Source organism: Triturus cristatus, chromosome 9, assembly GCF_964204655.1.
Source record: "Triturus cristatus chromosome 9, aTriCri1.1, whole genome shotgun sequence".
Classification (NCBI taxonomy): domain Eukaryota; kingdom Metazoa; phylum Chordata; class Amphibia; order Caudata; family Salamandridae; genus Triturus; species Triturus cristatus.
Window position 1 is genome coordinate 641,727,109 of NC_140592.1, and position 72,089 is coordinate 641,799,197.

Below are 72,089 nucleotides of genomic sequence, written 5' to 3' on the forward strand. Positions count from 1 at the left end.
ACCAGCTGGACGTTTATCTGTTGCTGTAGTGCGTTGGGGCCTGCCGGCGCAACGTGTGCAGCGGAGTATTATCGGTTGGCTGTAGCGCATTGGGGCCTGCCGGCGCAATGGGCACAGCTGGGCGTTCAAGTGTATGGTTTCCTTGACGCAATGCTGAATGGCAATGCCAATGTTAATTTCTTACTGCCCAACATGGGAATGCTGATAAGACGATGTGAAGTCATGTATAATCTGATGTGTGTACCCATATATATCCGAGTAGGATAACTATACTCTTGTAGTGTATTATGGTGAAATTACCTGATTTGGAGTGAATAAATTCTACGCCTATGACAACATACCCTGACCATGTGTATTCTTGGACATATCTGCGCATGGCAGGGAGGGGGCGGGATAGTTGTGTGGAGGGGGTTGAGAGAGAATGTCACGTTGTGCGCGCACTATTCGCTGTCCTGCTTGTGACCCTCTTGATATGCTGCTTATGGCTGTGCTGGTAGACTCGACGTCTTCATAAAGCGTCCAGCTTGCCTTCACGAGGCTAAAGACAGTTTGTGCCGGATTTACGTAATTTCTTTCTTGCAATACCGACAGCTTGTCTCTCCTCTCACCACTCGCCCGCAAACATTTGAGACCCCGTAAAGGTTAATTCCAAACACCCCTATTTTCTGACAAGGGCACATTATGGATACGCGTTCATGTCATCAGGCAACATATAAGATTCCCCTAGTCAATACACTGTACAAGGGGAAGAGCCTAGAACACAATAACAGTACAGGTCATACATCTCACAGCCCATGCCTCAACAACAAAATTAAAAAGGTTTTATCGAAAATAAAACCAGAGGCTACCAGCCCTGCTTTTATCAATCCCATATTCGCTGTACTGCAAACCTTTACAGCGACTCATCTGTGTTCATTAGTACAAGTTCTACAACCACAGTGTCCAGAAGTTACACAAAGTAAACAGAGTTCCGTGCGTGCCAAACTTTTGAAATGGTAAAACCATGCCCACAGACAACTTCTTGACTGCAAACCTTGTTTAAAGGTGCGCATGTGTCAACGCTCTGATTGGCTCAATGGTAATCACGACAACGTTTCCACAGTGACGTCATCAGTGAAGGTCTCCTGAAATAAGTTCAAGGAGACATCCTTATTTTCAACAAGGCACATATGGGGCATGCTGTCTTGCCGAAGTACTGTACAGGCAGGCCCGGTTCTAGAGGGTGGGCCAGGTGGGTCAGGCCTACCCAAACATGAGCGTTTGCCCTAACAGTGAATCTGCCAACCATAATAAAAAATGGACCGATAACTCTGGTGATTCATGATCTTGCTGGAGAGCAATCATTTTGTATGTTGGTAGTTTTTAAATGCAGATAAACTGAATTTAATGTGGATAGCTCAATGGGTTACTGCCTTTGTCACAGAGACTCTGCATGTTCCTCCTTCTTCCTACCTCCTGAACAATCAACACAAAGAGGCCGTTTACGTCGTAAAGGGGGTTCAAAGTGGGGAGATTTGCATATCAAAAGTGAGTTGAGGCTTGTGTGAAACCATACAATGTGGTGGACTTAATAGGATACAAAGCGAGGCAGTATAGTCCATCGTGTCAATGCACCTGCTGCTGCTGTGTGAAACATTCAGCTGAGACTGACATTCTGACTGGCCCTGCTTTGCCGTTCATCCCTCTGAGTTTGAAATGGGCACTGTGATTTCTGGGTGATATGTACCCACAGATGACCTAGTGCTGTATGGTCGTCCGACGTCCCCTGAGAATGAGTTACAATGTGAAACAATACCGTGGCGCTAGTCTAAATCCTTCTAAACAGCACTCCCCATTCAAACCAACATCCTTCAAAAGGGGCCTTTTAATTTAAAATAAACACAAGATTTACTGCACCACTGTCCCCTACAGGTAAAAACAAACATACAAAAATATACATAAAAAACAATAACTTTTGACTTTTTACAAAGTCATGCAATTGATAACACATATTAAAAACATTGATTTGTGTTTTTTTACACAGGCACTTTCAGTCCAGAAGTCTATCTACTCGGTGCTTTTCATTGGCATGCTGCACCTATCACTTTACACCCAACAATCCCTTCACAACCAATAGCAGGTCGGAACACTGAATGTGGACATGCAGGGAAGACATACGTTAGGGGCAGTCATCTTCATTCATTGCATGGCCTATGTGCTGGAATCCTGCACAGCGGGCATGTCTTTTTAAGTGCTTGCTGTGAACGGGTGGCAGACAGGGTCTGGCTGAAGGACAGCCAGAGGGTTCACACTGCAGAAATGCTTATTTTCTTTTATATGGTGCGCCTGTAGTCCGAGTTGAAGTCAGAGGCCTTTAATAAAAGGCACACTAGACACTGTACATTATGTACATTCAGAGGCGAAACAACGAAATCACGATGCCTCATCAGAAGTAGTAAGTGCTATATAAATAAATTGCCATTCACACGTGTCCTCATTACAGAAGTGCTCTCTCAATGAATGAAAGTTGTGAGTGAAGAATTTGAAGGCTCGCAGAATGAGTGAGAGTCATGGCCAGAAGAGGCGCGAGATTTAAAACAAGCATCTGCAATTCAATAGGTCTTGCATTTGCTAGAGTTTGAGCTATTGGCATTGTAAATGACAATGCCTTTTATTTAAGTGTTGGTTTTTAAAACATAAATAAAAGGCATTGTCATTTACAATGCCAATAGATTAAACTCTTGCAAATGCGAGACCTATTGCATTGCAAATGCGTGTTTATTTAATTAGCAGTCAGGTCCTTGGGGCAACTGTGAAACATACTTTAAAGTGCGTGCTAATTATATTTACTGCTATATTCAATGTTTCAAGTTTGGAGGTGATTTTACTAATGTTTTTTACTGGGAATAATGAAAGTGGCACCAGATGGTGGCTGGTATGGGGCTGTGGACCAAGCTCAGTTGTGAGAATAGATGCACTGGAAAGGGGTGGTAGAAAAGTGGGTAATCAGGCCTGGAGTGAGTGCGCTGCAGAGTCAGGGGTCAGGTGGAGGTAGTAATGAAGAGGGATTCTCCCTGAAGGCTCACACAGAAGTGTCACTTGCCTGATACTCCCACCTCAGAAACCTCCTCTTGCCATCAAAAGTACATCACATGGAAAAAAAACACTATTTGAGAATGATAGCATCTAGAAAGAGATTTGGAAAAGAGTGGATTTTACTGACCTTTGGAAGAGTTAGAAGAGATAAAGGAAGGCCCAGAAGCAGGCCTGGCTAGACATATATGTGACAAATCAGGCCCACAGTGGCCCACCCGAATGGACCCTTGGCCCACCCAAATACAAATTTCTAGAGCCGGGCCTGCGTACAGGTCATGTAATTGTGCGTCATTCAATGAAATCATGTTCAACTGCGACACGTGTATAAGGAAGGTAAACAAATAATAGTGAGGGCGTCAACTAATCTCAAACCCATATCGTCACGAGGCATCACAAGGCGCGTCTTAGAACGGGAAACAGGAAAGAACAGAAACAAGCATTTGCAATGCAATCAGTCTCGCATTTACGCTTGTTTAAGCTATTGGCATTTTAAATGAGTGCCTTTTATTGATGTTTTAAAAACCAAAACATAAATAAAAGGCATTGTCATTTACAATGCCAATAGCTCAAATTTGCGTAATTGCGACACCGATTGAATTGCAAATGCTTGTTACATATAAATGTGGACTCTTGAATTATTTAAAAATATAGCATTTGGGGACCGGCCCACCCTCTTACTTTCTACAAATATAGTAAAAAGCAACAACAACAATGAAGCAGTCACATAGCATTATTCTCCGTATGCCACCTAGTTTTAATAGATGAGTACCTCAGATGAAAAGAAATTAAAAATGCCCACTTTAATTGTGTTGCCTACTTTAAAACAGGAATTATGAATGACCTATTTCCTTCATTATGCCATACTTATTCAACACAAAATGAAAAAACAATCACCGAAAATTCCATTATAATCAATCATCTTCGCCAATCGATTCAAATATTCTTAACTTTATATTGTGTAATGTGCGCATTTCTGTATATGTCATATTTTAATATTGTAAATAACACATACGTTTAGTGCAAACCTTATTCCTTCCAATATAAGTAACAGATTTAAAATTTGTTTTTTTTATCTCTCTTTTTTTAGGTTCATGTTATTAACTTGTTTTTAAATTTCACAAACAATAATAATGACCACATTCACTCATACAGCCGATGTAATATTCCTTCATTCACAGAGACATGAATGATCATCTGACTGCTATCATTCCTAAGACTGCCTGACTTTTTAGAGATTTGCAAGGAATCTCTTTAGTTCCCAGGAAAGTCTATTAATCAAGGTGCACTGGAAGTAGTCCAATATATAAAAAGTACACGTGCTGGACTTTCACTAGGTGGAATAATCGGCTGGAATAAATCATATGTGAATAAACAAAAATCCATGCGTTTGTGCATGTTCCAGTGCCACGTAGTTCAGCGGCAATTGCTCTACACTAACAGATCTTCTGTTTTTGTAAGTGCGCTTTACAAAATGTAGAAATCTACCAATCCTACTTCTGTGAATCTTTTTGCGCACCATGTATACCATACAAATTGCCCGTGTATTCTGCCATGAGAATTTCTTTACAGATTTTTATTTATTTTAATTTTAATGTTTTTATTAAGGGTTCACAAGAACAAGGGATGCTACAGGGCGAGGCAGGCACTAAAGAGGGGGAGAGAAATAACTTTATCCCGATTAATGGCAATTTTAAGTCAAATCTGGGCACCAGGGCACAAGTCCTGAAAAAAGAAGTGGGGTGACTAACCAAGTTAGGCAGTATGCAAGTGGCATCATGGTGCGTGAAATCACAGCGCAGGACATCGCAGCACATGACATTTCACGAGGCATCACAGGAAGTGACCTCATAGGAAGTGACATTACAGAAAGTGAAATTCCAAGACTTGATATCAGATATTTACACCTCACACATATGTTTAGCACGTCAATCATAATTACATTTAAGCGCATTACGAGATTTAACACATGAGATTTTGCGTCCGGTTATGTCAAAAAAGTAGCGCAACCCTTATGCAAAATTTGGCCTCAACTAATATATTTATTCTTCTTAAAACTCTGCCACAAAGAAACTGGCAACATGGAGAAACATGGCAGCAGATCTGTTCTGCTTAATTGGCTGCAAAGTGTGCATTTTAAATTATCTTATGGGGTTAAGGCACCTGCTGCAGAGATCTTTGTCTGACCAGTTAATATCATGGAGTAATAAAATAAGTAATAAAAACATGAGGTTTTGCGTCAGGTTATGCCAAAAAAAAGTGGCGCAACCCCGATGCAAAATCTGGCCTTAACAAATACATTTATTCTTCTTAAAACTCTGCCACAAAGAAATTGGCAATATGGAGAAACATGGCAGTAGTTATGTTCTGCCTAATTGGTTGCAAAGTGTGCATTTTAAATTATCTTATGGAGTTAAGGCACCTGCTGCAGAGATCTTTGCGTGCCCAGTTAATCTCAAGGAGTAATAATAATGATAAGATAACTCTGGAGGTTAACACATTTTCATGAGAGCTCTAAGCTTCCTCTAGTCCCAGATTTGAATCAAAGTAGAATAGATGGTTAATGTGCCTCCTGCAAAGCACATAATGTAAGATGCAGATGATAGATTTTTATTTTATGTAGATAGGTAAGTGGATCACTGCTTTAAACACTTGCAGTTCATAAATTGTAATCCTTCTAATATAGCACAGTGATTCATGAAGAACATGTGGCTGCTGCACCTTGTAACCCTCACTGTCTCATGTAAAGGGCCACTGGAATTATGCAACAGGAGAGGGCCAGATTATGCAGCAGGTTTTAAGTAAATTATGCGAAAAGAAAATGCAAATTATGCAACATAATGCAATACAATATTTAACAGTAGTACTTCATTATTTTGTCATTTGTAAACTTGGCAACACTGTCTGGGAATTGGTTGCGCCTCATTAGTTCAATTTTAATACCCAAATATAGCAATAAGCAGCAACAAAGGTGGCCAGTTTAGCTTAGCAAAGGGTCTTCCACTGCATGGCAACACATGGTGCTGCATTTTTAGTAATATTTGAACCGTTATACCTAGAAACAATTAATTTTGTTAAATATGCACAATATGTGGCAGATGATGTTTTTTGTGGCAAAATCAATAATTATGGGGAAATTGCTGTGGCTGCACAGTTGCATAATTCCAGTGGGCCTGCTTATGTAACACATTATGTACATTGATTTACACAGGTGATTTATTTCCAACGTATAATGTATATGTTGCGTAAAGCGTTCTGACACCCTGCATTGGGAAGAGTAGAGCTATAAAAGAAATAAAATAGTGTCATTTAAATTGTTTTTTGTGTAATACCACATGTCAGATGTGTTGGGATCAACCAACACATCTGACATTCTTACAGTGCAAGTGTATCTCTTATATATAGGGATTGATCAAAGTCAAAAGCATACCTCCTGTAAGTATCTGCAAAGTGATAAGCTGTGCGCCTTTGGTTTTTTTTCTGGAGTTTTTTATAGCGCCAGTAGCAGCTCCTGGAGGGAGTGCTGTGGGGTGGTGGGGCGTGGCGGGCAGGGGCAGGATGGGGGGGTCGTAAACTCTGGCATACGGCGGGACAGAGGTAAGTACATAAATAAATAAATAAAACTAATCACATTGCGCACGCTGCAACACCAAATGGCGATGTAGCTTGTGCAATGTAATTAGTTTTAATTATTTATTTATGTACTTACCTTTGTTCGGCCGTATGCTGGAGTTTACTACCCCCCACCCTGCCCCTCCCCCGCCCGCGCCACTGCCCCGCAGCACTCCCTCCAGGAGCCGCTACTGTATAGCGCAAACTTGACCCGAAAGGTATCAGAGCGCTTTACATGAGCATCTTTTGCATTGCAGATAGATGCATTAATATTTACATTTTTTGGGCATGGGGACATTAAGTGAATTGCCCAGAATCACAGGATGTTGAGCGTCCTTGCCGAGACTCGAACCCGGTTTCCCAGTGTCGAGATCGACCGCTCTAGCCGTAAGGCCACATCCTTTCCCCTTGTATAAGTGTGAGGTTCCAGACTACACGTAGCCAGGATAATATTGGAACAATAGGAGGACTTGATTGCCACTTAACTTTGGCCTTTATCTTTGGCCTAGCTAGAAATAAAAATAAAAAAAGCCCCCTCGCTGCATACACTTGCTGCTGGAAATGGAAAGCAGAGAACATGCAGTGGCAGCTGAATGTTTCCTGGTGTCTGAAAATGAAAACTGGACAAGTTCATCATATTTCAGTGGTGCTCAACATCTTGGCGGGGTGCACAGCGTCCACCCTCTGAAAATAGTGGGTGGACGCCGTCTACCCGTGTGTACTTCCGACTTGTACCCTGCTTGTCACAAAAAGTGCGTCTTCAACTGTTTGTAAAACAATTGGCTGTGGGTTTAATGATGAAGATGCAGTGGTAGAGTGACCCATATGCCTCGTTGGTGCACAAATCTGCCTCAAAGCAGTTTCATTGTTGAAGGGAACAGGATAAGATGGTACTACGGACCTTACTTGAGGTGTCAGGATGGACGATATTAAATGAATGGGTAAATACCACGTAAAGCTTGTACAGGCAAAGGTTTTTGAGTTCAGCCCACTGATTTATAGGCAGTTGCTTGGAAGCTTTTAATGCTGGGTGAAGTAATGAGACAAGCAGCAAAGTTTTGTGATCTTTGTAGTTTGTCAAGAGTTGAGACAGGCACCAATTCTCGATGTAGGGGAGATACAGGCACCTTGTTCTCGTCAAGTGTGTTGTTAGCAGACTGGATAAGTGGGGAATAGTCAAGGCCACTAGAATTATGCGACAGGGGAGGGCCAAATTATGTGGCAGGGTTGACTAAACTATGCAGCAAGAAAAGGCAAATTATGTGGCGTATTGTGGCACGTTTTGTGTTTAGTGTTACTTCATTCTTTTTTCATTTTTACATGTTAACACTGTCTGGCTGTAGATTGCGCCTCATTAGTACAAGTTTAACAGCCAAACATAGCAGTAAACAACAGAAAGGTGACCAGTCAACATTTGCAAAGACCCTTCCACTGTGCGGCAACAAATGTCACTGCCTGTTTAGCAATTTGTGAACCGTTTGAAACTATTTTGGGGGGGTGTTAAAGTGTGCAGATTATGCAAGCAGATGATGAATTATGTGGCAAATACTGCAAATCCATAATTATGCAATGCCACAGCCGCACAATTGCATGATTCCAGTGGCCAGGGTATAGTCCATATCTGGAGGCAGGAGGGTGCAGCTCTCTCTGAGATAGAGACGGGATATGTCAAATGACAGGAATAAACCCGGCTGAACCCCCTTCTGCGGTCAACGGGGTTCTACCCAGGAATTGCATCCGTGGGTTTCTTGCTGTCTTCTGCATCCAAGATACTTATCAGGTGTAATCCTTGGCACAGTTGGAATTTGGCCCCCTCTTATCCTTTTATGTATGGACCATACCCCGATTATACAGTCTGCCAGCCATGCCATCGCATAGACCAATGTGCCTGCATTATGCTTATATCGAGAATTGGTGTCTTTTTCGATATGTCACTAACTCGACATTGAACTTTGGTTCTGATGATGAGCCTACAATTATAGCGAATCAAAGCACAGTCGACAAAAAGTACAGACCTGTAAATGTGACAATCATTTATAGTAGACGGGCTGTGTATACCGTGTACATTGTGATACAGGCACTGTGTAATTTATTCATATGTATCACTCCTGTCAGAGCACCCAGCACGTTTTCTCACGTCACTGGTATTCTTGTTTGTATATATTGTTTGCTCTATATTATTTATTATTAAAATATTATTTTGATCAAATATATTTTTATATTAATTTAGTATCAATCACAGCATAGAGATCACTGCTCCTTTAAAATCGATCTTCACTTTTATAACACAATTCTAAAGCCCATCGTCTTTTTCACAGGCAAACATGGAGAAGGGCACATGTTTACTGGTCCAGGGTATTTGACCAGAGCTAGAGATTCAGAGAGAGAAACCCGCCTCGAGACTCACCCAGAGATGGAAGGGGGGAGAGCAACCAGCTCCTCCCCCAAACATGGATAGTTAGATCTGGAGATACAGGGGGACGACTTACCCCGCAAACAAAAATATACTTAGATTTAGGGCGAGAACCCTATTCTAAAATAGGGCATGGCCTGTGGCTTAATGGGGTCCAACCTTCACAAAACAATCTCCAACTTTACGTCTGAAGAAACCCTGTTCACTAGGAATAGGCTGGTCCTACACATTACCACTCAACAGACACGCCACGCCATATAAATGAAGCTCTGGATATGCACCTCACCCCATCCATGGACTCCCCTTTGAACCCCATCACCAGTCCAGGATCTCCCTTCAGCACCACCAGGACGCTGACACATTCCGCTCCGACTGAAGCACTCAACCCTAGGGTACAGCACTGAAGACTACTTCCACCACCAAGGCACTGCCACCCTCTGCTTTGGCTGCACCCCGATACCCTGTGTTCAGCACTGAGGACCCTACCCAGCATGAAGGTGCTGCCTCACACTTCTCTGGCACTAAGGATATTGCAGTGAGGTATAGTGTCACATTCTGTACTGACTGCAGCCCCAATGCAGGATGCCACCTTAGGACATCCTCAGCAACAGGGCACTGGCAGGTTCCAGTGTAACTGAAGCACCCAGTCTCAGGGTACAGCACTGAGAACATCTTCCAGCCCCAAGGCAGTGTCACCTTCACTCTGGCTGCACCTTCATATTCCATGCACTGCTCCAGTGGACATTGCCTGGCACCAAGGTTTTGGCACACACTTCTCTGGGGGTAGCAACAATGATATTGCTCCACACCAGGATAGTGCCCTATTCAGCTCTGGTTACGGGCATACCAGAAACGTTTGTAGAGTTAGGGCAACACTTTTTGCGTGACCTCTCTCATCTAAGGAGCACACCATACAGGCGCGCAACACCCATTGGGCTCACCGGGCTTCAGCCCCCCCCCCCCTCCCCCCCCCTCCTTCGTATGTGACAGCCCGGCTGAGACAGCCTCGCGGGCTGGCGTCCGTCTAATTGCAGCCGCACCAGAGTACTTCACAGACCATTCACTCGTTAATGAGGCTTTTGTTGTGTTTTCACCCCTTCTTACAGCCACTCTGCCTATGACTGGAAGACTTAGCCTCCCCCGAAATCTTTTTCAGCCCCCCCCCCCCGAAATATGGCTCTAGTTGCCCGCCTGACACCATAATAAGGAAGAAGAAAAGACAGATGAAAGACATAACCGCAGTATTTGGTGCCACCTAGTTTCGGTTTGCTGCAGAAAGAAGAAACAATCAAAACTTCTGTCTTATTATCTAAAAACACGTTGTAGCATGAGAGTGGGGCTGTGGTAAAGCGCCCCAGACTGCCCTCCCCTTGGGACTGCACTGTCTGGCTGCAATACCATGAAACGGCCTGAGGCCATCTCCCAGTGCCAAGGTACTGCCATCTCTGGTTGTAGCGCATGAAACAAAGCTAAAGCTCTGACGTCAGCTACCAGGACAAGAGTACTGTAACATACAGAACTCATACTCAGGCCACCACCTCATGACTTCCTCAGCGCCTGGATACATCCGCATTCTGTTCTCGGAGGAGGACACTAACCAGGAGTGATCAGACCCGGAAGCTCTCAGAATAGCTCTCAAAGTATAGCTAGTTCCTCTGACGTCGGCATCTTACACACCCATGAAACTGGCCGGCAACGAAGTAGGCCTGTAGGCTGAGGGGGTGCGCCATGGGTTAGGGGTTTTGTTGTGTAAGCTCTCCTCAGTGTCTGTGAAAGCCCATCTCCATCAGTCTTCGTCTTGTTGATCCTCTCGTTGCTGGAGTCTTGAATGATTTTCCCTGTGGTCCCCTTAATAAACCGCACACTTGCGGCACTGACAGCTCCTCTCACCCATGCCCCTTTTCCCGAACGCCTGGCTCCAAAACACACTGTTTCACAGCCGGGCACACACACGCCCCTCTTCAGCTCAGCACTTTGTCCGCCTCGTTATTATGTTTCGGATTCCTCTTCCACTTTCCAAGGTGCTGACAGCTCCTTTCACATACGAGCAATCTTATTAGTAGAAAATAAACAGATGGCTCTCTTTCTTTCTTTCTTTCTTTCTTTCTTTCTTTCTTTCTTTCTTTCTTTCTTTCTTTCTTTCTTTCTTTCTTTCTTTCTTTCTTTCTTTCTTTCTTTCTTTCCTCTTATTTCCTTATTGTTTATGTCGTTCTTACTTAGTCACCTTATGTGTTCCTTTTTCTGTCGTTCTTCTCTCTTTCTTCCTCTCCATCGTTCCTTTTTCTCTTTTGCTTTACTTTCTTTTAATTCGCTTGACCTCATTTCTTCCGTTGTTCCACCTTCATTTTTCATGATATCTATCACTTTCTTGTTTTTCTTTGTCTGATCACTGTCTCTCGTAGTTGAAATCATTCCGTCTTCTCTATTTCTCAGTTCACCTCTCTTGCCAGCCTGATGCTGTCCTTTTCAGTGGTCTTACTCCAGCCTTTAACAAGATAGTTACACCACTTTTACCACAGCTCTCAAACGGCTCAAGTCAAGCTGGGGGCTCTGACTTTTGTGTAACAACTCCTTCTTGAACTGTGCTTCGAAATGGGTTGGACTAGGTTATGTATTCGTGGTCCCAAGGGAGCTGGTTAGTATTTTGTGCCATGCTAGTACCTTTTATTGAGTCTGGGTCAAAACGTTTTTGCCGTGCATTTACTTTGTAAATAAAAAAAATGTTCTTGAGAACTAGAAAATACATTCTTTGTCGCCACCTAGTGGCGAGGCCAATTTAGTTGTCTCATCATAATGAGTAGGCCTGGATTATTTTTTACTATATAAATCAATTTTGTATCAGGTGTAAAAGCGCAGGAGCCAGGTCTACAATGCTCAGCTGCTCCCTTTATTGATAGCTCTACGTTATTGACAGTTTGAAAATCAGTGCAGTGCCTTCTAAATGAGGGTCAAGTAAGGTTTTTGTTTAAGCTCTGCCTTTCATTTGCAAATGTTCACAGTAGTGCTTGGGGACATTTACATGTATAGTCTGATGGAAAGGAGACAGAGAGGGGCCAGATTTCTACCAACCCTAGGGCAATAATGAACCAAGGGGGTCAAGCATCTAAGGACCTGATTCACAAAGTGCATTTTGCAGTATGTAAAGTAGTTCTACAGTAGTACTACCCATGCACTACAAAATGCAATTCATAAACCTGCATCCAGAGACCACTGCCTCCACCTCTCCTATCTTATCTTTACTGTGTGGAAATCTCTGCCAAAGTGGTGGAGGTCTCCACACACATAGGTGCATGTTTTAGTGGTGGATGTGGGAGGACATGACAGGCGAATGGGGGAATAGCTACCACTAATGAGGTTTAGGGAAGTTTAAGGAATGGTTTAGAGAGGGGAATGCAATACAAACACACTTCCATAAAAAAGTAAGACCATTGCACTTCACAAACTACACTTTAATACTACAGCCATAAAAGTTTCAAAACAAGTGTAAATGAACTGCAGTCCTGTCTTGGAATAAGTCAAAACTATATACCATATATGGCCAACATACTCCAACAGCAACTGAAGGAGACAGGGAATTAAATCAACACCCACAGGAAACATTCTAAATGAATAATTTAAATGTGATATATATATATATATATACATATTCACTTAAAAAACCATAGGTTTCACACATGTTATAGTTAGCTGGACATTTCACTCGTAAAAAACCAATGAAATTCCCCCGTTATAGTTAGTGCAGGCAACTATAACTCACGCGACCGCAATCCTCTGCTGATGACGTCAGATATTACATCACTGATGACATATGTGTCTTTATGAAAAATAAATATTTGTAATATATGTATAGCTAAAGATTAATGGAAGAAGACATGGGTAAATAAGTGTCTAAACACAGTGATGTAATATCTGACGTCATCAGCAGAGGATTGCGGTCGCGTGAGTTATAGTTGCCTGCACTAACTATAACGGGGGAATTTCATTGGTTTTTTACGAGTGAAATGTCCAGCTAACTATAACATGTGTGAAACCTATGGTTTTTAAAGTGAATTTGCAAGGTTTTTTAAATGCTAATTCGTAACTATAACGTGTGTGAAACCTATGGTTTTTTCAGTGAATATATAAACATATAAATATAATCTGCATATCTATATAAATATAAATTCATGCAAACATACATATATGCATACATATGCATGGTATGTACATGAAAGTTTGAAAAACTCTAACACAAGCAAAGCTAAAAAGCCACCTAATTACAAACAGAATTGCTTTAACTTAAACGAGGGCGAGACCTATTGCATTTTCAATGCTTGTTTACTTTGATTCCATCAAGAAGGCATTCAGATGTGTCCCACATTTTCCATAAATTCTGAATGGTAGCACTCTAGTTGCTCATTAGATCACTGTAGTAAAGCTACTGCTCACCAGGGAAGTCTGCTGCTGGTATTGAAAGTGCATGTTTCAGTCTGCATGTCAGAATTTTTTAATGAAATAGAAGAGGATTTGATAAGTCACTCAAAATGTGCCCTAATTTTTCTTTTTTCCTCACTAATCATAAATTCTATGGCAAAATGAACCTCCTCATTGTGTTCCATTTAAATTAAACTACTCACTCTCTACTACTCACTCGCTACTAGTTTCTACTACTCACTCTCTACTACTCACTTTCTACTACTCTCTACTACTCTACTACTCTCTACTACTCACTCTCTACTACTCACTCTCTACTACTCTCTACTACTCTCTACCACTCACTCTCTACTACTCTACTACTCACTCTCTACTACTCTCTACTACTCTCTCTCTACTACTCTCTCTCTCCTACTCCCTCTCTACTACTCTCTCTACTACTCACTCTGTACTACTCATTCTCTACTACTCTCTCTCTACTACTCTCTACTACTCTCTACTACTCTCTACTACTCACTCTCAACTACTCACTCTACTACTCTCTCTACTACTCACTCTACTACTCACTCTACTACTATCTACCACTCACTCTCTACTACTCACTCTCTCTACTACTCACTCTCTACTACTCACTCTACTACTCTCTACTACTCTCTACTACTCTCTCTGCTACTCTCTTTCTACTACTCTCTACTACTCACTCTCTACTACTCACTCTCTACTACTCACTCTCTACTACTCTACTACTCTCTACTACTCTCTCTACTACTCACTCTCTACTACTCACCCTCTACTACTCTCTACTACTCTCTCTCTTCTACACACTCTCTACTACTTGCTCTCTACTACTCACTCTACTACTCACTCTACTACTCACTCTCTACTACTCCCTACTACTCCCTACTACTCACTCTACTACTCACTCTCTACTACTCTCTACTACTCACTCTCTACTTCTCCACTACTCTCTACTAATCACTCTCTACTACTCACTCTGTACTACTCTCTACTACTCTATCTACTACTCTCTACTACTCACTCTCTCTACTACTCTCTCTCTACTACTCACTCTCTACTACTCACTCTCTACTACTCTACTACTCTCTACTACTCTCTCTACTACTCACTCTCTACTACTCACCCTCTACTACTCTCTACTACTCTCTCTCTACTACACACTCTCTACTACTTGCTCTCTACTACTCACTCTACTACTCACTCTACTACTCACTCTCTACTACTCCCTACTACTCCCTACTACTCACTCTACTACTCACTCTCTACTACTCTCTACTACTCACTCTCTACTTCTCCACTACTCTCTACTAATCACTCTCTACTACTCACTCTGTACTACTCTCTACTACTCTCTCTACTACTCTCTACTACTCACTCTCTCTACTACTCTCTCTCTACTACTCACTCTCTACTACTCACTCTCTACTACTCTCTCTCTACTACTCTCTACTACTCTCTACTACTCACTCTCTACTACTCTCTACTACTCACTCTACTACTCATTCTCTACTACTCATTCTCTACTACTCTCTCTCTGCTACTCAGTCTCCACTACTCACTCTCTACTACTCTCTACTACTCACTCTCTAATACTCACTCTCTACTACTCCCTCTACTACTCACTCTCTACTACTCTCTACTACTCCCTCTACTACTCACTCTCTACTACTCTCTACTACTCTCTACTTCTCACTCGCTACTACTCTCTACTACTCACTCTCTACTACTCACTACTACTCTCTCCTACTCACTCTCTGCTACTCTCTCTACTACTCTCTACTACTCTCTACTACTCTCTCTCTACTCTCTACTCTCTATTACTCATCCTCTACTCTCTACCTCTCTACCTTTCTCTACCTCTCTCTCTACTACTCTCTACCTCTCTACCTCTACCTCTCTACCTCTACCTCTCTACCTCTACCTCTCTACCTCTACGTCTCTACCTCTACATCTCTACCTCTCTACCTCTCTCTACCTCTCTCTACATGCACACATATGCACATATATGCATTTATATATATGTATGTGTATATATATGTATATACATACATATATAAACATATATATAATCTGCTTATCTATATAAATACAAATATAAATGCATGCATACATATACGGATATGCATGTTATTTACATGAAATTTTGAAAAACACTAATAAAAGCAAAGCTAAAAAGCCACCTAATTACAAACAGAATTGCTTTAACTTAAACGAGGGCGAGACCTATTGCATTTTCAATGCTTGTTTACTTTGGTTCCATCAAGAAGGCATTCAGATGTGACACATTTGCCATAAATTCTGAATGGTAGCACTCTAGTTCCTCATTAGATCACTGTAGTAAAGCTACTGCTCACCAGGGAAGTCTGCTGCTGGTATTCAAAGTGCATGTTTCAGTCTGCATGTCAGAACTTTTTAATGAAATAGAAGAGGAATTGAGAAGTCAAAGTGTGCCCTAAGTTTTCTTTCTGCAGCACTAGTCATAATTTCTATGGCAAAATGAACCCCCTCATTTTGTTCCTTTGCAAATTAAATGTTTTAAATGTTACCACTTTATTCCAATCAAGATGGCTGCAGGTGTGCCATACCTTTGTCATAAGTAAGACTGTTAGCGCTCTAGTTGTTCTTTAAAACACTCTGGGATTTCTGTCATTGGGCTATACTTGGGCTACATCTCGGTGATATTTGTGCTACATTTGGGCTCTTTTGTCTCTGGTGGCCATCTTGGGAGACTTGTTATGAAGTTTCCTAATTTCCTCATTTACTGCAGTCTCCTCAGTAGGCATACTGTCAGTTTTTTACTTTGATTCAATGAAGAAGGCATTCAGATGTGTCACACATTTGCCATAAATTCAGAATGTTAGCACTCTAGTTGCTCATTAGATCACTGTAGTAAAGCTACTGCTCACCAGGGAAGTCTGCTGCTGGTATTGAAAGATCATGTTTCAGTCTGCATGTCAGAATTCTTTAATGAAATAGAAGAGGATTTGAGAAGTCACTCAAAATGTGCCCTAATTTTCTTTCTGCAGCACTAATCATACATTCTATGGCAAAATGAACCCTCTCATTTTGTTCCTTTTTAAATTAAATGTTTTAAATGTTACCACTTTATTCCAATCAATATGGCTTCAGGTGTGCCATACCTTTGTCATAAGTAAGACTGTTAGCTCTCTAGTTGTTCTTTGGAACACTCTGGGAAGCTGCAGTAGAACACAAAGGAATCAACTGACAGTCTCTGCCCTTGTTGGATGTACATGTTTTACTGAGAATGTCAGACTTCATTCTCACATGACTGAGAAAGATAATGTGAATTTACAGAAAACATGCTCTCAGTTTAGCTTATAGATCACCTTCCAAACCTCTGTGGGAAAAGCATGTGAAAATAGTTTTCTCTCAAACATGATTCATGATATCCCAGCAGAAGGCTTTTTCACATGGTAAAATCACCTTAGAACATACTACAATTCCTAAAATGAGTATGGTACCATCAACAAATGATTTATAATGTAACTAAAGTCTTAAAACCTTCTATTAACTGCAATGCTTTTTAATGAGGTGCTAATGCTGGAGCAGAGTTTTCTATTGAAAATTTATTGAGATTTAAGCTCCAGTTTATGTTTAAATGTCATGATTAAAATTACTGATAATTAATTGCTAAATTATTAATTTTGTTTAAAGTTCCCTGACTAATCAACATTACTAATGAAAGAATTACACGTGGGAATGCCTTTATGTTGTTTATTAATATGTGAACTAAATTAGTGAGCGAATTAATTAAATATGTGTGGTTAAAGTGCTATTTGTAATGTGATTGCGCTTTGAATAACGTGCTTCTAATGCTTCTTTGCGTTGCAGATGGCTAGGTAATTACATACACATAAGGGTGTTAGTGGGAATTAACACTGTTTAATCATTATGATGTGGTAACGTTGTTTTGTGTTTCTTTTAATTAAGATGGTCCGTTTTGGCCTAAATAAAGATGGCCGCTATTCACAGCCTGCATTTGATTGAATAGAATACGACGAGAGGCCTCGCTGAACATGGTTGGGAGCCACCCGATCTCGGCCTCTAGCTGTATTAAGAGTTTCCGTGAGGACAGCAGCTCCAGGCTTGCTGCCAGCTGCCCTTGGAGAAGAATAAAAGCCACAATGAACTCTGATAAACTTGCGCTGGCTTCACTATGATTCCGAGGAAGAGCATTCATGGATGTATCATCTTTTGTTTAAGCTTCCTTCTTCCGTGTTTTTATTTTTGTGATTTTCGAGAGCGAAGGTTTTTCTAAATGTTGCGAGTCAGCATCCTTTCTTGCTCGCTCTGCTCAGCGGCTCAACGGACGTTTTAGAGTTTGTTTGTTACTTTTTAAGTGTTACTTTCCCTATAAATATTACTAGACTAGAGAGGGTCTGTTCGCGATTATGGCCATTTCTTCCTGAACCTATGCTCGAGAGAGGATCGGTGCTGATTGAGAGGACGGTGACTCGAGAGACTTTACTGAGAGACCTGTCCTGACCCATTTAGCTAGAATAGGTAACTATGAGAATAATGATTTTGCTATTGATTGACTTTTATTTGAACTAATTTAGATAAACAACCATTTGTTTGAATCATAGTGTCTGGTGGTTATTTCTTTGTCATTTATTGAGTTACAAATGTATTTCCTATGTTTAAAATCATGACTCAAGACAATTTCTTTAGATTGCATTGACCTCGCTTTAGATGCAGATTGGTTTAGGTTATCTCTCGTACCTTCAGTGTGGATAGAGTAATAGTTATGAATGTTAGTGTGATGGGCCCTAGCGTATGATGAGTGTATGTGCGTGTGACTGTGGAATTACTCTGTCCGTGGAAGCAGGATAATTTATAGGCTCCGATCTGCAGCAGTTTCCTGGTAGCAGTATGATGGTTAGAATTATTGTCTTGATCTGATAGATTGCTTGTACATAGGCTTTTGATTCATTGATTTGTTGATTGATGTTGATATATGTATTAACACTATATGTTGAAGTCGTCGTATTAAGTTATATGTAGTGTGTACGGCTTCTGGAACGTGGGGAGCTGGTGACGGTTCCGTAGTAGGGCAGAGGGAAGTGTGTGCTGCTCTCGGGAAAGCCGGGATTGTTGGAATTAACTGTACGTATGCAGGAAAAGCGTGTGACAATTGAAGTTGCGCATCACATTGTCTGGGTTTGGAATCAGTGACATCGTCGTGTGTTACTATTAGAGACATATTTTCGGTATAAAAGGAGTGTGTATGGTAGCGAAGGTTATCTGTGAAACTCTGGTCTTAAGTCCCAGGGATCCGTAAGGTTTGCCGTTAAAGCTTATCGCTGGGGAAGTAATAGGTATGCTCTGAGCTTGTCTGAAGGACTGGGCAGAGGTAAGCGCTGCTTGGTTAACGTGTGTTATAATTCTGTAGTGGGACAGACTGTTCGCTGTTCTCGGGAAAGGCAGGATTCTGTGTGGATGTACTACATTTTCTGGTATGAAAGTGCGTGAATGTATGAGAATTTAGTTGATTGTGAGACTCTTTGGAGCATTCCTGGAGTAAGCAGTTAATGGATGCATGTTAGAAGGGCAGAGTAGAGGGATGTGCTACTGTGTCAACGAAAGTAATAATTCCGTAGTGGAGCAGAGGTAAGCGCTGTTCTATAGAGAAGCGGGATTCTTGTGAAAAAGACTTTCATTTACTATTCTGTGGTTAGCGAAGCAGACAATGGAGATGTTTATATGTTGTAACTAATAGATTTTGTAGAATCTGAAAAGAGTCTACCGAGAAGACTTTTGTAAAGGAGGGGTAGACGAGTGACAGGAGACAGGAGTAAAAGCGACTGCAGCGACTACTGACGTCAGAGAGTCAGAGACAGACCGTGCTGTGATTGGGCAGTGGATTAGTACAGTGCTCGCGCTGTGATTCGTGCGTTGGTGTGAGCCGCGCAGGGATTGGAAGGAGTATAGGGTGACGTAGACGCTCCAGGATTGGTGCGTTAGTGTGAGTCGCGCTGTTATTGGACAAAAGATCGTACAGTTGCGGAAGGGACTAGAGAGTTGTGGTAAATGCTAAAATGTATTACCAAACAGAGGAAAAGAAGAAAAAATCCTTGTTCGGTAAAATTAAAAGGTGGTTCGACAAGGATAAGAACATAATAACTAGAGAAGGTGAATTGCTACCTCCGACAAGAACTCCTGCATCCTTCATGGTTGCGAAATATGGGTATCATACCTGTATATGGTTAGACAATTGGGCTAAGTACACTAAAGCAGATGGTGTTTTAGCGTTCCCGGAACATGGTTCATTTAATTTGGCCGTGTTGAGAAATATACGGGAGAAGATGATGTGTCTGGAGCCTAGACCAAGGCCGACACAGTTTGAGGCGTTGGTGGAATGGGAAGATGAGGTGCATGAGCGAGAAAAGCAGAGGAGTGGAGGCAATTGTAGGTATATTTTTGGGAGGAAATATGATCGTGAAACTCATCATGATCGAATGAGGAGATGGCGAGATGCTAGTATGTCAGAGGGATTATATCCTATGAGAACGGTTGAAGAAACAGAAGGGAGGAAGGGTACGGAAAAGGTGCCTGATGCAGAAGTGAGAAGGTATGGGGCTAATGATTATGAAGATGAGGTCTTGGATGACATGATATATAAGAGACCACCGCCATATAGACCAGAACCAGAAGAGAGAACGCCAGTTACTACTCCCATAAAGGATACTTTGCGAATTGTTAAAACAGAGATTGCGACACCTGATTTGAAAGGTGGTAGCTCTTTCACGGAAAAAGAGAGAGAGCGAGAGAGAGAGAATCAAATCGGTGATGAGAGAACAAGAGAATTAGCCAGAACAACATCTCAGCTGACAGAGAAAATTAGAGAGCTGACGAAAAATCTGGAAGCTGTTACAGTGCCTGTAACCATAGGTCCGGTTGTGCCTATTTTTGATAAACAAAGAATGGGTGAAAATGGTTTGACAGTTCCCTATGTAGGAAATGGTTTGGTTGGTTCTTGTTCTTTGGAGGAATCAGGAATGAGGACGGGAGAAAATAATTTGAGACAGTTGAGACATAACACATGTGGTGGAGAGTTAGATGTACAGCCTAATTCAGGATTGAATACTGGTTGTTTGGGAGGATCGATTTTGGAACCACAGAGGGTTACAGAACAAGCGAGTGCAGTGAAAAGGTCTACAGAAATAACAGCTGAGGATTTGAATGATTGGTTGAAAGTTCTTCAAAAGAAGGATAAAGATTCACAGGCAATTGATGTGGCCAGGTTGCGCATAGAATTGGAAGAGCTTATTGCAGGAACAATTCCTACAGAAATGTTGAAAAATCATCATGATGGAGAGTTGTTATACATGTGTAAGAGTATCACCTGGAGGGCTAAGAGTACACATGACAGATTAAAGAGTATAGCGAGTGAAATGGGAGTTGACATGGATAAGATGAAAGCTTTGCAGAAACCTTACAGAGTGGACTTCTCGGATAAAGACATTGAGAATCTAAATGGTGTTGGCAGAACAGGGCAGATTAAGGAAATGATTGCCTTATTGCGAAAATGGGGTGATGTGGACAAGTGGAAGGATAGATGGTACAAGAAAAGAGAAGATTCAGTGGACAGGACTTACTCAGCTTTTCCCATGAGAGAAAAAGAAAAAACTGTGGATGCTTATCCTATGAGAGAGATTCCTGGAGGAGGATATGTACATGTCCCATGGACTAGACAGGATATATTGTCATTTACGAATGATTTCCCTCGACTGAGAGAAAAGCCCGTCGAGTGGTATAGGCAGGTAGACAGGTTTGTGAAATTGTCAAAAGTGCTGTGGATTGACCTGAATAGTCTGTTTGATATAATTGTTCCAGCAGACTTGTGGGCAGAGTGTAAAATAGTTATAGATTGGCCTGCTAAGGAGTATCCAAGAGATCCGAAAACAGGAGCACCAGACCCAGAGGTCATGAGGAAATATGAACAGGTTATAGTGTTCCTGAAAAATAAGGTACCCCCGAAAGAGACAGACTGGGTTAAGATAGATCGAACACATCAGGAAGCAAAAGAATCAGTTCATGCTTTTTATGAAAGGCTGATACTAGTTTTTAAACAGTTCAGTGGAGATGAACACTTGGGTGATAAAGATTTGAGTCATTTTGTATACAGGTTTGTATATGGCTTGAGACCTGAAATCAGTGAAATGATACGTGAGCATACGGTCGACTGGCAGAGTAAAAAGATTGATGAAATCTTGAGACATGCGAAATACTTCAGTGATGAGATTGAGGCGAAACAGAGAAAGCTGAAGGAGAAAGCAATGTGGGCACAGGTGAAAGTTGCTGAAAGACAAGAAGCACAGATGGTGGAACAAGCAAATATTCCAGGAAATAGGCCCAGATATGGCACAGGAAAGGGAAAGGGGAATCTGGAAGAAGCGAAGAAAAAGTTCCCTTGTCACAACTGTGGACAATTGGGGCATTGGAGATCCGAGTGTACCAATCCACCATTAGTGAGTAATGAGAATAAATCATTGAATCAACAGGTGCAGAACGAGGGGTGTAATCATCAGCAGCATCAGCAGAAGGTTGTCAGACAGCAGAGTCGAGAGCCAAAGCCGCCCTTGCCGCAGAATAGAGGATCCCAAAAGTATAACCAGGACTCAGGATTCTACAATGATGAGCAGGTAAACAAACCGAAACTTACTAACCCGGTACAGCAGTACTGGTTAAAGAATGAGGGGAGTGAGTCTGAAGGGGACTATTGACGGTGCCGAAGAGAGGAGGAAGAGTGCATACTTGGTGCAACTCTAGAAATAGACCAGTCAGGACCATTTGTAGATGGGAAAATAAATGGGGAAAGTGTTACTTTTTTGGTAGACACAGGAGCGACGAGATCAACTGTCAGGTCAGCAGATATAAGAAATCTTCCTCTCTCGGACGAAGCAATCCAAGTGGTTGGTGTAGCTAATACACAGATTAAGACTCGTCTTACCGAACCAGTAAGGGTAAGAATAGGGAAATTTTCAGACATGCACAGATTTGTAGTCTGTGACACCAGTTCAGTGAACTTGTTAGGTAGGGACTTATTGTGTAAGATGAACTGCACAATTTTCTGTACTCCAGATGGAATAGCTTTTGAGACACCAGATGAGGATGTTTTGTACAGGATGACTCTAGATAATAGAGAAATTGAGATTGTTGGTACATATGCTGTGTTTAATCCAGATGATTTGCCTCAAGAGTTGAGACACAGTGAAAACAGCAGTTTGGGATTTTACTGGAGAAGATGTGGGATTGATGAATAATGTAGATCCAGTGAAGATTTCAGTGAAAGAGGGAATCGTTTATCCTAATATCCCACAGTACAGATTAACACCAGAAATAATTGAGGGAATAACCCCTATAATTGATAAGATGATTCAGCAGGGTGTTTTGAGAGAGTTACTGAGTAGCCCATGTAATTCACCGATAATGGTGCTGAAGAAACCTAATGGGAAGTTCAGGATTGTACAAGATTTGAGAAAGATTAACAAGATTGTAGTGGCATGTTGTCCCATTGTGCCAAATCCGTCAGTGATTTTGTATCAGATTCCTCATGATGCTGAATGGTATACGGTAATTGATTTGTGTCATGCTTTCTTTTCAATTCCATTGCATCATGAAAGCCAGCCGATTTTTTCATTTCGGTTTGGACAGCGTATTTTAGCATGGTGTCGTATCCCACAGGGATATACAGAGAGTCCTTCGATATTCAATCAGTTGTTGAAGAAATCGTTAGAGAGTTTGATCATGCCTGAAAGCTCAGTACTAGTGCAATACATCGATGACCTACTGGTAGCATCGAAGACACGTGAAGCTTGTGAAGTAGATACCATAGCTTTACTGAATCATCTGTCAGATGGAGGGTTAAAGGTATCTCCAGCCAAGTTGCAATTTTGCAAGAAAGAGGTGCATTATCTTGGACACAATATTGAAAAGGGTCTGAGAAAGGTGACCAATGACAGAATCAAAATTATCAGAGGAATGAGAGCCCCAATGATCCAGAGAGAAGTGAGGATGTTTCTGGGAATGGTGGGTTATTGTCATCAGTGGCTAAGTAATTTTTCCCTGATAGCAAAGCCATTGATTAAATTGACTAAAAGTGAGGTGAGAGACCCATTGGAACTAAATGCAGAACAAATGGCAGCATTTGAGGAATTAAAGAGCAGAATGTGTGAAGCTCATGCTTTGGGAATGCCAGACTATGAGAAAGAGTTTGAGTTGTACTGTAGTGAGAGGAATGGATGTGCACTTTCAGTGTTAATCCAGAAACATGGACAACTGAGGAGGCCTATTGCATACTTCTCATCAACACTTGACCCCGTAGCTGTGGGTTTGCCAGGTTGCCTGAAAGCAGTAGCTGCTACATGCAGAAGCTTGGAACAGAGTGAGGGTATAATAATGGGATATCCTGTAAGGGTGTTCGTACCTCATGATGTGGCAATTCTTTTGACCAGAAGCAGGACTCAATATATGTCACATAGTCGACTGACTAAATATGAGAAAATCATTCTGGGAGCATCAAATGTGACTCTGGAGAGGTGTGTGAATGTAAATCCAGCGACACTATTGCCAGATGCTGAAAATGTGTGTGTGGGAAATGATGTTGATCATGATTGTTTGGATGTGCTTGATTACTGTACGAAACCAAGACCAGACATAAGAGATCTGCCACTTCCTGAGAGTGATCATGTGTTGTGTGTGGATGGATCATGTCTGAGAACTGATGATGGTGTGCTGAGTGCAGCATATGCGGTGTGTAAAGTTTCAGAAGTTATGGAAGCATCGTCTTTGAAAGGAGTAAGATCTGCTCAAGTGGCTGAATTGGTGGCATTGACAAAAGCTTGCAAGATTGGGAACAATTTGAGAGTGACTGTGATGACTGATAGTCAGTATGGATTTGGAGTGGTTCATGATTTTGGCCAACTTTGGCTACAGAGAGGTTTCTTGACGTCGAGTGGGACTCCAATAAAGAATGCTGAAGTGATTGGGAAATTGCTTGAGGCAATACAGCTGCCTAAAGAACTAGCAGTTGTAAAATGTGCTGCTCATGGACAAGGAGATGATTTTGTTACCCTTGGTAATCGCTTCGCAAATGACATAGCACAGTATTGTGCAAAGAACAATAATTCGATTAACAGGGGACGAGAGAGGGAAATGTCTTTTTGTTCTGTGATGTTTACTAATGTCCTGGAAACGTGGGATGAAGTGAAACAGTTGCAGGATGAAGCAGGAGATGAGGAAATGAGAGATTGGATAAAGGCAGGTTGTGCCCCAAGAGAGACAGATCATGTTTGGATCTATAGAGATGGAAGACCAGTTATGCCGAATAGCATGTTATCAACAATGGCAAGAATGTATCATGGCCAGGGACATCTGGGGAGGGACGCTATGATTAGGTCCTTTAAACAAACCTGGTGCAATGCAAAGTTCAGGCTGATTGCAGAGAGCATCTGTCAGAGATGTTTGATTTGTCAGCAGTTCAATACTGGAAAGAAGACAGTAGTGAGTTTAGGGACAATAGGCAGAGAAGGAGGTCCTTTTACCAGAATGCAAATAGATTTCATTGAAATGCCCCAAGTGAACAAGTTGAGGTATGTTCTAGTGGTAGTCTGTTTGTTCTCAAGATGGGTGGAGGCCTATCCGACTAGGAGAAATTATGGGATAACAGTGGCAAAGTTACTGTTAAGAGAGTTGATTCCTAGGTACGGGTTCCCAGTGACAATTGAGTCAGATAGAGGTGGATACTTCTACAATGAGCTCATGGGTTTAATTTGTGAAGCATTGAGCATACAGCAGAAGCTACATTGTGCATACAGACCAGAGGTTTCTGGTGTTGTTGAGCAGATGAATGGCACAATCAAAAACAGGATTGGTAAGATGTGTTTAGCCACTGGAATGAAATGGCCTGATGTCTTGCCTCTAGTGCTAATGACTATTAGGTCTACTCCAGATAGAACCACAGGGTTGAGTCCACATGAAATATTGATGGGACGTGCGATGAGAGATGCTTTCGTGCCTGTCAATAAGTTGATGACGATAACTGATGACATGATTTTGGATTACTGTAAAGGCCTGGCTGACGCAGTTCATTCTGTGTTTCACCAGGTTGGAGAAGACGCAACCACACTTGAAAAGAAGCAAGCCAATGATCTGAGTCCAGGGGACTGGGTGAGGATAAAAGTACACAGAAGAAGAAATTGCTTGGTTCCAAGGTGGGGAAGGCCAAGACAAGTTATTCTGACTACGACAACTGCAGTAAAGTGTGCTGGTGTGAAAAACTGGGTTCACGCAAGTCATACTCTGAGAGTTCCGAATCCAAAGGATGGGACTGGTAAGGAGTATTTTGAAGAGTCAGATTCCAGTGATGATCCAAACACTGAACCAGTGAGAAGAGAAAGGAATCCTGAAAGGGGAGAAGGAGAAAAAGAGTCAGGTGATTCTTTTTTCTTACCCTGAGAGACTTCAAGAGAAACATTGAGAGTCTCAGAGGAGAGATCGGATTCTGTAAGAGTGCCTGAAGTTTCAACAATGAGTGGTGAAGGAAGAGGAGAAAAGAACAATTCCGCAGAGACTACACCTGAGTCAGATGGAGAGATTGAAAATCCACCTGAGATTACTCCTGAAGAAGTAGGGTCAGAAGAAGACAGAGAGGGACAGATTGCGGAAGCCCCCCGAGGAAGTGGAGGGAACATTCCTGATAAGCTAGGTGAAGGGACACGTAGACAGCAAGAAGATTGCGTGTCGGAGACCCGAGGAGGGACAGCAATAGGGAAATCTCAATTGGTGGAGAAGAAATCTGTGGAGCAAAAGAGAATCGTTGATGAACCAGAGGCAAATGAAACAGAATCAGATGAAAGTGAGAATGAGAAATCAGAGGGTCGAGTTCTGAGAAAGAGAACTTGGATTGGAGAAAGAAGTAATAAAGAAGTGAGATCGAAAAGGAGTGTAAGAGGAGATCTTTGGCCTAACAGGATAAAGAGGTTAAGGTACCGACTGACACGAGCAAGTTCAAGTTCATCAAAAGCTGAACAGGTGAACGAGGTGTCAAGTCAAAATCAAGCAAGAGAGGAGGAACAGAAGAAATTAAAAGAACCTGAGGAGATCAAAAGAATCAGAAAACCTAACCAGAAGTACAGGTCACCAGAATGGACGTATGTGGCACTGCCTGAAGGAGACGAAGAAGAGGCAGAGAGTCAAGGAAATCCGGAGGGGACCTTGCGAAAAGTGGTTAAGGAGGAGAAAACTGTTGGAATCCTGAAAGTTATTTTGACTGACATTGGAGAAGAGTCAGATGCACAGGATGTTGAAGATCTGATACAATTTGATGTTGCTGAAGAAGAAGTGAAAAGTGATGAAAATCCAAATTGAGTAAACTGAAGGAGTCACTTGGAAAGAGTGAAAAGAAGAAAATCTGAAATTAGCTGTTTGAAATAATCTAGAGTTCTAAAATTTAGTAGTGGAGTAGTAGAGGTTAAGTCAAAAGACACTGCCAAAGTACTAAGATGGCTAACAAAGAAAATAATCAAAGTAGATGTGCCTTCTTGAAAAGATGGTGTAGAATGTGCTGCTGCTGTACAGGATTATTAATGCTACTATGGGGTATACTTGCTTTACTAGTTACATTTAGAGTTACAATAGACTCTTTTGGAATACATACTGAGAATGTGACTAACATAGAGAAGAGTTCACAGAGAGTAGTTCCAACTAGAATTAGTAACATTTACATACATAAAGATAGGTCAATTAATGATTTTTCTAGCAGTGTTTTTTCAAAACTGTTGTATGAATACGTAAAGACAATGGAAGTAAGGGATTGCTACGTCTGTATGCAGTTGCCTGCATCCGTTTCAGAGGGTGTTACTTATCACCATCTTCCAGCTACGTATGGGATTTCATGTAGTGTGTTAAGTAGTGTTTTTTATTTGTTAGGGAAGATAGATTATGAGATGTCTAACAAAGATAACATTTTTGGGCAGTTGCCTATGGATAAGAAGCTGAATCCAGCTAAAGAAGCTAACATTTTTGGTGAGATTTTTATCGAGACAGAAGAATTAACAATAGATTACATTTTTAGAAACAATTTAACTTGCAGTTTGAAAGAAGAAGAAAAGGCTTTCCTAGACATGGTAGAGAAAAGGAGAGTGAGCATGCATGAAAAGGCGGGAGAATATAAGATGAGTGAGACAATATGGGACATTGAGATGGGAAAAGAGTTGAAGAGAGGGGCCAGTCCAACTTTGGCTTTAGATGCACCACAGAAGGGTAAACTATGCATTACCAGGAGGAAATCCCAATATGATACTTATTTTGTTGGGACTAGTGTGTGCCATGATACATACTTTATTGCAACCGGATGGGGTTTCAAGGGAGGAGAAGATCAAGTTTTCCCGGGAGTGTATTATATTTGTGGGAATAAGGCTTATTACAGGTCGCCTGACCATTGGTATGGCACGTGTTACGTTGGCCTGGTCTTTCCAAAGATTTTTCATATAGATAAAATAGAAGATGTAGAACACATTAATCTACTAACACGCTTTAGGAGAGAAACTTGGTCAGAAATTGTAGGAGATAATTTTGGAGCTTTAATTCCAGCAGTGGGAATTTCATTAAATGCATATGGAATTCGGAAACTGTCAACAGTGGTGGATCGCTTATCGACAAGTACCGCTGGAGGGTTTCTTTTGGTAAATACGGAGATGGTTGCCGTACGCTCCATGTCTATGCAAAATCGACTTGCCCTTGATATTCTATTGGCTAAAGAGGGTGGAGTCTGTGGAATACTGAAAGTTCAACATTGTTGCACTTACATTCCTGACGAAAGCAAAGATCTAAAAGTCTATATCAAAAATATTACTGATTTACATGAAGAATTAGTACCACTGGAAGCTGAAAGTATCTGGACTAGAATGGCTAATAAAATAGTTGCTGTTAAGAATTTTATTGCTAAAATAGGTAGTACCATCATTGGTAAAATATTGTTTCCTTTGACATGTGTGATTGTTGTATTATTGATACTTAGATTGGGGTGTTTGTGTTGTAAAAACAGGGGAGGGAAAAAGAAAATGATTGGACAGAATACTGAAAAGAAACAAAAGAGGTCAAAGAGAGATCCACAAGAAATAGAATTAGAAAAATTGAGGGAGAGTGTTTACTTGGAGTCGAAGAGGGATGATGAAAGAGAATCTGGTGTGTAGTGTTATAAAAAAGACATTTCAATTTCTCCTAAAAATGGGACTAAATTTTTTTTTTGGGTTGGTTTTTGTGGTGATAATATATCACCAAAGGGGGGATTGCTGGAGCAGAGTTTTCTATTGAAAATTTATTGAGATTTAAGCTCCAGTTTATGTTTATATGTCATGATTAAAATTTTGTTTAAAGTTCCCTGACTAATCAACATTACTAATGAAAGAATTACACGTGGGAATGCCTTTATGTTGCTTATTAATATGTGAACTAAATTGGTGAGCGAATTAATTAAATATGTGTGGTTAAAGTGCTATTTGTAATGTGATTGCGCTTTGAATAACATGCTTCTAATGCTTCTTTGCGTTGCAGATGGCTAGGTAATTACATACACATAAGGGTGTTAGTGGGAATTAATACTGTTTAATCATTATGATGTGGTAACGTTGTTTTGTGTTTCTTTTAATTAAGATGGTCCGTTTTGGCCTAAATAAAGATGGCCGCTATTCACAGCCTGCATTTGATTGAATTGAATATGACGAGAGGCCTCGCTGAACATGGTTGGGAGCCACCCGATCTCGGCCTCTAGCTGTATTAAAAGTTTCCGTGAGGACAGCAGCTCCAGGCTTGCTGCCAGCTGCCCTTGGAGAAGAATAAAAGCCACAATGAACTCTGATAAACTTGCGCTGGCTTCACTATGATTCCGAGGAAGAGCATTCATGGATGTATCATCTTTTGTTTAAGCTTCCTTCTTCCGTGTTTTTATTTTTGTGATTTTCGAGAGCGAAGGTTTTTCTAAATGTTGCGAGTCAGCATCCTTTCTTGCTCGCTCTGCTCAGCGGCTCAACGGACGTTTTAGAGTTTGTTTGTTACTTTTTAAGTGTTACTTTCTCTATAAATATTACTAGACTAGAGAGGGTCTGTTCGCGATTATGGCCATTTCTTCCTGAACCTATGCTCGAGAGAGGATCGGTGCTGATTGAGAGGACGGTGACTCGAGAGACTTTACTGAGAGACCTGTCCTGACCCATTTAGCTAGAATAGGTAACTATGAGAATAATGATTTTGCTATTGATTGACTTTTATTTGAACTAATTTAGATAAACAACCATTTGTTTGAATCATAGTGTCTGGTGGTTATTTCTTTGTCATTTATTGAGTTACAAATGTATTTCCTATGATTAAAATCATGACTCAAGACAATTTCTTTAGGTTGCATTGACCTCGCTTTAGATGCAGATTGGTTTAGGTTATCTCTCGTACCTTCAGTGTGGATAGAGTAATAGTTATGAATGTTAGTGTGATGGGCCCTAGCGTATGATGAGTGTATGTGCGTGTGACTGTGGAATTACTCTGTCCGTGGAAGCAGGGAGAATTTATAGGCTCCGATCTGCAGCACTATCATGTATATTGGTCCCAAGATGGCTGCCAACACTTCTTGGATGAAGTGCTGACTGCCAATCAGATCTCACAATGAGATGTGTGGTTAGGCTCCGCCCAGATATGTATATGATTTTACTTTTGATTTTCTCAGGAACTACTGAACGAATTTACACCATATATGCAAAAGGCACATGCCTGACCTGAGGACTACCTCTTTGCCAAATTTCAAGTAATTCTGTTCAGCCGTTCTGGCTGTAGCTGTGTCTAAAGGTCCTATGGAAAAATGCATGGGGAAAACGCGTTTTGGGACCCCCCTTTTTTCTCGGCCCCCGCTTGACGAATCACCCCGAGACTTTCAGGGAAGGAGCTGAACGGAACGCCCCATTAGTTTTGGTAATTTTGGGAGGATTCGTCAACCGGCGCCAAAGTTATTCAAAATAGAATTTTGAGATTTCCTATGGAAACTAGGTTGTAACTATAACTATCTACTGGCGACCGCCAGTAGATAATATATATATATATATATATATATATATTCACTGAAAAAACCATAGGTTTCACACATGTTATAGTTAGCGGAAATTTTACTGATAAAAAACCAATGAAATTCCCCCGTTATAGTTAGTGCAGGCAACTATAACTCACGCGACCACAATCTTCTGCTGATGCTAATACTGTATTTAGACACTTATTTGCCCATGTCTTCTTCCATAAATTTTTAGCTATACATATATTACAAATATTTTTTTTTCATAAAGACACATATGTCATCAGCAGAAGATTGCGGTCGCGTGAGTTATAGTTGCCTGCACTAACTATAACGGGGGAATTTCATTGGTTTTTTATCAGTAAAATTTCTGCTAACTATAACATGTGTGAAACCTATGGTTTTTTCAGTGAATTTGCAAGGTTTTTTAAATGCTAATTCCTAACTATAACGTGTGTGAAACCTATGGTTTTTTCAGTGAATTTGTACGTTTTTTTAAATGCTAAGTTACTTTACGCCATTCGTGGCGTGCACGCCCACTTAACGCAGTTCGTTCCGTGCGTGCACGGTGCGCTTCGCGCACCGTGCGCGCACAGTGAGCACGCGGTGCGCTTCGCACACCGCGCGCCCACTTTACGCAGTTAGTGCCGTACACGCAACGTGGGCACGCAGTGCGCTACGCGCACCGCGTGCCCACGTTACGCACCGTGCGCACATGGAGGACATATTATGCGCTTCCTTGTGATAGGTAATCTGTTAAATTTAATTTGTAAGTGATGACAATAATATGCCATGCACAGAGAGTGTTTTTTTTTTTTAAAATTTTTTTAGCGTAAGCGCACCGTACGCGTACGGTAAGCGTAATCGGCGAAATTTTCAAAAAATAAAAATTTACCGTTTTTGGCCTTGGGGGATCTTTGAGGACTCAACTAACATGGCTATGTGCATGGGCGCTGTCTAAACAGCCCCTTTATATGTTTTTTGCCTTTGTTTACAGCCCCCCCCTCAGAGTGCGAGAGAGAAAATGGCGGCCGCCGCTTCCTGGTTTCGACCGATTCGAATGTTTACTTAGATGTAACAGCCAATCAGAATCGCGCTCGCGCACGCCACCGTACGTGTACGGTAAGCTTACGGTAAGCGTACCGTAAGCTGGCTCAGATATATATATTGATTTAAAGGCTATTTTCTCAGAATCTACTGAACAGATTTACACCAAACCTACAAAAGGCACTTCCTTGACCTGAGGACTACCTCTCTGCCAAATTTCTAGTAATTCTGTTCAGCCGTTCGGGCTGTAGCCCTGTCTAAAGGTCCTATGGAAAAATGCATGGGAAAAACGCGTTTTGGGACCCCCCTTTTATCTCAGCCCCCGCTTGACGAATCCCCCCGAGACTTTCAGGGTAGGAGCGGAGCGTAGCGCCCCACCTATTTTGAGAAAGTCGCGAGGATTCGTCGACCGGCGCCAAAGTTATTCAAAATAGAATGTTGCGGATTTCCTATGGAAACAGGGTCCTAACTATAACTACCTACTGGCGACCGCCAGTAGGTAACATATATATATATATATATATATATATATATATATATATATATATATATATATATATATATATATATATATATATATATATATATATATATATATATATATATATATATATATATATATATATATATATATATTCCCAATAAGTCTGGTGCCGGTTGACGAATCTTCATGAAATTTTCCAAAACATTTGGCCAGCTCTGCTCCGCTCCTACCCTGAAAGTTTCGCCGTGATTCGTCAAGCGGGGGTCGAGAAAAAAGGGGGGTCCCAAAACGCGTTTACCCCATGCAATTTCCCATAGGATCTGTTGTCGCAGCTACAGCCCGAACTGCTGAACGGAATTATACCAAATTTGGCAAAGAGGTAGTCCTCAGTTCAGACTTGTGCCTTTTGCTTAAATGGTGTAAATCCGTTCAGTAGTTCCTGAGAAAATTACAGTTAAAAGTACATATATATCTATGGCCGGGGAGGATCCGCGGACCCTCCCCGCACCCAGCGCGCACCCTGTCGTGCACGAGCTGAATGCTAATTGGCTGTCAACACTCCAGATCAGGAAGTGTTGGCAGCCATCTTGTGCCTCGATAGAACCGAGTCACAAAAAGCCCCCAAAAAAATCGCAAAATCTCGAAAAGGGGGCAGGGTAGAAACACCCTGACCCCCTAGGCCTGCTCAGGGGGTTCCACAAGAAACCCCAAGGCCCAAAAATTATTATTTTTTTTAAATAAAATCGTGTGATGCGTGTAGGGTCCGTGCATCTGCTGAGGAAAAAAAAACGAAGCGCGGGCTCCCGCGCTTCGTTTACAATTAGCCCCGGGCGGGGCCAAGTCCCAGGGGCAATTTTTCATAGTTATGGGGGGCCCAGAGGGGCCCCCCAGCCCCGGGGACCACCACCCCCGGGGCTTATCATAAAGTATGCGGGGGGCTCATGGCCCCCCCGTAGCCCCGGGGACCTCCACCCCCCGGGGCTTGTTTTAAAAAAAACCCTGTGTTGGGGGGCTCGAGCCCCCACATGCCCTGGGGACCGCCACCTCCCCGGGGCACTACATATTTAAAGAAGGGGGACCGGTACGGACCCCCAAACCCCGGGGACCACCACCCCCGGGCTTTAACTGGAGCCTTGTCGTGGCCCTGGGGACCGCCACCAGGGCCGGCTCCTGCAGTGTCCCGGGGTGTCCACCCCCGGGACACTGCTGTTTATAATGGCAGGGCGGGAGCCTCACGGCTCCCACCCTGCCATTGCAAACTGCTTTCTCTTCCAAATAGCAAAGCAGATTGCTTTTCCACATGGGGAGCAGCATGTTAGCTGCTCCCCATGTGGAAAAGCAATGCCGGCTCCCGCAGGAGGTGGGGAGCCGGCGTGGCCGTGGGGGGATTGGGGACCCCCACACGGTCCCCAACAGAGGCCACGGAGCTGCGTTGCAGAGTGTTGTAAAATGGGGCGTGGTCTCGGAACACCTCTCTGCAATGCAGCCCCCTGGCGCATACTGGAGGTACCTGGTGGGCTAGTTGGCCCCCAGGGAACCTCAGGATTGAAGAGGAATTAATTCCCCAACTTAAAACGCGCCACAGGGTGTGTTTGCACACATATCACCTCAGGCCCCGCCCCCTTCCTTCACCATTGTACAAATATTCCTCTAAAATCAACCAAACTACGAATTCCGATTTACTCACCTGTAATCAGGAGAGAACCCTGGACTGCATCTTTTAGCCCAGCACTGACCCTGAAAAGTAATTCTAAGCGTACTTACCAGTAACTTGTATTTCCTTCCATAGCAATCCATTGTGTGGTTTTCAGCAGAAAAATTTCTAAGTGTCCATTTTTGAAACGTACAAATATTCCTCTAAAATCAGCCGAACTACGAATTCCGATTTACTCACCTGTAATCAGGAGAGAACCCTGGGCTGCATCTTTTAGCCCAGCACTGACTCTGAAAAGTAATTCTCAGCGTACTTACCAGTAACTTGTATTTCCTTCCATAGGAATCCATTGTGTGGTTTTCAGCAGAAAAGTTTCTAAGTGTCTATTTTCACAAACTAAAAATATTCATCTAAAATCAGCCGAACTACGAATTCCGGTTTACTCACCTGTTTTCAGGAGAGAACCCAGGGCTGCATCTTTTAGCCCAGCACTGAACATGAAAGTTAATTCTAAGCGTACTTACCAGTAACTTGTATTTCCTTCCATAGGAATACATTGTGTGGTTTTCAGCAGAAAATTTTCTAAGTGTCCATTTTTGAAATGTACAAATATTCCTCTAAAATCAGCCGAACTACGAATTCCGATTTACTCACCTGTTATCAGGAGAGAACCCTGGGCTGCATCTTTTAGCCCAGCACTGACTCTGAAAAGTAATTCTAAGCGTACTTACCAGTATGTCCTTCCATAGGAATCCATTGTGTGGTTTTCAGCAGAAATGTTTCTAAGTGTCTATTTTCACAAACAAAAAATATTCCTAAAAAATCGTCTGTATGACTTAAACACATTCTTTCCACTGTTTACAGGAGGTTGGCCAGTGCTGGATCCAGGATCCACCACTGAGTAAGAAAAAGTAACGATAACACTACTTACCTGCTAAGTGAATTTTCTGCCATAGGATAACATTGGTGATTCTATGTGAAAAAAAATTCTGTCAACTTTTAAAATACAAGAATATTCCTTAAAAATAACTACTGTAACCAAAATGCTTTTACTCAACTGTTTACAGGAGATGTCCAAGGACTGAATCTAGGATCCAGTCCTGTGGTTAGAAAAGTAATCCATTAAGTAACTAATTGCATTTAACTAGAAATTCACATTGAGCTCAATGTTGCTTTGTGTTTGAAATTGGGTTGGCCATTGCAACAACTGTAACTACTGTACTTAAAAGTCTGTTGCCAATTTGCTAAGTATTTAAACTAAAGTAATTCATTCTGAGAAAGTATATTTTGTATTGTAATGTATAATGTAATTATAATGTAATTTAAAAAAAATATCTAATAATAAATAGTTTAAAAAATGTAGTAAATCAGTATCAAAAAAATCAGTATAACAATTAATACATTAAAAATTGTCATTTACAAAACCTTTGACATTCACTGAAAAAACATAGGTTTCAGGCCTGATATGGTTAGGAATTAGCATTTAAAAAACCTTTGAAATTCACTGAAAAAACCAAAGGTTTCAGGGGCGTTATAGTTAGGAATTGGCATTTAAAAAACCTTAGAAATTCACTGAAAAAATCATAGGTTTCAGGCCTGATATAGTTAGGAATTAGCATTTAAAAAACCTTTGAAATTCACTGAAAAAACCAAAGGTTTCAGGGGCGTTATAGTTAGGAATTGGCATTTAAAAAACCTTAGAAATTCACTGAAAAAAACATAGGTTTCAGGCCTGATATAGTTAGGAATTAGCATTTAAAAAACCTTTGAAATTCACTGAAAAAAACAAAGGTTTCAGGGGCGTTATATTTAGGAATTGGCATTTAAAAAACCTTAGAAATTCACTGAAAAAACCAAAGGTTTCAGGGGTGTTATAGTTAGCTGGACATTTCCCTCGTACAAAACCCTAGAAATTCCCTTGTTATAGTTACTTCAGCTAACTATAACTCGCACACCCGCAATGCACTGCTGATGACGTCACATATTACATCACTCATGACATGGTCAGTGACATCACTCATGACATCACTGATGACATCTCAAATGACATCACTGATGACATCACTGATGACGTCATCCAGTGACTGTGTGTTTCTGTAAAGTTTAAATATATTTTATATATTTATAGTGAAAGGCCTGTGGAAGAATGAGTGGGTGTACAAGTGTGTGGATGGATGATTTTCAAGGTGCGTAACTGACTCTATAAGTGAGTCATTAAATGTATCTTACTGCGGAGTAGTGACTAAAGTGTGTGAATGTCTGTATGTGTCTGTGTGTAGGTGTATAAGTGGCTGCATGGTTTTGTGAATAGCTATATGATTGTCTATATGGGTTATTGATTGGTTGTCTGAGTATCTGTATGGGTGCCTGAGTGTTTGTGTGGGTAGGGTGTGTGTGACTCTATGCATAGATGTGTGAGTGGGTGATTCTATGGGTGCATGGTTTTAAGAGTGCATCTGTGATCAACTGTATGGTTGGGTGAGTGTATGTATGGGTGTGTTAGGGATTGAATGTATATCTCAGTGATTCATGTGTGACTAACTACATATGTGAAAGGCAGTATAGATGCGTGTAAGAGTATATAAGTGGATATATGTGAGAGTGTGTGATTGTGAGAGTGGCTGTATGGATGAGTGTGTGCTTGTATCAATGATTGTATAAGAGCGTAAGAATGTGGTACTATTTTTATGAGTAAATGAACTTGAGTGTGTTTAACTGTATAGGTGAGTAAATTGGACTGTGTTTAATTACTTGCATGACTGACTAGGTGTGTCAGTACCTCAATGGATGATTGGCAGTCTGTAAGTGTCTATATAGGTGTATAAATGCATACAAGTCTTTTTTTTTGTCCTCATACACCGTGGAGGGCATTCTTGATGGGAAACAGAATACCCCCTCTCTCAAACGGCCAACCTGTTCCAACCCCGTCTCAAAGGCCCGTACTGAGAGTAGGGAGGGAAACGAAACCCACAAGCTAATACTGTCTTCCCGGTCCTCTCCAGTTCACACTACTGTCGGAGCCCAGTGTTATTAAGGAGATTGAGGACCAACAGTGCCCGGGCAAAATCATAGGACTACCATTTACCTATTTCGCCATGCCACCAAGGCAGCCCAGATCTTATTGTAGCTTGTACTGTCACAGGCCATATCCGATTCACTGGTAAGAATTATATATTTCAAACATTCCATGAAAGTTGGGGGATTTACATTTTTCCATGCCCTACATACCTCACACCTTGCCAGAATAATGACATAGAAAATAAATTTAGAAACTAGATCGTTAGGATTATAGTTTGTCGTAAGACCAAAAAAGATAGTCTCAGGGGTGAACTCCACTTGTTGAGATAACACAACCTCCAAAAATTCCAAAAATTCCTGTATCTCAACCCAATAATTAGAAATCTGCGGGCAATCCATGAACATATGGAGGTCGTCTGCAGCAGGATTCTCACACCAAGGGCAATGGTATTCTAGACATTAGCTAGTTTTCTAGGTGTTAAATATACCCTATATGTAGTATATAAATGATTTCTTTTCAGTGCTGCGGGTTTAACAACTGCCTGTAGCATAGTAAAAGAATCCCTCCAAATACTCTTGAATTAATTGGATTTGAGAATGATGTCATTGCCCCAGAGTTTTTGGAGTTCGGATTCGGTCACCCCTCCAGTTTCTAAAAGGGCCCAATACCAAAAAGAAACCTCCCGTTTCCATGCCCCCCTCCTAGAGACTGAATTGAATTTAAGGTTTAATTCAAAGTCCCAAGATTTTGTTGCCCACCATCCTGACAGCTGATAGTAATTAAATCTAGTAAGTGTGCCTTCTGTCAGCCCCGATAGGGACTCCCAGCTCAGGAGCTGCGAGTCCTTCTGCAGATCACCCCAGCAAAATATGCCTGCCATTATTAAGGGCCGGGATAATTGGTCTTTGAGGCAGTCAGGGGTACCGGGTCAATCCCAAATTGGGGCCTGGGGTGCATAGTAAGGGATTTTGAGGCTTTTCCTGATATATAGCCAGTTTCTCAAGGCAGCACCCAGAATCTTAAGCCTAACCTTTTTATAAAACTTTGGATCCCCAAATTTAAAAAGAAAAGACTCTTGACCCTGGGGGATGTCATGCAGCAGAGCCTGAAATAATAGACCCAATGATGAAACATCCCTCTTATTGGCCATTGTTCTAACATTTTTAAAATGAAATGAGTGACAGTAAGTAAATAGGTCTGGCAGAGCTAGGCCGCCCATGTATAGGCTTCTCCGGAGCTTTTTCCAGGAAATTCTGGAAGACTTAGTATTCCATATAAAAGACCCAATTTTTCCCTGTAGTTTCGCAATGTCTGATGTCATAAAAGATAATGGGATTGAGTTGAATAAGAAAGTTATTTTTGGTAGAATGATCATTTTTATCAAATTAACCCTTCCAAAGATGTTTAAAGGGAGGCTAGACCATCGCTGTAGCAGACCGCAGACATCCTTAGAGACTCTAGCCAGATTGATTTTAGGTATATCGCCGACTTTCTGGGCCAGATGGATCCCCAAATATCTCATCCGGAGCTTGACCCCTTGTGTCCCCACTTCTTGATTCCATTCCATAATCTCGGTCTTATCTTTGTTTATTTTATATCCCGAGATCTCTCCAAAAGCTTCGGCCTGATCTACTAATCTAGGAATGGCTTTAGCTGGATTAGATGTAAACATAAGCAGATCATCTGCGTACAAGGCAAGTTTTAACTCAAGATCTGCAATTTTGAAGGATTTAATCAGTGGGTTGACAAACAAAAGGTTCAATATAATGATTAAACAAAAGGGGTGACAAGGGGCACCCTTGCCGGGTGCCTCTAGCAATTGCGACCCAGTCCGTTAAGGCTCCATTAACTAGTATTTTTGCCCGAGGGCATGAATAAAGGGACCTTACAGCTGAAATTAGGGTATTGGGAAAACCAAACCCAGATAGAGCTTCCCATAGATATGACCAGTTCACCTGGTCAAAAGCCGTAGCGGCATCAATAGCCACTAAAGTCAGTGGAAGCTTCTTATCTGTTGCCACAACTATTGCTGCAATAACTTGAAATGTTAATTCGTTCAACTGTCTGTCTGGAATAAAGCCCCTCTGATCTGGATGTACTACTGTTTTAATAATTCTAGCCATTCTAGTGGCCAAAACCCCTGCAAAGATTTTATAATCCGTATTTAACAGAGATATGGGTCTATAAGACTCAATCTTTAACGGATCTTTGTTGGGCTTAAGGATGAGGGTAACTGTGGCTTCAGACCATGATTTTGGAACGATCTCACCTGATAAGTAAACAGATTTGTTAAGACAGGAACAACCTTTTCAAGGACTACCAAATATAGCTCTATTGGGAGCCATCTGGGCCGGCAGCCTTCCCTTTGGCCATTTTCTTAATCTGGGTTTTGACTTCGCCTTCTTTAATGCCCAAACATAGGGAGGCTCTATCCGCCATAGATATCTGAGTCAGTCCTAGCTGATTCAGCCAATCTTTAGCTCTTTGAGGTATGAAGCGAGTATTTTCTTTATATAGATTTTGCATATATATTCTCGCCTCCTCCCTAATTTGGTCATCATCATGTGTGGTAGCTCCTGTATTGCTCTGAGATAGGCTTTTGATTTGATTTCTTACCTTATCTGTCCTGATTTTCCAGGCTAAAAAAGAGCCACATCTTTCACCATAGGAAAAGTTTTGGAGCTTACTGGCATCCCACCTATCTTTTAGGATCTTATCCAAACTGGCTTGAAATTCTGCCCGTAGTCTATCCAATTCCCTTTGTAAATATGATACTATACTCTGACGATCTGCCGATGCCGATGACCTCTGAAGTTCTTGTTCTTTCTGCTTAATCTTAGAGAGGCACTCCTCTTCCAACCTCCTCCTAAGCAGACTTCTCCTTATCATTAGTGTACTTAATGATCCTCTAAAAAAGGCCTTAAATGCCTCCCAGACCACCTGATCAGTTGTAGTGCCGGAGTTGTATTTAAAGTATTCTTCTGCCTGGTTTACTAAGTCTAGCTTAACCTCCTCCTTTAATAATAAGGATCTATCCAGGGTCCACCTTCTCTGACACTCTTTTTGCTTAAAATTAACCACCAGCTCCACCGTAGAATGATCAGAGATTAAGGCTGGAGCATAGGAGATGGAATCTACTGCTGAGAAAAGAGACTGGTCTAATAAAAATAAAAACATTCTGGAATGGTGTCTGTACTTCCGACTATAAAAGGAAACATCCTTTTTAGATCCATTCTTTGCTCTCCAGATGTCAATCAGATTAAACTCTTTAATAATATTCCTCAATTCCAAATGTGATTTGCGGGGTGGGACATATTTAGCCCTAGAGGTGCGATCTAAAAATTCGTCCAGGATCAAATTAAAATCTCCCCCTAAAATAATGGGTGCTGCCATATTGGAGAGGCTTGATTTTACTTTTAAAAGAGCAGCTTATTTATCTTTATTAGGCCCATAATAAACTACGCACACAAATGGGGAGCTCCCTACTAGCAATGAAGCTACCAGCCACCTCACAGATTGATCTGTCTCAACCTTCTCTATTTTAATCCCAGAATTGTTTGCAATTACTATTGCAACTCCCCTGGTGCTACCTTTTTGTTCAGAGCAGAGAATATCTTGTACCCATCTAAATTTGCTGAACCCTAATTTACACGCCTCTGCCTCTAAATGGGTTTCTTCAAGAAGACATATATGAGCCTTAGAATTACTCAAAATTCACCCACTCTAGACATCTTTCTCATATCCCTCAACCCATTAACATTCCAACTAATTATCTTAATTTTGTTGAAAATACTATTCATCTTTGGGTTACCTTGGATAGACTAAGATTGGCTCCCATATGGTCATTGAATTTCTCTTTTCTCCACAGTTGTGTGAGGATTATTTTTTTCCCATTTTTGTCCCTGCTACCCGTGCCCCCCAACCACCCATCCCCCCTCCTGAGGAACCCTCCCTGTCTTCCTTTGGTGATCTTAATCGCCATTCGGGACCTCACTTGATCCAATGCCAGGATCGATCCCCTAAAAAAAAAACAAATAATTGTGTGCCCATTTTTTTTTCCCCTTCCTCTTTCTCCTCTCCCCCTTTCCTCACACCCTTTCTCTAAAGTGCCGACGTGGACATCTTATTTCTATTAAATTTCTTTTTTTTTACTTAAACAATTTTATATATATATATATATATATATATATATATATATATATATTTTTCCCTTCTTCCTTTCTCCTCCTTTTTTCTCCCCTTCCTCCTTTCTTTTTTCCTTCTTCTTCTTTTCTCCCTCTCCCCTCCTCATTTTCCTTCTCTTCTTTTCCCCATTTCCTTTCCTTCTCTTTCTTCCCTTTTTTCTAATTTTGATTATTTTGATTATTTGTATTATATTTGGTTATCTCCTGGTTCTCTGCTCCATTCCTATCCCGTCTGGAAATTAGAATATAGGCCTGAGAGAAGAGAAAAAAAAAAGAAAAAGCTAATGTGAGTTTTCTTTCATCAACGTCAGCAGCGAGTCCACTTCTGAGGGAGAAGTAAGGTTATAGGACTTATTTTTCCACATCACCCTCAGTGAGGCAGGGAATTTCATCTGGATGTGTGCGCCAACACTCCTCAAATCAGGCATTCTTAATCCTAGCTCCCATTGTCTCTGTGCTGTAGCTCTGCCTACATCAGAACGAAAAAGATATTCTGTGGAGTCAAACTGAAGAGAAGTATTAGTAAGTGCTCTGCCCAGTATCAGCTCCTTAACTGAGAAGGTATGGAAATTAACTAAAATTTTCCTGGGCGCTTTTCTATCTTTAGGTTGCCTAAAGGGGTCTCTGTGTGCCCTTCGGATTTCTGTTTCGAGGTCGATATCTAACCTGTCTTTTAATACTCCTTCCCTGAGAAGCTTACAGATCAATGATTTAGCATCCCCGTTTTCGGCTCCCTCTGGGATCTTTAAAAATTTCAGGTTATTTCGCCTAGCTTGGATTTCCAACCTTTCAATATCCATTAGGAGCAACTTATTCTGGGCCTTCAGAGACATTATATCTTTTGTATAGATTCGACTCTCTTCTGAGAGAGTAGCAACTTCCGCTTCCAAGGCATCAGTCCGCTTAGAGATATCATCCATTTTTGCTTCTAAACTCGCACACTTCTCATGTATCGCTTTTTGATTTGCCTCAGATATCTCAAATTTTGAGAGCAGGTCTCCTCTAAGAGACTGAAGAAGTGACTCTAACTGTGAATGACCACCGCTCGATTTTCCAGATTTTCCCCCCAAAGGAGTCTGATCAATCTGATCAGGCCTATCTCTTTCTTCGGTATCAGTAGAGAATGAGGAGGACATAGTAGACGGAGGACAGATATTGGTGTTAGTAATAGCAATATCTAAATCTTTTTCTGGGTGCTGGTTTATAGTTGGAATAGCCAGCTCAGGTTCGAATTCAGTTAGGATAAGAAGGTTAGCAGTCTCTAATCCCGGGGAAACCTCTTCAGACTCGGTATCTGGAGCACCAGTTAGAGGAGAATACCGATTTTCAGTAGGAATAAGAGGAATAATCTGGGCGGGGGAGACAGGGTGAGAGCCCCCCCTTAGGAGCAGCCACTTGGTCCATTATCTTAAAATATGATTTTAGCGAGGGGGTAGGTCTCACCAGGGGAGCAGAGTTTAAGGTCTTATTATTTCTGCCCCCCCCTTTCTTGTATTTTTCTCTTTTCTCTCCTTCTTTTTCTTCAATGGGGTTAATGGAACTACTACGTCAGATCCCCCTATATCTCCCCCCTGTGAGGAAAATAGATCCTCACCTTGGAGTTCCAGCTGGGAGCGGAGCTGATATCTGTTTTTGACAGGTAACGCTCTCGCTTTCTCTCCAGAGCCACTGAACAAAGTCTCTGCACTAATTCTGGGGCATAGACTTGGACCCTGCTCTAAAATATTGTCTGGACTTTGAGAGTCTAATACAAAAAGGTCCTTTTCCATTGGCAGCGCTTGAGGGGTGCCCAGCTCACTCCACACTCTTCCACCAGTACAGTCACAAAAATTCAATGTAATTGGCTGCAAACTGTCCTCCCCTACCCTCGCTGATCCAACTGACCGTATTGCTGCTGCTCCTCTCCCCTCTGGGGCTCGAAAATCGATTCTTGCCGCTGCTGACCTAATTTTCCTCCACAAACTTGATCGAAGCTCTCCGTAGACTCCGCCAGTCGCTGACATTATTAGCACCGCCTCCTCTGCTCTCTCGGCTCCCATACGGCTCTACCCCTCTGCTCCCTCGGTCGTAGTGCCCGCCTCGCACAGAGCCTTCCAAAGTCGCTGAACCTCAGGTATGATACAAAGGGGAAAGAAAGGAGCAGAAACGGGAAAGAAAAGGTCAAAATAGGGCTCCCAGAATACGGGCATAAAGCACACGTACTTTCTCAACGCATGGTCAGAAACGGGTCTCCTGGCTGCATCGGATCAGAGCTCCCGTGGCCAGCGTTAACCTGCCGCCATGTTCCTCCTCCACCTAGGTGATGCATATGATAGTCTTGTACGGAGTGACTGTAAGTATGAGTGACTGTACAGGTGAGTGAGTGGAGGTGTGTGTAGACCTAAGAGTTAATGAGTGGGTATGTAGCTATTGGTATTGGAGTATCTATGGTTTTGAGAATGGACGTCTGAAATTTTGAGTTGGTGTAGCAAAGGTTAAATTAGGGTGTGAGAAGATGCAGTAATTTATCACATGGATGATGTCATCAGTGATGTCATTTGAGATGTCATCAGTGATGTCATGAGTGATGTCACTGACCATGTCATGAGTGATGTAATATGTGACGTCATCAGCAGTGCATTGCGGGGGCGCGAGTTATAGTTAGCTGAACTAACTATAACGGGAATTTCTAGGGTTGGTTCTTCTAAGGTTTTTTAAATGCCAATTCCTAACTATAACGCCCCTGAAACCTTTGGTTTTTTCAGTATATATATATATATATATATATATATTTGTTTTCCTAATGGACTTGGGAACCGCTAAACCGCCGCTTTCCCCAACTACAATTTTGCCATCCAGATGGATCGTGACTTCACGAGGAAATGCCGCTTACTTAGGTGATGTTTTCAAGTTGGATTTGGGATTTCTGCGGCAGGGTGAGGGTCCAGGACAGTCGCTTTATCCCACAGCAAGATTGAGGTAGAGTGGAGAAGAAGCAGTCACCACCCACAAGGGGAGCACTTGCGTTTTTTGACTGCTTGACAAGAGACTCGGATCAGCGGGTCTCTGGACACACCCCCCTCTACCTGCCATGATGCCTCGTCCAATCGCAGATAGGCATCAGTGCTCTTAATGCGGACACCTGGGAATCTGAACTCCATGGCGGCATTTGAGAAAGTCATTAAGACGAAACGCGTCATGCCGACGCCTTAGTTCTCATTAAAGCGAGCTCCCTGATGCACCCGTGTGGGCTCGTTCTTTTCAGGAGAAGAGAGCATGGTTTTTATAAAATGTGTGCGGCCACAGCGCACTTGAGCACCCACCCCAAAAGCAGTTTAGCGGTTAAAGTGGCAAACTTTGGTTGTTTTCCTAATGGACTTGGGAACCGCTAAACCGCCGCTTTCCCCAACTACAATTTTGCCATCCAGATGGATCGTGACTTCACGAGGAAATGCCGCTTACTTAGGTGATGTTTTCAAGTTGGATTTGGGATTTCTGCGGCGGGGTGAGGGTCCAGGACAGTCGCTTTATCCCACAGCAAGATTGAGGTAGAGTGGAGAAGAAGCAGTCACCACCCACAAGGAGAGCACTTGCGTTTTTTGACTGCTTGACAAGAGACTCGGATCAGCGGGTCTCTGGACACACCCCCCTCTACCTGCCATGATGCCTCGTCCAATCGCAGATAGGCATCAGTGTTCTTAATGCGGACACCTGGGAATCTGAACTCCATGGCGGCATTTGAGAAAGTCATTAAGACGAAACGCGTCATGCCGACGCCTTGGTTCTCATTAAAGCGAGCTCCCTGATGCACCCGTGTGGGCTCGTTCTTTTCAGGAGAAGAGAGCATGGTTTTTATAAAATGTGTGCGGCCACAGCGCACTTGAGCACCCACCCCAAACGCAGTTTAGCGGTTAAAGTGGCAAGCTTTGGTTGTTTTCCTAATGGACTTGGGAACCGCTAAACCGCCGCTTTCCCCAACTACAATTTTGCCATCCAGATGGATCGTGACTTCACGAGGAAATGCCGCTTACTTAGGTGATGTTTTCAAGTTGGATTTGGGATTTCTGCGGCGGGGTGAGGGTCCAGGACAGTCGCTTTATCCCACAGCAAGATTGAGGTAGAGTGGAGAAGAAGCAGTCACCACCCACAAGGGGAGCACTTGCGTTTTTTGACTGCTTGACAAGAGACTCGGATCAGCGGATCTCTGGACACACCCCCCTCTACCTGCCATGATGCCTCGTCCAATCGCAGATAGGCATCAGTGTTCTTAATGCGGACACCTGGGAATCTGAACTCCATGGCGGCATTTGAGAAAGTCATTAAGACGAAACGCGTCATGCCGACGCCTTGGTTCTCATTAAAGCGAGCTCCCTGATGCACCCGTGTGGGCTCGTTATTTTCAGGAGAAGAGAGCATGGTTTTTATAAAATGTGTGCGGCCACAGCGCACTTGAGCACCCACCCCAAAAGCAGTTTAGCGGTTAAAGTGGCAAGCTTTGGTTGTTTTCCTAATGGACTTGGGAACCGCTAAACCGCCGCTTTCTCCAACTACAATTTTGCCATCCAGATGGATCGTGACTTCACGAGGAAATGCCGCTTACTTAGGTGATGTTTTCAAGTTGGATTTGGGATTTCTGCGGCGGGGTGAGGGTCCAGGACAGTCGCTTTATCCCACAGCAAGATTGAGGTAGAGTGGAGAAGAAGCAGTCACCACCCACAAGGGGAGCACTTGCGTTTTTTGACTGCTTGACAAGAGACTCGGATCAGCGGGTCTCTGGACACACCCCCCTCTACATGCCATGATGCCTCGTCCAATCGCAGATAGGCATCAGTGTTCTTAATGCGGACACCTGGGAATCTGAACTCCATGGCGGCATTTGAGAAAGTCATTAAGACGAAACGCGTCATGCCGACGCCTTGGTTCTCATTAAAGCGAGCTCCCTGATGCACCCGTGTGGGCTCGTTATTTTCAGGAGAAGAGAGCATGGTTTTTATAAAATGTGTGCGGCCACAGCGCACTTGAGCACCCACCCCAAAAGCAGTTTAGCGGTTAAAGTGGCAAGCTTTGGTTGTTTTCCTAATGGACTTGGGAACCGCTAAACCGCCGCTTTCCCCAACTACAATTTTGCCATCCAGATGGATCGTGACTTCACGAGGAAATGCCGCTTACTTAGGTGATGTTTTCAAGTTGGATTTGGGATTTCTGCGGCGGGGTGAGGGTCCAGGACAGTCGCTTTATCCCACAGCAAGATTGAGGTAGAGTGGAGAAGAAGCAGTCACCACCCACAAGGGGAGCACTTGCGTTTTTTGACTGCTTGACAAGAGACTCGGATCAGCGGGTCTCTGGACACACCCCCCTCTACATGCCATGATGCCTCATCCAATCGCAGATAGGCATCAGTGTTCTTAATGCGGACACCTGGGAATCTGAACTCCATGGCGGCATTTGAGAAAGTCATTAAGACGAAACGCGTCATGCCGACGCCTTGGTTCTCATTAAAGCGAGCTCCGTGATGCACCCGTGTGGGCTCGTTCTTTTCAGGAGAAGAGAGCATGGTTTTTATATATATATATATATATATATATATATATATATATATATATATATATATATATATATATTACCTACTGGCGGTCGCCAGTAGGTAGTTATAGTTAGGACCACGTTTCCATAGGAAAACCTCAACATTCTATTTTGAATAACTTTGGCGCCGGTCGACGAATCCTCGCGAATTTCTCAAAATAGGTGGGGCGCTACGCTCCGCTCCTACCCTGAAAGTCTCGGGGGGATCCGTCAAGCGGGGGCTGAGATAAAAGGGGGGTCCCAAAACGCGTTTTTCCCATGCATTTTTCCATAGGACCTTTAGAACGAGCTACAGCCCGAACGGCTGAACAGAATTACTCAAAATTTGGCAGAGAGGTAGTCCCTAGGTCAAGGAAGTGCCTTTTGTAGGTTTGGTGTAAATCTGTTCAGTAGATTCTGAGAAAATAGCCTTTAAATCAATATATATATCTGAGCCCGCTTACGGTACGCTTACCGTACGCTTACGGTAAGCGTACGGTGGCGTGAGCGAGCGCGATTCTGATTGGCTCTTAGATCTTAGTAAACATTCGAATCGGCCGAAACCAGGAAGCGGCGGCCGCCATTTTGTGTATTTCACTCTGAAAAAAAAGAGTGAAAACAAGGAAAGGGGGCAATGAGGAGAGTTACAGACCCCCTAACATTTGTAAGGGGGTCAAAGAAGGACAGAAAAGTACAAAAAAAACATTTATTGATTTTAAAAAAAATCACGGGGTACGCGTACGGTAAGCTTACGGTAAGCGTACGGTAGAAAAAAAAAAAAAAAAAAAGAAAATCAGATTTAAGTGTTTAGATATTAGGGGGCTCTAAAAAGAGCCGTTGTGTTTATGAAATGATTTTTTAGTGGTACCTACAAGTAAGTACCGATGCAGAGTCTAAGGTTCAAGAGGAAGACTCTGTTCCCTTCATCATTGAAGTGCACACCATCTCCTCTATAAATGTCTTGCATGTCATAACGCAAGTTGTTGTGGTAAATGGCACCCATACCATAGTCACGGAGGAAAGCAGAAACAGATTTGTTGACGTGCTTTCTTGCTTTGTCATCGCACCGCGTGCCCACCGTGCGTGCACGGCACTAACTGCGTAAAGTGGGCGCGCGGTGCGCGAAGCGCACCGCGTGCTCACTGTGCGCGCACGGTGCGCGAAGCGCACCGTGCGCGCACGGAACGAACTGCGTTAAGTGGGCGCGCACGCCACGAATGGCGTAAAGTAACTTAGCATTTAAAAAACCGTACAAATTCACTGAAAAAACCATAGGTTTCACACACGTTATAGTTAGGAATTAGCATTTAAAAAACCTTGCAAATTCACTGAAAAAACCATAGGTTTCACACATGTTATAGTTAGCGGAAATTTTACTGATAAAAAACCAATGAAATTCCCCCGTTATAGTTAGTGCAGGCAACTATAACTCACGCGACCGCAATCTTCTGCTGATGACATATGTGTCTTTATGAAAAAAAAATATTTGTAATATATGTATAGCTAAAAATGTATGGAAGAAGACATGGGCAAATAAGTGTCTAAATACAGTATTAGCATCAGCAGAGGATTGCGGTCGCGTGAGTTATAGTTGCCTGCACTAACTATAACGGGGGAATTTCATTGGTTTTTTATCAGTAAAATTTCCGCTAACTATAACATGTGTGAAACCTATGGTTTTTTCAGTGAATATATATATATATATATATATATATATATATATATATATATTCAAAGAAGTCGTTATCCCAAACTCCAGAATAACTTCCAGCGGCACACCAGAGGACGAGTTCAATAAAGATTTATTGCCTCAAAAACAAAACAGTACGACGCGTTTCGGCGAAGCCTTTGTCAAGCAGTTTGACCTGTGCCCAATTCCCCATAGAAATAGGGGTTACCGTTTGTAAACAGAAAAACAATACTTCCCACAGACAAACATGATAAGAAAACAGACTGAAAAATGCGTTGCATGAACTGTATAAAATAGAAAATAAAAGGAAGATTTAAATCCTATAATACGTCAAAGCTGCATCTTAAAGCGCCAATGTTTTTCGCCAAAACTGAATTATTCTTAGAAAACACAATGCGTTGGGAAATATATACCAAGGAGCTGACAGCTAATCAGTACTATTCAGCTAGCGGTCGCAAATGCCGATATACAAATTAAATGTTTGCAACCCTCTCACATGTACCTTAAATATATAAACATGGATATATACATCGTGGTTAATTCGGGATCATGTAATGGTGATGTACCCAATATATTGTATAAGTCGTCTAAGGCGACATCACATAGGTTGGCATCTTGATAGCCTAAAAACAATTGTTATATTCGTCTCCTAGAGTCAAGGGTAATGTACCCAGCGCATGACGTGCAGCAACATGATTCATGCAAATGTTTATCATACAATTAAATCTGCAGTTGATAAGGGGAACACATCCCCATCTGGATCAGGTATATCGACGACCCGTTCCTGATCTGGGATGGTCCGGTGGATCTGGCATTGGAGTTCAGACGGGAATTAGGCAACAATGACCTTAACCTCAAGTTCACTGAGTCCATCAGTCAGTCATATTGCGAATTTCTTGATGTTGCAATCACTATCGATAGAGGGAAAATGACCACGAACCTCTTCCGCAAGAAAACGGCTGGCAATACTTTATTGCACGCCCATAGCAATCATCCGGCACCACTAAAAAACAGTATTCCCTATGGGGAATTCCTTCGGGCTCGAAGGAATTGCAGTACTGACAGCAATTTTGTAAAAGAACATACCATCATGATGGACAGATTTAGGCAGAGAGGTTACAAGGATAGGATCATTGAAGCCGCGAGCAAAAAAGTTAAAGCAATCACCCGTAATGAGGCACTTTTCTCAACCAAAGATAAGTCGAAAGACAGCAGTGGACCACCGAGATTCATTACCACTTTTAATGGGAGATCCAATCAGTTAAGGACAATTATGAAAAAGCACTGGGGACTCCTAGAGATGGATCCCATTATTGGGCAACATGTGGGGAAAGCTCCAGCCATAACCTATAGGAAACCCCAATCACTTCGAGATTGTTTGGTCCACAGCTACCAGCAAATACCCACCCCCCCTACTTGGCTGGGAACGGCTAAGGGCTTCAAAAAATACAATTCCTGCAAGGCTTGCAGGAATAGTACCAACAGAGACAGCTATTTCACCGGACAGGGTAGAAAAAAGAAGAAAAGAGTAATCAATAAATTCATAACTTGCACTAGTGAGTTCTGTGTCTATATCCTAGAATGTCCTTGCGGCCTACGATACGTAGGAAGCACAAAACTTCAACTCAAATTACGTGTGTTACAACACATGAGGGCTGTAACCAATGCCGATTTGAATTATCCTGTCGCGAGACATTTTCATGAAAAACATCAAGGTAATTCAAATCTTCTCCAATTTTTCGGCATTGACAGGACCCTGTCTCACCCTAGAGGTGGAGACCGGGAGAAACTCCTACGTATCATGGAATCTAAGTACATCATAGATCTGAATACAAAAATCCCACATGGCATGAATTATGGAGAAGAACTGGCAACCCACATAGGTCATAAATAATCCTATCCCCCTATTTTCTCGTTCTCCTTTTCTGTATGTGTCAGCACTTTTGCTGTTACATTTCACTTGATTGCACTTTTATGAGGGGCAGTTTTGATAGTGATCGCATTATAGGGCAGTTTCTGATAAGTCCAATAGTAGCGACCAAGATTCTGTGCCCTATGCACCATGAAGAGTGCAGTAAGCCTGTATGCCGGTATTTTTGGCTATCCGGCTTTAACTGCGATCACATTTCTCCTTACCCTTCAATGTTATCTTTTTTAATACTTATCACACACTTATCACTCAACGATTCACATATCGTAGCATCACTGTAAATATTCTCATCACGAACAAATGTACACCTTTGCCCTTTACAGAAAAACATATATGTCTATTTGAAAGGCAGTGGAATGCAACAGAAGTGGTCATGCCTTATAATAATATGTTATTGGTTATTAGGTACAGGGTACATTACCCCTGGTAATAATAATTTTTGGTCCACTATTTTATATGTTTTTTGTGTGTGCATCCTGCCATATATATGAAATGTTATAATGCTTCCCTTATCAACTGCAGATTTAATTGTATGATAAACATTTGCATGAATCATGTTGCTGCACGTCATGCGCTGGGTACATTACCCTTGACTCTAGGAGACGAATATAACAATTGTTTTTAGGCTATCAAGATGCCAACCTATGTGATGTCGCCTTAGACGACTTATACAATATAATGGGTACATCACCATTACATGATCCCGAATTAACCACGATGTATATATCCATGTTTATATATTTAAGGTACATGTGAGAGGGTTGCAAACATTTAATTTGTATATCGGCATTTGCGACCGCTAGCTGAATAGTACTGATTAGCTGTCAGCTCCTTGGTATATATTTCCCAACGCATTGTGTTTTCTAAGAATAATTCCGTTTTGGCCAAAAACATTGGCGCTTTAAGATGCAGCTTTGACGTATTATAGGATGTATATCTTCCTTTTATTTTCTATTTTATACAGTTCATGCAACGCATTTTTCAGTCTGTTTTCTTATCATGTTTGTCTGTGGGAAGTATTGTTTTTCTGTTTACAAACGGTAACCCCTATTTCTATGGGGAATTGGGCACAGGTCAAACTGCTTGACAAAGGCTTCGCCGAAACGCGTCGTACTGTTTTGTTTTTGAGGCAATAAATCTTTATTGAACTCGTCCTCTGGTGTGCCGCTGGAAGTTATTCTGGAGTTTGGGATAACGACTTCTTTGAAAATATATATAGCGGGACTGTGCCCGCTGCTGGCACCGGCGTCGGTAGGAGGGTGAGCGGCTCTCCACAGTGACTTTCGGAAAATATATATATATATATATATGTATATATATTTTTTTTTTTTCACTGAAAAAACCATAGGTTTCAGGGGCGTTATAATTAGTTGGACATTTCACTCATACAAAACCATAGAAATTCCCCCGTTATAGTTAGTTCAGCTAACTATAACTCACGCGCCCGCAATGCGCTGCTGATGGCGTCACATATTACATCACTCATGACATGGCCAGTGACATCACTCATGACATCACTGATGACATCTCAAATGACATCACTGATGACATCAGTTGTGATAGAGTGGCAGACCTCCTCTCACCCTAATATAACCTTTGATACACACACTTAAAAATACAAACTAACATTTTCAAAAGAATGGACATATCAATACCAGTTACAACACACCTATTCAGTAATTACAAGATCTACACACATATCCACTCATTCACCAACAGTCCCTATACAGTCACTCATATATGTACTCACTCATCATATGTGCTCATACACCTATTCATCCTGTTACACACCACCACTCATCCATAGAGTTACTCACACACAGTCACACATGCAAAAAAAGTATCAAACATCCAATTACTTGCATATATAGTTATACACACACTACCACACTTACTTCTACAGAAACTTACACACACTTACTCTCTTAAACAATCACTTATAGAAACACCTACTTATTTGTACAGGAACTCTTCCAATCTCTCACTCGCACATTTACTCACTTATATACACCAATACTCACATATACTAGTTTAAAACAAATGTAGTTACTCATAAAGACACTATTGAGACAGTCATTCACTCACTAACACACCCATACACACACTCATCCACCTATACAGTCCTGCACACATGCTGTCTTCAATACATACAAACAGTGAGTCACTCATTCATGCATCTATGCACTAAGTAATACCCCCACCGAACCATACAGACACTCAGACACTCATACTGATACTGAAACAACAAACTAATAACCCATATAGACACTCACGTAGCTACTCACCAACCCATGCAGCCACTTTTATACAAAGTGAGAGACTGATACAGATATTTACATATTTAAACATTACTCACTAACCCATGTAGTCACTGAGATACACTTAATCAGTCACTTATACAATCAATTTTACAAAATGAAAATCATCCATTTAGACACTTTTATATACCCATTTATTCTCCCATCGACCTTGAGATATACATATATAAAACATATTTAATTTTCAGAAAAACACACATTCACTGGATGGTGTCATCAGTGATGTCATTTGAGATGTCATCAGTGATGTCGTGAGTGATGTCACTGACCATGTCAAGATTGATGTAATATGTGACATCATCAGCAGTGCATTGCGGGTGCGCAAGTTATAGTTAGCTGAACGAACTATAACGGGGGAATTTCAATGGTTTTCTTCGAGTGAACGCCCCTGAAACCTGTGGTTTTTTCAGGGAATTTCTAAGGTTTTTTAAATGCTAATTTCTAACTATAACGTGCCTGAAACCTATGGTTTTTTCAGTGAATATATATATATTTTTTATACTATGTATACATGTGAAAATGTCTTGGTCCATCTGTTTGCCTCGGTGGCACAGAAAAAATGGGTGGAACTGACGTCAGCACGCCGACGAGGTCCTCTTATGGCTCCAATGACGTCCTACGTTGTCACGAGCGGAGCCATGGTATTATGACATCCTTTTTGACGTGGGAGAGCTAGGAAAGAATTTCCATGGAATGCTGGTGCAGGGGATATTCACCTAAGTGTTCAGGCTAGTCCTTTGGGAGCAACTGTTCATGTTGCAACTCCAGAAACCGAAACCAGTGATCCAAGGGCAGAGGCCCTGCAGATGGCACACGAGGTGGGGTGCCCAGTCATGTGCACCGGCAGGGCAGGGAAGTGACAAGCACCACAACCCACAAAAAAGGTAATGAAGGGACTGAATAACACAGGATCTTCTCTTTGTATCTGGCAGGAACAATAAAGTTAAAATGCCGTAGTACCAAAATGTAGAATTAGTGCTACAACGGTCTTCAAGAAGACCTGCGATGCCGCTTCTGCCTCCCGTACCCTGGAGGCGGCACATGGGTCACATGGTACAGTCATGCTGTGGTGGGACGCACACTCGTTGACTTCTCATGGCACTACTGCACACTTCAGGGAGGACGCTTTCCATTAGCTATGTTTTCTGTTTACGTGTCGCGCCGGCCCTGTCCAACAACAGAACTCCTTTAGATCCAAATAGACTCTTCCACTTTCTCACCGGAAGTGAAACCAGGCCACGCGGACACTTTCACAATACAACAGCTGGGAATGCACTTTTCGATAAAAAACCCACATTCCTTTCTCCTAATTAATCAAATAAACGTCTCACTGAAGAACAGGGGCCAGCTTCGATCGGTAAACAGCCGTTACAACGACTTTTTTACTTCGCAATACCATTACAACGCATGCATTACCATGCATGCGTTGTACATTGCAAAGTCATTACTACACATTTTTTTAGAACGCATGGTCATTTACCACCATGCCTTAACAACAAATTTTGTTGTAAAGCTATGTATGGTAAATGACCATGCGTTCTAAACATGTAGATGATCCACATTGTTGTAAGGAAACAGAGGCTGTTCCGTTTCCTCACAGAGACGTGCACCGCCCCTCAGAGACGACATGAAGCAGGAAACAAGAGGAGAGAGGAGCCACGAGGAGTGAGAGGTAAGGGAGATTGGGCATGGGGTGTTTTTTCTTCTTCTAGGGTTTAGGGTATTGCAGTGGTGTTTGGGTAGTGTAGGGGGTCGTGCTGGGGTAGTGTTTTAGGGTTTAGGATAGTGCAGTGGTGTTTGGGTAGTGTAGGGGGTTGTGCTGGGGTAGTGTTTTAGGGTTTAGGGTAGTGCAGTAGTGTAGGGGGTCGTGCTGGGGGTAGTGTTTTAGGATTTAGGGTAGTGCAGTGGTGTATGGGTAGTGTAGGGGGTCGTGCTGGGGTAGTGTTTTAGGGTTTAGGATAGTGCAGTGGTGTTTGGGTAGTGTAGGGGGTTGTGCTGGGGTAGTGTTTTAGGGTTTAGGGTAGTGCAGTAGTGTAGGGGGTCGTGCTGGGGGTAGTGTTTTAGGATTTAGGGTAGTGCAGTGGTGTATGGGTAGTGTAGGGGGTCGTGCTGGGGTAGTGTTTTAGGGTTTAGGGTAGTGCAGTGGTGTTTGAGTAGTGTAGGGGGTCAGGCTGGTGGTAGTGTTTTAGGGTTTATGTAGTGCAGTGGTGTTTGTGTAGTGTAGGGGGTCGTGCTGCGGTAGTGTTTTATGGTTTAGGGTAGTGCAGTGGTGTTTGGGTAGTGTAGGGGGTCGTGCTGGGGGTAGATTTAGGGTTTAGGGTAGTGCAGTGGTATTTGGGTAGTGTAGGGAGTCGTGCTGGGGGTAGTGTTTTAGGGTTTATGGTAGTGCAGTGGTGTTTGGGTAGTGTAGGGGGTAGTGCTGGGGTAGTGTTTTAGGGTTTAGGGTAGTGCAGTGGTGTTTGGGTAGTTTAGGGGGTAGTGTTTTAGGGTTTAAGGTAGTGCAGTCGTGTTTGTAGTGTAGGGGGTCGTGTTTTAGGGTTTAGGGTCGTGCAGTAGTGAAGGGGGTCATGCTGGGGTAGTGTTTTAGGGTTTAGGGTAGTGCAGTGGTGTTTGAGTAGTGTAGGGGGTCAGGCTGGTGGTAGTGTTTTAGGGTTTATGTAGTGCAGTGGTGTTTGTGTAGTGTAGGGGGTCGTGCTGCGGTAGTGTTTTATGGTTTAGGGTAGTGCGTTGGTGTTTGGGTAGTGTAGGGGGTCGTGCTGGGGGTATATTTAGGGTTTAGGGTAGTGCAGTGGTGTTTGGGTAGTGTAGGGAGTCGTGCTGGGGGTAGTGGTTTAGGGTTTATGGTAGTGCAGTGGTGTTTGGGTAGTGTAGGGGGTAGTGCTGGGGTAGTGTTTTAGGGTTTAGGGTAGTGCAGTGGTGTTTGGGTAGTTTAGGGGTAGTGCTGGGGGTAGTGTTTTAGGGTTTAAGGTAGTGCAGTGGTGTTTGTAGTGTAGGGGGTCGTGTTTTAGGGTTTAGGGTCGTGCAGTAGTGAAGGGGGTCTTGCTGGGGGCAGTGTTTTAGGGTTTAGGGTAGTACAGTTGTGTTTAGGTAGTGAAGGGGGTCATGCTGGGGGTAGATTTAGTGTTTAGGGTAGTGCAGTGGTGTTTGTGTAGTGTAGGGGGTCGTGCTGGGGTAGTGTTTTAGGGTTGAGGCAGTGCAGTGGTGTTTGTGTAGTGAAGGGGGTCGTGCTGGGGGTAGTGTTTTAGGCTTTAGGGTAGTGCAGTGGTGTTTGGGTAGTGTAGGGAGTCGCGCTGGTGGCAGTGTTTTAGGGTTTAGGGTAGTGCAGTTATGTTTGGGTAGTGTAGGGTGTCATGCTGGGGGTAGTGTTTTAAGGTTTAGGGTAGTGCAGTGGTGTTTGGGTATTCTTGAGGAAGGTCTCCGTAAGTTTATCAAATCCTTCCAAGTGCCCCGCGTTATGCTTAACGGCCCTTTTATTCCCCATCTGGGAGCTACTGGGACCCACCACCACCAGATCTGGGTCACTGAACACCCCAGGGATGGTTTTCGCCAGCTTATCAACCTGATCCCTAAGAGGAGCCAGCGCCCTAGAAATAGCCAGAGAGAGGGCTTGGTCCGCTGCTGGAGGGAGAAGTTGGGGGGCCAAGTCTCCCCCACTTCCTGGTAGGAGAAGTAAAAATGGTCTTCTGGAGAAGACATGATAGCAGAGGGTGTGAGCACAGAACAAATTCCCTTAAAATCCTTAAGGCAGCCCCCTCGGCCGGTGCTCCAACAGCTGGGCTTTCCCCGAAGCTGTTATAAGAATAGACTGAGGCGCATTACCAATTACCACCACCAGGCGGCGCTGGTCACTAACGTGGCCGTGTGGGGAAATCACAGCGTAGCGGTGTCAAAAGTAGGCGAAGGTTGGTCAGGAATCAAGCGGACACTAAAGGAGTGACGGGATTCCCAAATGCGTGTTAAGACCAGCGGGAGTGCTCAACGGAGCTGCCTTGCTCGGACCAGACGCGCCTGACAGGATCTCATCGCACGCAGAGCGCACAGTGGGAGAAATTGCGAGGGGGAGCATGCTCTTGGGCAAGATTCTGCTGCGCAGGGAATATCAAACAATACCAAGGCAATAATGCTAATAACGTGCACAAGAAACCGCTATACAAACAACAATAACGTCAGATTAAGCCAAGAATGTAAGGAATGCACTTAACTGACGAGCAGTGAAGAAAGAGGAAGTGGAAGGGACATCATGATATTATATACGATGGACTGTGATATGATTGGACTATAGTTTCCTTGGAGACTACCCCCCTAATAGTTCATGGGTTGTGTAGTCTTTTGTTTAATGATTGTTGTGTTACGTTTTCTTTGAACTGCTCTGCAAACAAAGTGAGGAAAGATATGCATAATCCTCGCCTCCGTCCTGCCATAGAATTCATTAAACTTTATTTGATCTGATTTAGAAACATAAATCATAAAAAAGTACATAAAAACAGTAAATCCTCTTTCCTAATACAATACAGTGAGAATTAATTAAAACCAGTAGGTAAAAATGGGTGTTACAAAGCCCGGTTCATAGCAACTTCAGGTTAACAGAATCGTAATGTTCAATGTTTCGCAAGATCAATCTCATGTACTTCGTGCAAAATACGCAATAAGAGGTCCAAGTAAGATGTAACGCTCCAATATCCGACCAGTCTGCACTATATAAAACTGCAAAAAAACTAAAAATAAAAAGTGTTTTGCACACTTCTGTCGTTGGGTTATATGTGGGCCACATCTGGGTGATATCTGTGCTACATTTGGGCTCTTTGTCTCTGGTGGCCAACATGGGAGAGTTATTTGTTATGAAGTTTCCTAATTTCCTCATTTACTGCAGTCTCCTCAGTAGGAAATGCTTTCAGTTTTTTACTTTGATTCCATCAAGAAGGCATTCAGATGTGTCACACATTTGCCATAAATTCAGAATGTTAGCACTCTAGTTGTTCATTAGATCACTGTAGTAAATCTACTGCTCACCAGGGAGTTAACTGGAAGTCTACTGCTGGTATTGAAAGTGATTGTTTCAGTCGGCATGTCAACATTTTCTAATGAAATAAAAGAGGATTTGAGATCTCACTTAAAACATGCCCTAAATTTTCTTTCTGCAGCACTAACCATAATTTCTAAGGCAAAATGAACCCCCTCATTTTGTTCATTTTCAAATTAAATGTTTTAAGTGTTACCAGTCTATTCCAATCAAGATGGCTTCAGGTGTGCCATAATTTTGTCATAAGTAAGACTGTTAGCTCTCTATTTGTTCTTTAGAACACTCTGGGAAGCTGCAGTAGAACACAAAGGCATCAACTGATAGGCTGCTCCTGTTGAAATATAACAGGAAGATATTTGAGATCTCACTTAAAACATGTCCTAATTTTTCTTTCTACAGCACTAACTATAATTTCTATGACAAAATGAATCCCCTCATTTTGTTAATGTTTAAATTAAATGTTTTAAGAGTTACCAGTTTATACCAATTAAGATGGCTTCAGGTGTGCCATAATTTTGTCATAAGTAAGACTGTTAGCGCTCTAGTTGTTCTTTAGAACGCTCTGGGAAGCTGCAGCAGAACACAAAGGCATCAACTGACAGGTTGCTCCTGTTGAAATATAACAGGAAGATATTTGAGATCACACTTGAAATATGTCCTAATTTTTCTTTCTACAGCACTAACCATAATTTCTATGACAAAATGAACCCCCAGCATTTTGTTCCTTTTTAAATTAAATGTTTTAAGAGTTACCAGTTTATTCCAATCAAGATGGCTTCAGGTGTGTCATAATTTTGTCATAAGTAAGACTGTTAGCGCTCTAGTTGGTCTTTAGAACACTCTGGGAAGCTGCAGTAGAACACAAAGGCATCAACTGACAGGCTGCTCCTGCTGAAATATAACAGGAAGACATTTGAGATCACACTTGAAACATGTCCCAATTTTTCTTTCTACCGAACTAACCATAATTTCTATGACAAAATGAACACCAGCATTTTGTTCCTTTTTAAATTAAATGTTTTAAGTGTTACCAGTTTATTCCAATTAAGATGGCTTCAGGTGTGTCATACTTTTGTTATAAGTAAGGCTATTAACGCTCTAGTTGTTCTTTAGAACACTCTGGGAAGCTGCAGTAGAGCACAAAGGCATCAACTGACAGGCTGCTCCTGTTGAAATAGAACAGGAAGATATTTGAGATCTCACTTAAAACATGTCCTAATTTTTCTTTCTACAGCACTAACCATAATTTTTATGACAAAATGAACCCCCTCATTTTGTTCCTTTTTAAATTAAATGTTTTAAGTGTTATCAGTTTATTCCAATCAAGATGGCTTCAGGTGTGCCATACTTTTGTCATAAGTAAGGCTGTTAGCGCTCTAGTTGTTCTTTAGAACACTCTGGGAAGCTGCAGTAGAACACAAAGGCATCAACTGACATGCTGCTCCTGTTGAAATATAACAGGAAGATATTTGAAATCACACTTGAAACATGTACTAATTTTTCTTTCTACAGCACTAACCATAATTTCTATGACAAAATGAACCCCATCATTTTGTTCCTTTTTAAATTAAATGTTTTAAGTGTTACCAGTTTATTCCAATCAAGATGGCTTCAGGTGTGCCATACTTTTGTCATAAGTAAGGCTGTTAGCGCTCTAGTTGTTCTTTAGAACACTCTGGAAAGCTGCAGTAGAACACAAAGGAATCGACTGACAGTCTCTGCCCTTGTTGGATGTACATGATTTACTGAGAATGGCAGACTTCATTCTCACATGACTGAGAAAGATAATGTGAATTTACAGAAAATATGCTCTCATTTTAGCTTCAGTTTTCTCTCAAACAACATTCATGATATCCCAGCAGAAGGTTTTTCACAGGGTAAAATCATCTTAGAACACACCACAATTCCTGAAATTAGTATGGTACCATCAACAAATGAATTCTAATGTAACTAAAGTCTTTTATCACCCTTTATAGTTCTCCTTTTGGTAACCCTCAAAATCTTCGATTCACTACAATGCATTTCAATGGGGTACTATCATGTATATTGGTCCCAAGATGGCTGCCAGCAATTCCAGGATGAAGTGCTGACAGCCAATCAGATCTCACGATGAGATGTGTCGTTAGGCTCCACCCAGATATTGAAACTTTTTCTTTTTCTAATTTCTCATGAACTACTGAACAAATTTACACCATTTAACAAAAAGGGATCTTTCTGAACCAAGGGCTACCTTTTGGCCAAATTTGGTGTAATTCCGTTCAGCAGTTCGGGCTGTAGCCGTGTCTAAAGTTTCCTATAGGAATTAACATGGAGAAAACACGTTTTGGGACCCCCCTTTATTCTCGGACCCCGCTTGCCGAATCATCCCGAAACTTTTAAGATAGGAGGTGACTGGAGCGCCCCACGAGTTTTGAAAATTTTGCGAAGATTATTGGAAAAAAATGTTACGATTTTCCTATGGAAAATAGGTCCTCACTATAACTACCTACTGGCGACCGCCAGTAGGTAATATATATATATATATGACCTACTGGTGGTCCATTGCAGAGAGGTGGTCTGAGGCCACACCCCTTTTTACACCACTCTGCAAATGCGGCTTCTGGTGCACTGCTGGTGGGACGATGAGGTCCTCTTGTATCCTGAGGACCTCAGGACACAAGTGGACTTCATTCTCCGCACCTATATCTGAAGTAATGGTGATCTCCCACCAATACCTACAGTGATAGAGAGCTCACACCTATATCTGCAGTGATAGTGATCTCACACCTATATTTGCAGTGATAGTGATCTCACACCAATATCTGCAGTGATGGTGATCTCACACCTATATCTGCAGTGATAGTGATCTCACACCTATATCTGCAGTAATAGTGATCTCACACCTATTTATTACTTATGGTACTGAAATTATACATAACAATATCGTTTGCAACAGTAATAGTTTAATATTTTAGTAAAGCGAGACCTATTAGAATGCAATTTTTTATGAATCACGGTGAAACAGTAGTTTAGTAGGTGGATTATAAGGTAGTCTGAAGTACAGAGTGATTGACTATTTCAAATTAAGGCAGTTAAGCGATAAAAATTCTTTGTAATAGTATTAATATATTTTTTTACTGTTAGACCCCCATAATGTAATAGATGGCTTCAAGTATACTTGTAACTAGTACAGCAATAAAAACAGTCGATAAGATATTTTTCCAATTTTTCTTTGTCGAAATACACATTGTTTATTGTTGCAATTTGTTTATAAATAAAGTGTTATTAACCCCTTTGCTGCTAGGTCTTTTCCCCCCCAGTGCCAATCCTTTTTTTGGCTATTTGGGGTAGTTCGCGCTTAGTGCCCCTGTAGCTTTTTGACCACATAAGATATCCACGCCAAATTTGCGTCTTTTTTCCAACATCATGGGGATTTTAAAGGTACCCAGGGTTTGTGGATCCCACTGGAGGAGACCCAGAAATTATCTAAAATACAGCAACATTATTTGTTTTTGAAAAATGGGAAAAAAGGGCTACAGATGAAAGCGTCTGTTTTTTTCCCTGCAAATGGTATTAAATAAGGGGTGTGGTGATGAAATCACCATATTCCCAGCTTTCAGGGAGAAGCAGACTTTTGTCAGAAAACCAACATTTTTTACACAGTTTTGACATTTTTCTTAGACATAGCCTATTTTTGCTCTTTGTTGTGATTTCAACCTCCTTCCAGTTAATGGTAGAAATGGGTTTGAAAGCAATAATGGATCCTGAAAAGCTATACATTTTAGAAAAGTAGACAAAATTCTGAATTCAGCAAGGGGTCATTTGTGTAGATCATGGAAGGTTTCTTTATAGAAACTAACAGTTAAATATAGGAAAAATTGAAAATTAGTTGAAAAAAACAGCCATTTGTGTCAACGTTTTCACCTGTAACTTCTTCTAATTATGACAGCTGTTTGAAAGCAATATACAGTTACATCTGCTGGACCTTTCTGGTTGTGGGGATATTTAGGACTTGTAGGTTCACCAAGAACCCGACGAACCCAGAGCCAATAACTGAGCAGCTTCTTGCAATGGTTTTTTATTATGTACCGGGAATATAGCAATTATTCTGGGAAAATGTATACGTGGAAAAATCGGTATGAAACACACCTATATATTTCTGATATGGGAACAAAATACTGAGTTTAGAAACAGTAGATATTTGCACATTTCCGAATTGGGAGTACCCGTACACACAAGTGAGGTATAATTTTACTCGGGACACCAAGTAGAACGCTGTGGGGTAGGACATTTGTGCCGCCATGGTGATTCCACACAAAAATATGTGGAAAATGTGTTTTTTTCAGCTAAATTTGAGGTTTGCATGGCATTCTGGGTAGGAAAACGTTGGGGGATCCACGCAAGCCATACCTCATTGGTCTCCTCCGGGTGTCTAGGTTTCAGAAATGTTTGGGTTTGGTACTTTCCAAGATGGCCACAGAGCCTGGGGCCAAAACCCCAGGTGCCCCCCTTGCAAAACCAGGTTGGTTTGTGATAGGTAATTTTGATGTCTCCTCAATTATTGTTTGGGCCCTTGCCTGTCACAGGTCCTTGACCCACCCACGCGAGTGAGGTACCATTTTTATTGGGAGACCTGGGAGAACGCTGGGTGGGAGGAAATTTGTGGATCCACACAGATTCCAGAACTTTCCCACACAGAAATTTGAGAAAAAAAGTGATTTTTTCAGCAAAAGTTTAGGTTTGCAGGGGATTCTGGGTAGGAGAATGTTGGGGGACCCAGGCAAGCCATATCTCGCTGGACTCCCCAGGTGTCTAGTTTCCAGAAATGTGTAGGTTTGGTAGGTTTCCCTAGATGGCCGCCGAGCCCCGGGCCAAAAACTCATGGGACCCCCCTTGCAAAACCAGGTTGATATGTGATAGGTAATTTTGATGTTGCCTCAATAGGTTTTGGGCCCTTCCCTGCCGTGGGTACTTGACCCACCCACACAAGTGAGGTACCATTTCTATTGGGATACTTGGAGAAATGTTGGGGGGTTAGAAATTTGTTGATACGCTCTGCAGCGTGAAAATTTGAGCACAATAATGCAAGGAAAATGTGACAGTCACATTTTGAGGTTTGCAGGACATTGTGAGTAAGATAACTTGTTGGGATCCACAAGAGAGACATCACCATGTACTCCCATGGGTGTTTAGTTTACGACAATATCTACAGTTGGTAGGTTTTTCTTAGATACAATGTACACCCTGGCAGAGAAACACAAAAGACAAAGATTACTGCACAGCCATCTATTCCTCAAGCACACACACATACTGGCAGGATTTGGCACGAGGGCGAGTGATGGTTCAGTATATAAAATTTTATCAACAAGAGATTTCACAAAAATGAAATGCACTGTCAATAATTGAAAGGACAAAGAACTGAACCAGTGACTCGCAGCTCGTGAGCTGTAAAGCCACTACTAGGCAGCAACCTCTCTACAGGCCATTCACACACCTTTCATACATGATACACACAAGACCACTCACACCACCAAGCACGAAACCAACACATTACAACATTCACAAAAAGGGATAAGGTACACCCTGCTTGACAAAAACAGATAAGACAAACATTTCTGAACAACCACCTATTCCACAAGCACACATACATACTGGTTGTATTTGGCACGAGGATGAGTGATGGTTCAGTATATACAGTTGTATTAACCAGAGATTGCACAGAAATGAAATGCACTGTTAATAATTGAAAGGACGAGAAACTGAACCATTGACTCACAGCTTGTGAGCTGTAAAGCCACGACAAGGTACCAACCTCTTTACAGGCCATTTACACACCTTTCATACGTGTTACACATACAAAACCATTCACACCGCCAGCTGCGGGCCCAGCACATTACAACACTCACACCAGCAGACAGCGCCATTCAAGGGCCCATCACTTTCACACGCCCACATTCCTGACACAGCAACCACACCAGCTCACGGATTGCGTGGAGTGGCGTTTGGCTAGCAGTGTGTGTAGTGACCAGCAGCAAGTCACTACTCACATACCGCCAGCCAAGCGTCAGTCCACCCACACCGCCAGCCAAGCGCCAGTCCAGGCACACCACCAGCCAAGTGCCAGTCCAGGCACACCACCAGCCAAGCGCCAGTTCATGCACACCGCCAGACAAGTGCCAGTCCACACACACTGCCAGCCAAGCGCCAGCCCACGCACACCGCCAGCCAAGTGCCAGTCCACGCACACCACCAGCCAAGTGCCAGCCTACACACACCGCCATCACATTTAGGATTTATTTATACAAAAAAGAAAACGCAAACAAATTGCAAATAGATACAAATCTACTAACACAAAATCTGAAACTAAATACATTGCACAAATGCCAACCTTGAAACTGAACAAAAAATATAAAACAATAGAGACTAGGCAGTTCACTTTACCACTCATGGATGCTCCCAAAAATTATTTTGCGTGTGGAACATTCTAAAACAAGCAGGCACACACAGCTCAGGGTTAGAAGGACACTCGTGGCAATACATATAGTCTCCTTCTGCGTACCTCTTCGCCAACAGACTCTACATCTCCTACTGGGAAAGTCTTTTGAGGGTGTGGGAGGAATGTGATCAGGAAAGTGACCATCTTTCAATCTAGCCACATTCTCCACCACTCCAACTCTAGGAACACTTGCCTGTTCCACTAGAACAAGGCTGCCTGTTACAGACTACGGAAACTTAGCAAAAGTAATCTTTGACTCAGGACAAGAATCCTTGAATGCAACAAAAATATTAAAGGTTGCCAAATGGAAAAGATGAATAGCCAACTTCTTATACCAAATGTAAGCCTTATGAAGAGCAGCGTAAGGTTCCAACCTCTGATCTACTCTATCAACACCACCCATGTGCCTATTATAGTCTAAAATGCACACAGGTTTGCGCGCTTCAGCAACCTCACCCCAAACAGTCACAGGTGAAGTGCTTTCATCATGTATAGTAGTCAGCATGTAGACATCTCTCCTGTCTGATAACTTCACAGCTAGAAGTTCCGCGCAACACACTGCACTTTCCCCGCACATGCTTTTGACAAACAGGTTCTTTTGGGAAACCTTTACGGTTAGAGCGGATTGTGCCACAAGCAACAGTGTCCACTTTGGCCGATTCCCTGAACAACCGCACACCAGTGTAGAAGTTATCTACATATAAATGGTGGCCTTTGTTAAAAAGTCCTCTACCAAGTTCTCACACAATTTTTTTCAGTCACTCCAAAAGTGGACGGACAACCAGGGGGGTTAATCCTGGATTCCTTACCGGTGTACACCCTGAAATTAGAGACATATCCAGTCCTACTGTCACACAGCATATACAGCTTAATTCCATAGCGTGCCCTATTACTAGGAATGTATTGCCTAAAGACCAAACGGCCCTTGAAAAAGACCAAAGACTCATCCACTGCTATTTCTTTCCCTGGATCATAGATCTCAGAAAATCGATCAACAAAGTGATCAATGACAGTCCGAATCTTAAAGAGATGGTCACAATCAGAATGATCTCATGCCAATGCTAAAACATAATCGATAAAATGCAGCATCCGAAGCAGAAGGAAATACCTATCACGACTCATGACTGCCGGAAATATAGCCGTTGCCATCAAGGGACTAGTAGACCAATATGAAGACATTGATGGCTTCCTTAGCAAGCCCATCAAAAAAGTTAAACCCAAGAACTTCTTCATCTCTTCCAGATTTGTGGGAGTCCACTGGGTAGCTCTAGAGTGGGGCCTAAGGCTGGCACTGTTGTCCCTCAAAAACTGTTTGGCATACAAATTAGTCTGCTCAACAATCTCTGCCAAAAACACATCGTCTATAAACAACCGAAAAAAAATTATTGGCAAAAATGTTTCTGTATTCACTCTACACCCTGGAACACCAGTAACATCTGGCAATGTGGCTGCACCATATCCAAGGGGTCACTTCCATTTGAAAATATATACCATCCCTGGAGCCTAGTGGGATTTTCTGCTCCCCTGGGGCAGAAAAGGCCCAAAAAAGTGCTGATCTGCCCCCGGGGAGGGGCAGAAAAACACGCACACAATATATGCCCCTTTGGAAGTGACCCTTTCCAAAGGGGTCGCTTCCATTTAAATTGGAAAATCCCTAGTTAAATCCCTGGTGGCTAGTGAGTTCTGGGGACAGAAAGGCCACAAAACGGGCCAATCTGCTCCCGGGGGGGGGGGGGAGGAGAAAAACAAGCAGACAAAAATGCACCCCTTGGGAAGTGACCCTTGCCCAAGGGGTCGCTTCCATCTAAATACTGATGGCCCTATAACAATCCCTGGTGTCTAGTGGTGCTTTCTGCCTCCCCAGGGGCAAAACGGCTGAAAAACGGGCCAATTTGCCCCCGGGGGGGTCAAAATAAAATGAATCCCTGGTGCTAGTGGGGGCATTTCTGCTGCACGATCGCGACGCTGTGCGTGATCGTGAAGCAGAAATGCTCTACAAAGAGACATCAGGGGAGAGGAAAATCTCTTTCCTCTGCCTCGATGCATTGTGCAAACCCTCCCAGGAACAAGGAAACCTACCTTGTTCTCTCCGACGCCTGGAAGCAAATGGATTCCAGAGCGTCTGGGACTTCCTGATGACGTCAGCGTGCGCTGACGTCATGGGATTCCCATGGGAGGGTCGGAGTGGCAGCGGAAACTCTTCCGCTGCCATCCCCCTATGTGGGGGCAAAATCAGACACCCATGGGGGGGAGCGCCAGCGCTCCCCAGAAGGGTGGGTGCCATGACAGAGCGGTTCCGTCAAGAGCACACGCCAACCGTGGCTCATGACGGAACCACTCCGTCATCAGCATCTAAGGGGTTAAATGTAGTCTTTGATTTTTTTCTTTATGAAATAAAATGTTTTATTAAACAAATGCTTACAAATATTCATATATAAGTAGTATGTAGTATTACAGTTTGCCTTTAACTTTGAACCATGCCTATGCTGTTAATCTAATCCCTGCTAACATTTGGTGCATATTTGCGTATTGTGTATTTACATCCTTAAACCCCGCTATTAAGGATGATTTTAGCCCGCCAAGGAGAGCCTGTGCAGTACACAAAAGACTTGAGGCTATACATGTGAGCAGTGTTTAGTGGGCCCCTCTAGCCTCGGTGTCTTGGTGTCACTGCACCTGCTGCACTACTGATGCATACACCTTAATATGAAGTATGAACCATGCCCGTGCTGTTAATAGGATCTCTGCTAACATTCCGGTGCACATTTTAACAGGAGCCCTGGCAACACTAAAGATAGAAATTAAGTACTGTAAAAGCAGCTGTAACAAAGCTAGTATTCGAGTTATGTTTAGCCCAAGATTGTAACATATGTTCAGCTGATCCAAAGCCATATATTTTATACATGTTACCCACAATACGAAATCCAGTAAAAGCTGCTACCTGATAACAACCCTGGGACCACTTCTGGTACAAATTAAGCACTATAGAAGTTGCAGTAACCACACAACATGCTGCTTATAGAATGTGCCGGAAAGTGCCAAGCCACGCTAATAGTAAGCTACATGCTGTACAAATGGCTGCAATACAGCATAGCACAACTTTAAAAACATGCTCCAGTGTCTTCTACCCATGCCCATGAAAGGTGCGCGCAGCCGGTTTGCCAGTGTCCCTAATCTGTAAATAATGTCTGAAGCATTAATTATTTAAAAAAAGAAAAAAAACGGATAGCCAAGTAGCAGTGGGGTACATCGAAGGTGGGTGGCAGTAGGTGTGATAACGGTGATGACGGTGATGACGGTGGGGGCACAACAAACGTGCATGAAACACTGCTATGCAAGGATGGGTAGCAAATGGCAGGAATGCAGCATTACATGTAGGAACCATGCCTATGCTGTAATCTAATCCCTGCTAACATTTGGTGCATATTTGCGTATTGTGTATCTAAAATAATCCTTAAACCCCACTATTAGGGACGATTTTAGCCCGCCAAGGAGAGCCTGTGTAGTACAGAAAGACTCCAGGCTATACATGTGAGCGGTGTTTAGGTTCACTGCTTTTAAAATATGCACCATTGTCCTCTACTATGACGACTGTTTATGGGCCCCTCTAGCCTCTGTGTCTTGGTGTCACTGCACCTGCTGCACCACTGATGCATACGCCTTAATATGAAGTATGAACCATGCCCATGCTGTTAATAGGATCTCGGCTAACATTCCAGTGCACATTTTAATAAGAGCCCCAGCAACACTAAAGATACAAATTAAGTACTGTAAAAGCAGCTGTAACAAAGGTAGTATTCAATTTCAATTTATTCAATAAATAGTTGGGTTTTGGCCTTTAAACAACACCTCCTGCCCATTCCTACAGTTTCTGGGCTCAATGTTAAGCAAGCTAACCGTAAATAAAGTATACTATGTAAACCTGCTACTTAATAAGAGCCCTAGCATTTGTTGTGTTACAAATTAAGCACAAGGAAAGGATCTGTTAAAGAGACGTTTCAGGGAGTGCAGCAATTTAATTGGTCTCTATCTGTTGTGCTGGTGCTTAAAATGCCAATGACCACTGTTTGGCAAGCCCCTCTGTCCTCTGTGTCTTGCTGTCACTGCACCTGCTGCACCACTGATGCATTCGCCTAAATCTGAAGTCTGAACCATGCCCATGCTGTTAATAGAATCTATGCTAACATTCTAGTGCACATTTGCATACCCTCCATTTCAACCCTTCAACCCCGCCATAGGAAATAGAAACAAACAAGCACTGTGCTAAAACAAAGCGTTACAGAAAAACTTGGGCTATACATGTGAGCAGTGCTTAGGTTTACCGCTTTTAAAATGTGCACCGGTGTCCTCTGCCTGCGTCCGTACAAGGTGCGTGCAGCCAATTAGACAATTTCCGTGAACTTTAAATAGTCTATAAATTTTGCGACGACTCCAGACCCGAAAGACTTTCTTAAATGCCGGCAAATAAAATCAAGCGATCACTGTACTAAAAGAAAGCGCTGCCCCTTGTACACTGGAACAGTAGCATTTGCAGTTTTAGCTTCCAAACAACATTGCCTCCAGATCTGCACAGTTTGTATGCTCACTGTTAAATAAATTAACCACCCAAAACACACTGTATAAAGCTGCCTTCTTATAAGAGCCCCTGCACCACTATAGCTACAAATTAAGCACTATAAAAGCAGATACAACAAAGCCAGTATTTAGTCGTTGTTTAACCCGATATATTAACAATATGTTAAACTAAATCAAAGCCACATTGTGTATACTTTATATGCTCTCTGTAACATAAACTAACAAAAGGAATATACTGCGTAAAGCTGCATAGACTGCGTTAATGTGAAAAATGATGAGAACCCTGGCACTTCTTTTTTGTTAACAAAATAACCACTAATAAACGTACACACAAATAAAAGTAATACCGTTTTTTAACAAAACAATGTTTTTAGCGATATGCTTTAGACTTTTAAAAAAAATATTCACGTACACATTTATTTTGTAACTGTACTACTAAATTGTAATGTATTGACATTTGTTTAGGAAAAAAATACAGACTGAAAGTCTGCTATAGTGTGAAACATTAGCAGATTTTCACCAGTTGGGAAAAGAAACCAGGACAAGCTAATTAAGTGCATTAAACCTTGTAGTAAAGATTGTAATCTATTGGCTCGCAGCATCTGTGAGATGCAAATCAACAAACAGCAGGATGCTAAGCTCCTAAAAAAACTGTAGGTAACTGCTGAAGTAAGGGATTAAAACACAACATCACCTTCACATTTGGATACTTTTAAATTCACGCTAAATGCAATTACCTTGTTGTGGTCGAGAAAAAAGAATAGTTCATGTTTCCCCAAATTTAACGAAGAGTACGGACCCAGGAGACCCCCTCAAATGCCGGAAAATAAAACCAAGCAAGCACTGTGCTAAAAACAAAGCGCTGCGCCCATGTACATTAAAACAATAACATTACTTAATATACTTTTTTGTTGTTTTGTGTAGGTGGACGTGCAATTATAGATGAATAGTTAATAGCGAACTAACAAACCAAAAACAAAACATGCACGCTGCTTATAATATGAAAAGCAGTGAAAGCTGCTGGCTGATAAAGGCCCCGGCACCAGCTTTAATACAAATTAAGCACTATAAAAGCAGCAAGCCAAACAACATGCTGATGTTATATAATATGGGAGAAAGTGTAGCTCTGCACAACAATTTCACGTATGCTAATAAGGCAGCGCAGTGGGCTTAGGGCCACTTTGTGAAGCAGATCAAATGTTCAGAACCACACAGAATCGAATCTGCTTTAAAAAAATTGGATGCAAGTTTAAATAAGGACAACGGAATAAATCAGGCAACCTCTCATTCAATGCCTCTAACAGTGATTACATTAGAAACAGCGTTCATCTAAAAAAATGCTGTCAAAAAGTTGCAGCAGCACTATGGTTACAAATTAAGTACTATGAAAGCGGCTGTAACAAAGTTAGTATTCAATTTCTCTTTAGCCTAACATTGTAACATATGTTCAGCTGAGCCAAAGACATGTATTTGATCATTTTTGTAACCGCGAGTGGTAATTAATTAGTGCTTTTGTGCAGGTGGGCATCAATTCTGAATATTTAGTTAATAGCTATTTGACTAAGAAAAAGAATTGAAGCAAGTTTAAATAAATACAACGGAATAAATCTGGCAACCTCTCATTCAATGCCTCTAACTGTGATTACAATAGAAACAGCGTTCACCTAAAATGTACTGTATAAAGCTGCGCTAACGCAACAAAAAAAACCAGCCCCGGAAATAACACAATTTTTAAAACGTGGACCAGTGTCCTCTGTCCGCGTTCCAACACGGTACGCACAGCCGGTTAGCCATGTCCCAGTTAGCCAGTTTCCGTGAACTGAAAATATTCTCCAAAGCATCAATTCATAAAAAAAAAAATGGAAGGGCAGGTAGCGGTGGGGGACACCGAGGGTGGGTGGCAGTAGGGATGATAGCGGTAATAACAGTGGGGGTACAACAAACGTGTATAAAACACTGCTATGCAAGGATGGGTAGCAAATAACAGCAATGCTGCATAACACAACTTTTAAAACGTGCACCAATGTCCTCCGCCCCAAGTATAATACACCTTTTAAAACGTGCACCAGTGTCCTCTGCCCGCGTCCATACATGGTACATGCAGCCGGTTCGCCATGTCCCAGTTAGTCAGTCTCCGTGAACTAAAAATAGTCACGAAGCACCAATTAACACAAAAAAAGGAAGGGCAGGTAGCGGTGGGGGACACCGAGGGTGGGTTAAAGATGATAGCGGTGGGACCACAACAGACGTACATTAAACACTGTAATGCAGGAGTGGGTAATGGTGAAATACACCGAAAGTGGATGGCAGTAGGAGTGATGCATCAAACACTGCAATACAGAAGAAGCAAGCTGCAGAAAAAAAAGTTCCAAGGTAAACACTTCATTCCACTTGCAGTATGTTTACTGTAGTTAGGCAGTGCTGCATAGGAGTTCCCAAAGAAATAAAGGCTGATCTGCAAAGCGCATTAGCCTGACAAAACAAAGAAATTCAAGCAGACAAGCAAAGAAACCAATTAAAAGCGAAGAGGTGGAGTAGGTGGAGTTTGACTAGATATGCAGATTACTTGATGTCTCGGAGAGACAGCGCATGCTCTGCCTAGGCGAGACCTAAAAAGGGGATGGCGGGGATCCAAGGGGTTCTTGCCCAATATCTCTCCTAGACTCCTTAGCAAAATTAATGGGTAGAGTCCTACTAGAGAGGATGGAATCCTGGGTGGTAGAGAATCAGATTCTAACAGACACCCATATGGTTTTAGAATGGATGTTAGCACTACTGAACAATGCATTAATCTATATTTGCTCATCAATAAATATACCCTGGCGAAAGAGGGTCAGTTCCACCTATGTTTTGCCGATTTGAGCAGCGCATTTGATCTGGGTAATCACGCCAAGCTATGGCAATCTTTGGCTAAAATGGGTGTCCCCATTGAGATTGTGACATTTTTGTCACAGTTATATCCTCAGCTAACTGCAAGGGTGGGCTATGGGGCAAGGGGAGAAGTAACACCACATTTGAAAATCACCCGAGGAGTTTGTCATGGCTGCGTCCTTACCCCTCTTTTATTATTGCTATATATTAATGGAGTAGATGAGTTCTTGCAGAAGATAATTGCAGCCATCCCAAAAGTCAGTGAACGTCTAACCCCAGTCCACCTATATGCAGATGATGCCGTCTTGAACTCTAGAACCAGTAATAGCCTCCATCTTTTGATCGACAGTTTTGCTACATATATAGGGGACAAGGTCATGAAGATCAGTTTAAAGAAAACTTTCACCTTGACGTGCAGGAAAGGGACACCAAAAAAGAAAACCTGCTACATTAAGGGAGAAGCACTTGCTGCAACAGAAAGTTTTACATACCTAGGTGTGAATTTTTTTAGTGATGGTCAATGGTGGACACATGAGGAAGCGGCAAAATTGAAATTTATTAGATCCTCGGAAGCGCTTTTGAGGTTTACATTCAATACTGGGAACAAGCCCAATAGAGAGCTGCTGAACATGTACAAAAGTAAATGCACACCAAGGGTCAATGATAGAGCCTCTTC